Here is a 72089-nt window from a genome sequence, read left to right as displayed (position 1 = left end):
ATATCCACTAGAGAATTCTTCTCCTCCACCAAGCTTGGCTTGGGATTCCCAAGACCTGTGTTGGTGAGGGGACTGCATTGGTGGGGCCTGGCTTCTTGTCAGCTTCTGTCCCCCTTTCTTTCTCTTTCCTGGGGTTTCTCTTTCCTCCAATGGGGTTGAGAGGAACAATGGAGAAAGGGGCTAATATCTCTATATATGGGTGTTGTGTTTCTTCCTTGGCTGGCCATGTCCTCTATGGCAGGCATCAAATGACAATGCTTTTATTTCAGCGGGCGGTCCTTTGGCCACACAGCTTAGCCCTGGATAACTTCCATGATGTCTATGTGGTCCAGAGGAGGTACACCTAAAAGGTGGGAGGGAGACCACTGCATTGCTGCTTCTTTCTTCAGTGAGCCATCTTCCCACAATTAATTCTCTGTAGTCTCTGCTGAAAGGGGCACAGAGGTAGAGGAACAAGTCTGCTCAGGTAGAGTCCACCTGGGGAATGGATATTAGTCACTCCTTCATGAAGACACTGCTAATTTCTTGAATTCCTTATCACTCGACTTTGGGGTAAGAGAATAGCCCCATCCTTGGATGGGAGTAGAGAACCCATAGGACTTTCACCTTATGTCAATGTTCCTTAATGGGACTGCTATTGGCAATTTGGGTGGGGAAACTCTTTCCTTGTGTAGGGCTCGTCCTTGCAGGGTTGTTAACATTTTTGGATCCTGTCCATTAAATGCCAATAGCATTCCCAGAAACGCCTCCTCACATTTCCAAACTCCACTTGCTTTAAGAACCATTACTAAGCCAACAACTCAGTAACATGTGAGAATTTTAGAATTTCTAATATATCACTTATACAGGCTGATGGGAATAGTGGGTGATAGCTGTGTGATCGTTAAGTTCTTTAGAGATGTGCTTGGCAGTTCTCTTTAGAATGTGGGGGTTCTTAATACCTATTCTCCTCAGCTTTGAGCTTTAGATGAAATTCTGAGACAAGAGAAGAAAGAGTCTTTCAACATCCTATTATAGGCTGATAGCAACATATCTTCAAGTGACAGAATAAGATATATTATATCCGGGGTTCTTTTACATAGCTAGTCCCCTTCTGGTATGTGGGTCCCCGTCAGCACCAATCAGAAAAGCTGCCCCTTTCCTATCTCCTTCCTTCAAATTTTTATGGAGGACCTCCAATTCTTTGGAACACTATAGCTCTAATTTGTCTTCTGTAAATGCAAATCTTACTAGAATCATTACAACTAATTGTTGTGATGTCTGTACTTTTACAGGATCTTGAAACTAAAGCTAATGCTTTGTATGTGGTTGAACTCTGAAATGGCCATTCATATAGGTTAAAAATGAATATCAGCAATTTTGTGTAATTCAATCTAATTTTATCAGTGGACCCCACATCTAATTTGAATGCAACCATAAAGCTTTAGCATGAAGCTGTAGTGACTGTGACAGCAATGGAGACCTTATGCTATTTACGAGAGAGACAGACTCAGATTTTATCCAGGCTTCCTGTGAATTAGTCTTATCTGAAGAATAGAAGGGAGAGAAAGGGAGCTAATCTCTTAGGTTTGCAATATGTTCTGCATTTACAGGATGTTTCCACATACATGATTTCATTTGCTTATTATACCACCTAAAACCCACTCCATAAAGGAATATTTGTGCTCCGTGAGTACAACGAAACATGGTCAGTTTCCACATCATGTATAAGTATCTAATCTCTTAATGGGATCTTCAGTTTTTGCTAATATTTAGGAAGTTTCCTCAACTTTATTTTCAAATTAGGCTACATATTTAAAATGTTCAAATAATAAAGAAATACTTTGTTATAATAATAACATTCTGTGAATTACACTTAATAATCATACAGTGGATTTTCATTAATGATTTCCACATGTTCTAGAATGTGTGTGTTAAATGAAACGTCTTTTCGGAATATCTCCAACATACAGATCCAGTAGAAAATGTTAGTTTTCTTACTAACACATGCTTGAAACAGCCAAATGAGGAGAATATCGATGTTGAGAAGGGAGTGTGGTTCAGGGAGGTGTCATACAGGTTTTGGGCTTTGTGATTGTTTTTTAGGGGAGGTCATCATAGTGGAGTTGAGATTTTAGCATTGGCTTGAAGATGAAAGAGAAAGTCTTTCGTGGGTAAGAATAAAACAGAGAAATTATTTAATGACAAAAAAAATCCTCAGATCTATTTGTCACTATCTTCAAACAAGGAAGACTATCTCTTTATTTTAGTACATGCCAACCCATGGAATTACTTTAATGTGGATTTTTTGAAGAAAGGAAACTTTTTCATAAAGTAAATTTAACCTTTGTGTCCATCCATGTGGATGTGGAGAATGTACCCTATTGGGTAGTAGCCCTTTTAATTTGAATTCTGTTTGATAAGTTCATTGTTATTGTTTTAGCTACCTCTTTTTTACTCCCAGAGAAGAAGTCATGAGAATTCTGATGCTCTGTCCTTTATTTTTCTCATCAAAGGAGAAGCAATGATAAAGCAATCATGTTGATCAGATTGCTATGAATTCCTTCTATTTGCCCTCAGCAAGCGTTTTTGCTGACCCTCCTTATTGACTCCCCCAAGAAGCAGTCCCAATCTCTGCAACTCTGCCTCATCCTCGATTCTGCTCTAGTTTCTCCTGGTCCCTAAAAGTTCTGAAAAGTTCTGGGGGAATAGAGGTCAAAGGATGTTAGGCTAGTCCCCATCAGAGATTTATGTTTATAATTTAAAAGAAATACAAGCATTATATTTACTCATACGACCCACAGTGTACATCTGTCTTTTGGATGTGACATGAGATAATTAATGTGTAAAAACAAAGTAGAGTGTTTGAAACAGAGCAAGCAATTAATAACTGTTGTTTTTAATCTGTCTTTATGTAATAAATTTTGACCAGCAAAGATAGTTTAGAAAAATATTAGGTAACTCAGTTTCAGCAATTATGATGATGTCATGAGTTATGCTGACCTAATGTCCTTGCTTCATTGGATGGCTCAGATAGCATAGCCAAATATAAATGTGAGATGGCTCCAAACCAAAGATAATACCTCAAATGACTCCAGTTGTCAAGCTGTTTGAATAGAAGCACCTTTTGCAGCTATACCTTAACTTGGATTAATTCTTCATAATTTAGGCCACATGCTCTCAATATCAGTGGCAAGGATACATCTTGAGGAAGCTCCCTAGCAATGAGAAAATCTTTGCTGCTCCTCAAATCTATTGTCTATTTCACTGCTGCTGTGGTTGCTATTGTTTACCTGGACTGACGGGTGATTAATGCAGTCCCTAGCGCTCTTCTGAAATCCAAGAAATGACTCCTGAGAGAGCCTTCCGACTTGGCTTCAATGTATGCTCTACTATGCATGCTGGGGCCATTTTCAGTGAGAGGGTTACATAGTAGCACTAACTCAGCGGAAAAGACTGAATATGTGATCAAATTGAGCTAATATTTGTTTAGTGCTTAGCAAGTTACAGATTCCTTCTCTATATTGCCTTATTTTATCCTTGCATTAACCTCATGAAGTAGACCCAACAAGCATTTTTATCTCTTTTATCCAGAAAATTGAGAATATTGTTTGAGGATATTTTTTTCCCTTCAGATGAAGTGTGTATGTCCAGCTTTTAAGTGAATTGATAGGGTGGCTTGTTCCAAATTAAATGGCTAAACTTCACCCTTTTAAACACCCAACTCCTTAGGCAATTCTTTGGAAGGTACAATTACATGTACTTTGGATGTTGTAATGGCATGAATTGATGCTTTGTGCTTTGAGCAAGTTTCTTTCAACAAGCTGTTCTGTTTCCCCTCCTTGGAATGATGCAACTTCTTCATGAATGACACATTAAACACAGAATTTTTCAGCAACGCCAGCTGTGATATTATCGTAATCTTAAAGCAGGCCTGGTGATTTCTGATCAACAACTCTGGTGAAGGGGCTAGTGAAAATTTAACGCAGAATCCCTTGTTTACTAGTGTTTTTTAAAATTCTCTTAAGTCACTGACAAGAAGAGTGGGGTACCTGGTGAATATTTTCTGAATGAATGAATGAATGAATGAATGGTAAGAGGCATTGTTGTAGCTTGACTGGTATTCCACATTTGAGACTGCCGGTTCTGTATCCTATGCATTGACCGTACTGGACCATTGACCAATTCCTGGATGCACTTTCTTGCTCACTGTACCTTTGGTTACTCCATTTCCTCCATCTTGATTGCCCTTTCACATCTCTGTCAAAACTCGACCCATCCATTGACCTGGTCCACATGCCATTTTCTCCCCAAAGACTTCTCAGTGTTTTCCATCACCACAGATGGAAACAACTATTTCAAAACATTTTCATAGCACATTGCTTGTGTCTTTTAAATAATTAGTGTATGTGTGTATATACATATATATACACACACATAATACACACACACATACTATATATATTATATTACATCTATTATATTACAATAAAACATATTATATTACATATATATTATATTACAGTAAAGCATATAACATCTTTGTAGAATTTAAGCTCTCTGAGAACAGAGACTGTGTTGTGTTTATTTGTACTTCAAACAATATATTTTTTGGCCTAGAGTCACTATACTAGTTTCTCAATCTCTTTTGTTGAATAAATACAGTTTAGGGAACTAACTTTTCTTTCTATATTGTATATAATTAGATTCCCCATCCTTCATAGAACTTTTCAACAAAGATGCTGATAAATAAGAAAAACATTCAGATTTTATTTCCACTGAAAATTTAAAGCTATGGATGAAAATATAAATAAATAGTAACACGGACAAGACCCAAAGAGTACTGAGTTTTTAAAAGATACCAAGTGGATAAATCCATTTCGATTAGCTGGGGATGAACAGAATCATTGTTAAGAACCACTGATATTTAGTTTAATTTAAAAACCTAGGGAGATAATGCAGCATTTTTCTTCTGACAAAAGTGTTAATTTAAATTTTTTTTCTAGTTTTAAATTCAGCATGTGTCTCTGAAATAGTCTTCAAATTATTTCTTTAACTCACAAAATCAAAACAGCAACAACAAAAACAGCCCTAGAATATTATTTCTAGTTCAGGTAATAGAAGGAACTAAAAATAACTGGCAGGCGCTTCGCTTGGGGTGGGGCTGGCCTCAAAGACGCTGGAGCCAAGGTGTAGAATGGTAGTTATTTCTCTTTTACTGTTATTTCAGGCAGTTGCCAATTTAGACTGATTATTTATAGATGGATCTGCAGTGTGACAGGCAATTCCCTGAGTGAAGCCTCAGGCGTTGAGATTCCGGATGAAATAGGCACCACACGGCAGATTTCCTAGAGCCAGGTGAAGGGACTCTGGGGCAGCCATGGGCAGTACTCCCCCAGCAACACCCTCCTTGTTTTTCCCTTGTAACACAATTTTCCCAGAGGGATTGCAAAACGCTGATTCATTTTAAAAAGTGTTATGGTAAATTCCCCAGCGGAAGCTTCCTTCCCTGCAGAGACAAATATTACAGCCTGCAGAAATCTGGGTTACTGACTTTGAAACCGCATACTTGGGATGAATGAATGGGTGAGAGTAAAGAGGCTGCACATAAAGGGAATTCCTTTTGACTGCGTCTTCCACAGTGGAGGACAGTAGGGTGCGAGCAGACGCAGCCCATGGGTTTGGGTTGCCAGGTAACCAGAGTTTCCACCGATTTTCATTTTTATTTTATTTCTGATTCAGGAAAGTCGGTTTTTGTTGTTTGTTTTACACAGAAATAAAGATTATAGAACACACCCCCTCACCCCTTCTCATTAAGGTCAAATTAATCTCATTTACCTGTTGGTGGCTAAAATGTTTCAAAGGACACAATTGTTTTCAACCATTTAGCTGTTAGAAAATCCTTGGGAAACATCAGGATGGAAATCGGAGGTTGCTAACGTCCCTGCTTAGTATTCAGGCAGCTAGTGGAAAAACCTACGTGGCTCTGGGGTTTCTCTGTAGCCTGAGAGGATTAATCCTGCAGCTTCAACAATCAGTCTCTTCAGCCCCCTTGCTGTGAATTTCCCTGTCCTTCGGAAACACCCAGGACTTACAGGGAGATTCTCTCCAATTGCTTGATTTTATTTTCTTTAAAAGCTTATCCTTAACCCATCTTTTTCTGAATGAAAAATCAGCTTTGCTATGGGTAATTTAGCAATATAGTAAAACCAATTTTCTCTCTCAGAGAGAGAAGGAAGATGGGAATTTAAAGTTGAAGTCTTACTGTAAGCAGTTTTCTTCCCATCCGGTAGAAAAGCAGCCAAACTGAATGGCTTTTGAAATTATATGGAGTAAAGGCCAAATAAGCCTGCAGCCCCATGGGTGGTTAGCAATGAGCTGTTTGGGTGGTGTTGATGCCTTTGGGTTGTATGTGGCTGGATGTTTGTGTGTGCACGTGTGTACACTTGCGTACAGTGGGGTTTCATTGTGTGTATGTGAGATAATTATTTATCTGTGAGGATACCTGCCAGGAAGCTTACTATAATTCTCTGCCCTTTAGGATGGCAAGCAATAGTAAGCCGAGCCATAGCAATCGTATTTTTCCTATAAGGCAGACAATAGTCTAGGAAAGGTCACAGAGAGAAGTTTCTAGTTTGTTGAGTATGAATGGGGCTGAAAAGACAAATCTTCAACACACTGCCTTTTCACACTGCCTACCTGGGAAGTTCGTCCTTAAAAATCTCAATCACTTTTCAAAGCTCTGGTGGGATAAAGGCCAAAGCAAAATGAGCCTTGGTCGGCCTTTTGCACTTTGGTGGATAATTAACCTTTGATGGATCAATGAGATAATTTTCTATCAGAAATACCTGGATATTTAGAAGATTCAACTGAAATGAGCACAGTAGTGTTTAGTGGAATTCTTAAATTCACTATAATCTTCTGTGAAAGTAGCCTTGATTGAATTAGCAAAACCCACTAGTTCCTGCTAGAGGAACACTGATGGCTGGATGTTTTGCGATGCTTTTATCCTATGGCCCTCCAATGTTAGAGATGCTACTTGGGCTAGTTATAAATTACTCATGGGAAACAGTACAATTTCATGGCTCCGATATGGGACATTACAGCATATTACAAAATGTTATTTCTTCTTCAGCATTTCTATAGAGATGAAATCTGGGTAAGATGAATCGGGTGTAATATGTATGGGAAAAAGATATCACAAAAAAGAAAAAAATGTCCTGAAATGATACTTGGGTAGGGCGGCCACATTACATAGTGCATATATTTGTGCATATATTTGTGGGCACAAATATGAATATGTAAGCACATGTACCAACCTTATTTTTAGCATGAATGAACACTACTACATTCTCCTCTAATTCTCTTTCAGAGCTTGGAGTCCATGAAATTAGGGAACTAGAATCACCCCTCTTGGTCCTACTATAGGAATGTCTGCCTGTGGAATAGTCAGGTTGGCTAGGATATGCACTTTTCAGCATATAGTGTGTCATCCATAAAGGTGTCATTTATTCAATTGTGAGGGAGCCGGGGGGAGGGGGGAGAAGAGAGTCAGGAGAGCCAAAGGAGGCCCTCCTCTTCCGATAGGAAGTGAAAATGTTGGCCCACAGGGAGTTGAAATGCCAGATCCAGAATTTGTACATCTGGAGACTAAAACGTGCTTTCCAAGCAGACTGACCCCATGTGCCCACTTTGATTTCAAGGACCACTCCACTTTTTAGATTAATGAAAAGACATTCTTCTTCTCATATTTCTCCAACATCTCAGCCATCTTGATGGCCATAATACTTTTCTCTACTGCCTGCCATTCTTTTTCCTCTCTAACAGCAAAAGGGTAAATAACTTTCATTTCAAGGTGAGTACATTGTCAGTTCAATTGAAACTCCCTCTCTCCCGTTGGGGTTCAAATCAGCAGAGAAATGATTTTATTTGTAGTTTATTCATAATTCCTCAGAAGCTGAAAGTACAATTTCACAGCATGTAAATGTTGTGTGCAGGCTGTCAGATCCAGTTATGCTGTGGCTCCCAAGGATGCTTTCAAGGTTGTTTCTGTCTGTTCTGCTAGTAATAGGATTTACATTGCAGAATGTTTTTTGTCTTATTTATATGTATTACATTGTTTATGCTGCTAAGTGGCATTGCAAAAATAGTATTTACTATGTAGTGATTTATAATATCTTGCCTCCTTTTAATGTAGTCTCTGGTTTTGATGTAATGTAAGACTTTTGTTTAGGAATAAAATCATGTGGCCAGGAAGAAACACTGATATTTGCAGTATTTTCATTTGGTTTGCCTTGATGTCTGGTTTCCTCAGCAGGCTCTTGGTTCAAAGTATACATGGGGTAGAGAGATGGAAGCTGAAGAAAAATAATAAGGGGACGCAAGCTGTTCTTGTTCCCAAATGACTTCAATGAATGTCAGAGAGCTTTTTCCTAATGGAAAAAAAAAGATGGCTGAACAAGAAAACTTTCAGGAGCACTTTTAACCACACTCCATCCTTCCTACGAAATTATGTCCCATGGGTTCCTGGAAGTGGGGAGGAAACAATGGGGCAAATAAAACACTTATCTCCTCTATTCACATGCACACAGTGTGCACTTTGGGAATTGGTTTTATATGTGCTCTTTCACAGACGGGAGTGGGTCATATCCCTTAGGAATGTTCAGGAGAGGATTGGGCGAGAGTTTGAGAACCTATATCCTAGGGAGCCTAATATTTCTCAAAAATCACAAAATCGTTACTTCAGAAATTATCACCTTGAAAACCCTTTATAAGGTAGGGGAGAAGAGTATTTTGAGCTTCCATGTTTAGAGGTCATATGAAACTGTGGAAACAAACATATATGGTCCAAATATCATGTCAATTGAAATAAAACAATTTCCCACTTTTAATAAATCTGGCTTAATTATAGGAAATGGGAGCACATACTTTAGGGTCTTCAGCATCTAAAAGAGGATTCCAGGTTATTAAAAGCAGAAAGAAATATGATGCATCTCTTTCTAGTTACTCAATGCCCAGAATTTTTTTTTTTTGCAAGAGTGATTGGTCAATGGTTAACTTATTAATTAAGTTTTCCCATGGGTAATTTTTCCTCCACTTCACTTCCCTCAAAAGCAATAAAATTTGGTGATGGAGAAAGAGTATATACGAGGAGGGTGTTTATTATTATTTATAAAGCGTAGAGATGAAGGTAGAAATTTTTAATAAAAGTCATATTGCATTTAATGAATTTTTTTTTTTTTTGCAGTATCATGACTATGCTATCTAGAGAGATTTCGAAGTCTTGAGTGCATACAGTAATTAGGTGGTATTACTAGGTTAATTAGAAGCTGTGCCTTTTAATGATTCAAAATTGTTCAGGGGAGAAAATTGCAAGAGAAGAGAGAGTTCAGGGAGAGGATTTGTCTCAAAAATCTGCTCTCCCGTGAAGGTCATGCTGTTGTTATAGCAAAATGTGCTTGTGTCCTTGTTAGAAATATCCATTATGCCTACTTTGTGTTTCCTGTGTTAAGTGAACAGATGTATTTATTAAAATAATTTCTGTTCATTGACTAAATTAAAATTAAAATGCTAAACCAGCTTTGACCTTGACATTATTGGGTAAGGAATCTCCTTGAAATTCAGTCCTCCCCAGTACTCTTTCTATCTCTAGAAAGAGTACTTTCTGCTCTTTCCTTTGCTAGGTCCTCTTTCTCTGCCTTTCTGGTATGACTGGACCTGGGTGTTCCCTTAATGGTTTAACATCACTTACGTCCTGATGGCTAGAAATCATTTTCCCAGCTCAGGCCTTTCTCCTGAGCTCCTAATGTCCACATAGGACTGACACCTCACCAGCCTCTCAGACTCAATATATCCAAATTTAATTCATATTCCACCCCCACCCCAACAAATCTCTCATTTCGGTAGAAATAGGGTTATCAACTTTGACTCTTCTCTTCCACTCATGTGACAAATCCATTCAGTCATCAAACCCTGTATATTTTGTCTCCATAACTCTTTCAAGCCTATTGCCTCCCTCTTCAGTTTTGCCAAAGCTACAGCTGATCCTTTGGTCTACTTCTGACCCAGGCTGCTTAGACTACTATCCCTGGCCAGCTCACAAGGGCATCAGGAGCATGCGTGTTCCTCTTTCCCTAGCTTTGGCTTCTTCCAGGCAGTAAAACCAGCTAGTAAAGTAAATCTGGCATTGTGGATATCGTTTGTTATCTGCGTTGACTGGGTTGGAATCCTCTGGAGAGTCGGCAGAGCTATAACCCCTAGAACTTCTCTGACACATTGGTAGTTCCCATCAGGGACCTCCTTCTGGGGGGGTCTGACAGAGTTACCTGCTTGTATAGAAGGTTTGACTTCCAACTTCTTTTGCTTTCATAGTTAATAAAGGGTGTGGCTCGGTTGCTCCAGGCATCGTTATCTGGCACCTACTCAGCTGCTCCTTGGTCATAACCTCTAATGACCAAAGGCCAAAGGATTTCCTTCCAAATAGTTTGCTTCTGTGAGCCAAATTTTGTAAGAAGTCGATGCTCCGTTTTCATTATATTTGTCTAACATTGGCTGATCCACCTTTCTTCTTTTAGTCTTTCTCCTCCTCCCCTTCTCCTCCTCCTTTTTTCTCCATCTTCACCTCCACCTCCTCGCCCTCTTTCTTCTTCTTTTTAAAATTTACACGCCATACACTTTTGGTTTTGTTTTGTTTTTGGCAGAGGCCCTTTTTGAGAGGAGCTTATATTCACTTATTTCTGAAGTACTTTTAGTTTTTCTTATATATTTTATTTTGATGCTCATCATTCTCTCACACATTTTCCTCTGTTTAGTACTGCACATGCCATATTTTTCTGTTTAATTTGTCTCCCCTTTTATTTTCTGTTAGATAGAGCTACCTCATAACTTCAGATCCTCTTCTTTCTATGGTGTGAATAATTGGTCTTCCCTGTCTCCAGTTTTCACTGCCGACCACCCCCCATTTTATAGCAAAGCAATCCTTCTGCATTGCAGATCTTTATTGGAGGCTCTTTGTGTAGTTATCCAAGCCCCTTTATTCCCGGACCCTCCTGTCTATCTCTCCAACTTTCTTTCTTGAATTGACCGTCCTTGAATCATATTTCAGCCCTAAGGAATTGTTTGTGGAGCCTTTAGCTTAATAGCTGGTTTGATCCTTCTGGAGTCCCTGATGCTCATTTTCCCTCTCTCTGTAATGCTATTTGCCATTCTCCACCCCACTCAATTGCCTCAACCTACTCAGTTTTCAAAAGTTGTCCCAAATATGAACTCAAGAATACTTTATCTCAAAGACCTTCCTGCTCTCACTTCTCCCACAGTACAATTGACCACTGTCCCTTTTAAGTCCCCACTGTGCCCTGTACATGCTTCTCAAGTGCATCAGGTAACACTTTTGAGCGTAATAGAAGCTGTGTGTCAGGCTCCATTCTGAGCACTTCACACAAACCACTTGCTTAGTTACATATCTGTCTTACCTATGGACAGAAAAAGTCTTAATAATATTTTAAAGTTAGTAGCTTTTAATTATACAAATAGGTGCAATCAGAGGAGAAATACCTATTTCTGCAAGGTACTGCAAGTTCCAACTACCTGTGTTTGTATCCATATACTGTTTTCTATCTGCTTTTGTTTCTAAGACCAATCCCTCTGCTTGTGCCTTAGAGCCCGCCCTCTCTAACCTTTTCAGGGACTTCTTTTCTTCAATTATTTGCTTTCTTTCTTGTATCTTCTACTGCAGTGGTAAAGAGCTTCATCTCCAGTTTTCAAATAATGGCTCTGCAACTTACTAATTGTGACTTTTGGCAAATTAATTGATTTCTCTGTGCCTCAGTAACTTCAGCTCTAAAATGATGATACTTTTGATAATCAAATAAGCACTACAAGACAGTAAGTGTGCCAGTGTCTGGCATAGTGTAAATGCTGACTAAATGTTAATTAGTAGATGATTAAAAATCATTCGCAACAGCATATAAAATGCCTTATTATTACGATTAACAAATATCTTTTGGACTGTTGTCCCCCTTCAGCTACTGCACTATTTTCATCTCTCCTTCACATCAAAATACTTGGCAGAGTTGCCTATACTTGCTGTCTCATTCTCTTTTTTCTTTTCTCTTTAACTCATTACTGGGGCTTTATCCAAACCACTCTAGTGAAGCAACTCTTACCACACTTATCAAGGTCACCAGTGATTTATAACATGTCAGATTCAATTGTCAGTTCTCTCTCTTTGTCCCAATTGACCTTTCAACAGCAGTTGACATGGTTGATGACTCCCTCCTTGAAATGTTTTCTTCTTTAGACTTCAGGGACACAGTAAGCCTGGTTTCCCCACCTTTGGGGCCCTTCCTTCTCATTCTTGTTGCTGGCTTCTCTCTTCTATCAGACCTCTGAAAGTAAGAGTCTTCCAGGACTCTGTCTTTGGTCCTGTTCTTTGTTTATCTATATTCTCTTCATACCTGATCCTACCTTGTCTCATTGCTTCAGATAGCATGTATATGTTGGTGACTCCTCAAATTTATTTTTTCATCCCAAATCTCTTGTAGAGCCCAAATACCTGAGGAGCCCAAATCCCTGGGCTCCTCACTCATATATTGAACTCATCCCTGGGCATTAATACAGGGATGTCTGATAGACATCTGGGATGTAACATGCCCCGCATAGAACTCTTAAATCCTCTTCTCCAAAGTTGCTCGCTCCCCACCTCCCCCACTCCATCCCAAGTAAATGGCACACCATCCTCTCTAGGCTGCAGCGTAGAAGTCATCTTGGATTGTTTTCTTACCTTTATTCCCTATTAGAGAAAGTCCTCATAATCTATCTTTGCATTATTTCTCCTTGGTTCTATTTTTCATTCCTCCTTTAGTCTCTCTGTCTGATCTTTCTAAAGCATAAATCAGATATGTCACCATTTCTCTAAAACTTCCATTGCACTTAGAATAAAATCCAATCTCCTTGACATGACCTAGAATGCTGTTCATGATCTTGTTCATCTTTTGCTTTCTTCCTTGTTTCTTTACTATTAGCCACACTGGATTTCTTTGACCTTGAGCATGCCAAGTTCATTCTAGTATCAGTGCCTTTGTACTAGTCTTTCCTTCTCTAGTAATGTTCTTTCCCTAGATCTTTACATGGGTGCTACCTTCTCATAATACATAGTAGTAGGTATCAATAGAATTGTCTGTATTTATTTAGAATTCTTAATTAAAATGAGTTCTTTCATTGACCTGTATTTTATTTTCATAACTGTAATGAAGTAGAGATCTAACTTAATTTTCCTCCTGAAATTTAGCCAATTTATTTATTTAATAGACAACTATTTTCTCCATTCATTGGAAGGGGCAATAGTGGACACCTAGACTACTGATACTGTCATTTCTCATGAAAGAATTGGTGAATGTACTTAACCCAGATATAGATTTCACAGGATAGTCAGCAAGTCCTATGGATTGTGGGCAAGGTTTATATTTAGTTGAAAAGTACTCTGCCTCCAAGAAATTTTAATTTTATGTTGGCATATATTATTCAAAGGAATTTATTGGTAAAAACTATGATTATTAGTGAACATTATAATAAATGTGCAAGTTAAATACCTGTTAACTACCTCCTCATCAGTAAGATAATTTTCTAGCCCCATCAGTTCTAAATCTTGTGATTCTAGGGGTGGACTTCTTAAAAGCTTTCCCCTCATATTTTTGAACGAACTCTACTCCTATTTACTAATATTCAAGATATTCTATAGTTTCCATACTATGTCCTTTGATTTAGAGATTAGAATGTAGAAATTCAACCATCTCTGGGTATTTCTTTTTCTGGTTAAAAGCATTTGTTAACTTCCGATACTTAGTGTTTGTTGTTAGCTTTTTGAGGCTCTAAATTTTCCCTCCCATCCATTATTGTTCCCTTTTTCCTCAGCTGCTACACTTAAAAAATATATACGACCAAACAAAATGTTGGTAATAGTGGGTACCCTGAGAGTATTCTGGAGTTGTTCAAACTTTACTCTTTTTCACTTATTAATGCTAGAAATTTCTGATCTTGGAAGCAAACTGAAATGCAGAAATATCAATGTTTGCTCAAGGTCTTTTTTTTTTTTTTAATTTCCAAATAGCTGTGTTGAAATTGTACCTTATTTGGACAATTTCCATATTGAAAAGCTCAGAATGCTCTACTGTGTGTCTCCTCTCTTGCCCTCTAAGAAAAAGGGCTAAACATTTTAAATGGAAATAGCAAGCCTATTATGTAGGAAGTGTGGTTGTAAAGCAGAATGTCATTTTAATAACAGTAAGCAAGAAAACTCCCAAACAGAGCCTGGCTTCCCTATTTTCAGTGCCAAATAAATAATGCATGTTTTTTAAAGCCTGTATCTTTGGCTGCAAACCTAGTTTTTGGTATAAAGCAAAGGCATTTCAACTCTATTATTGGCCTTTGGATAGTTTCTGTTTTCCACCAATTCTGAAATTGCAGTCAATTAAGAATTTTTCTTGTGACCAGAAGGAAACCAGAAAGGAGCTTAATGAATTCAAACAAAGAAATTTGAGCTAAAAATGTCTTTAAAGCACTTCTTTGCACATTTTCTCTTCAGAATTATAAAGTACGTTAATTTCTAATATAATTAATTATGGGATGTTTTAGGCTTAGCCTTATGTAAAATTAATAAAAGCCATGCTTTATTCTGAATCCACACCTGTTTTAAAATTGATTTGTTTTAATAATGTGCATTTTTCTTACATAATTGGTAGACTTATTAGAATGAGATTTCTTAATCCTGAATTCCCATACCTTCTCCTTGACTCTCAGTTCATGTTTTTAGACTTGATTCCTTGCTGATAGTCTATAATAGCTAAACATTTTTGAGTATGTAGCACCATATGGATTTGTCATTCTAAATCTATGGAGTGAAGGTGATGCTTTTGTGTATGTGTGTGTGTGTGTGTGTGTGTGTGTGTGTGTGTGTGGTTGGGAAAATTTTGGGGGTTTCTGATTGGCAAAACTCCCATTTTCAATATCTTCATTTAGGAATAGATATTTCAAACCCTGTAAATATCATGTTGGGAAAGCAATTCTCATCTTTGAAACATTTAGTGAGCAGGCTATTTAATGGACACGTTTGGTGCCATGGCCAGATCCCCTTTACCCATGAATTTAAATCTCTAGTTCAGACTCTGCTTTTATAGAATCTGAACTATGATGGTTAGTATCAGAAGAGGGATCATGGAAAGCAGACGCTAAAGGTTTCTGAAGTTGGGTCACTTCCCAGGTGGCTGGCAATGAGTCCCATCACTGGTGATGGGTGAAATACTGATGGTCTTGTATAGCAGCAGGGCAATTGGTAAACCTTTTACTTGTGGAGAACTGGGGTACAACACAGGTGGAAGGAGATGCGCTGGCTTGTATAATTCTCTGGTGTTTGAGAGGTTCAGGAGCAATAGTATTCTAAAGACAGAATTGGGTACTTGTTGCTGAATGCCCTTCATGCTCTTGTCAACCACTAACTCAGATGAACACGTGAGAATCAGTTGGCTTCCCTGGCAGCACTTCAAGAGATGGCAAAGTTAAAGACCAGGCATAGGACTTAACTGTAAGAGTGACAGAACTTTGAAGAAGGCTGGATTCTCTGCCTAGGCAAGTCATCTATGACAAAGTCAGGTCCCTGTTAGGCAGGGACGCTGCTAACAGGGGACGCTGAGATTTGGGATAGAGATAACTGGATAGATGTACTCAAGTACCTGAAATTCCCAGATTCCTTTGAACTCTTGGAACTTCAGTAGTTCCCCTTGTCTGAAGAGAGAGTCCTCCTGCTGGCTTTGATACTATGGAGGAGCCACATATGATACAAGTACCAACAGGATAATACTGGCCCTCTCATGGCCTTCCCTATCTCCCTTCCTAGCCACCAGACCAAAACTAGGGTCAAGTCTCAGCATGACGTCACAGGAAGAGGCGAGGCTTGCTGATGGAGGCAATTGTTAGATGCAAAAGGAGATGCAGGACCTCTCAAAAACCCAGAAGCCTGAGCTGGGGAGTGAATACTGAGGTGCTTAATGGGGATGGAACTTAAAGCTGCAGAAGGGAGATTTTGAAAACTAGAGACAATGTCCTTTGGTGCAGGATTTAACACCCTGACAAGGACTCTGCAGATAGTTCTAATATTCCACTGCGATGGGTCTTGGGAACTTGGAAGAAATGATAGCCCTCACTAAATTGGTAGAGATGCTAGAACTGCTGTGGGCGACCATGGAAGAGTTACAGCAAAGCCTGTGTTTTTATGGGAAGTCCCTCGCAATGAGCTGGTGAAGATGGGGAAACCTGAGCCTTGTTCATGGATGGGTAGGCTTGTATCTTGGAGCAAGTGAAAATTTACTGCTGTTGCACCTACCCCCATGCAAAGGTGGTTTTGAAAGACAGTGGTGTGGGGAAATACTACATATGGGCAGAACTTTGGGCAGGGCACTTGGTCATCCACTGGATGGAGAAGTGGCCTAAGGTAAAGATACATGTGGATTCATCAGCAGTGGCAGATAGCTTAGCTGATTGGTCAGGGGCCAAGCAAGATTGAAAGGTAGGAGCTAAGAAATTTTTGCATAGAGGCATGTCGCTGAACATAGGGGAGTAGACCTAAAGTGTGAATACCTCTGTATCGTATTTTGATTAAAAAAATGTCCATATATTGCTATCTGGGAGTACCTCAATAAATGTACAGCTCTCCGCTGATAGAGAGATCTTTTTAAAAATCAGATTATCTGATATGTTTGAACACTTGAAAAATAATACTGGAAGGCATTTGATATGATATGATAATATCTAAACATTTTAAGTGAATAAATGACAGAATAAACATATTTAGAAGCAAGAAAGGCAAATCCCAGAAAAACCCTTCAAGCAGTTGAAAGTGATCCTGGGAAGTTGAGTGGACATTTGGGAGGAGTGAGAGAAGCGCTGTATTTCATTATGAGCCTTTTAGTATATTTGATTCTTCAACTATATGTTTGTATTACTTTGATAAAAATACCGATTAATTACATCAGTTCACCAAGCAGTTCACTTGAGGAAGGCACTGTGTGGTTTTTGTGATCATCTCAGACTTATTCCTAGCCTTACTAATGACAGTGGAATCCAGTCATCAGAGTGGTTTATGCCCTGTGTGCTTTGCAGAACTAGGTCTTCTGGATGTCTGAGGTACTGACCCAAGGCAGGCTGAGTGCGGAAGTGGGGATTCTGAATGGTGTCGGGGGAGTGGCCTCTGAGCTGAGAATGGCATTTCCAGCAATTTTCACCAAAGATCTACTGTATGCTCTTAGAGTGTGTATCTACAGCTATGTCTGTGGCACAGAGTCCAGTTTTCATCTTCATGACCCCTATAGTGCCTTGGAATAATATAGTAAGCAATTAATAGATAATTGTTGAATGGGGTTGAATTATGATAAATGCTGAGGAGTAAAATCTCCCTTGAGCATGTATTTTGTCTTTTCAGTGTCATTTTGACTTTAAAAAATTAATTTAGGTATCATAATATATATCATAAGAAAATAATATATCTAGTTAATATAATACAATCCAATTATATAACAGTAATGGAAAAGGAAGAGCACAGTGAACACGTGGCGCGATATATAAACATTTTTAAAAGCATCCACGTATGGGTTGCTTGCTGGCAGGCGATTATGATTATGCAGCTTTGAAGTTACATTTTCCTCAAGTTCCAATCACTTTTCACACTTAAAATTTTCACTACAGAATGACAAAGGTATTATGTATGTCCCAGGAATTCTTACTCATATTCTATAGATCGGAAAATGGAAAGGCAGAGCAAGTACAGAGTGCTGTGGTGAAATGCTTGTGGAGTTTAGAGCCAAAGGTTGGCCTGACTTCTCCATATCCTTGCTCTACTTGCAAGAGAATTTTGCCTGGCCCCTACCCAGTACCTTCTATCAGTTCCTGAGCAAGTGATCTTCAATAGTACTACTTCCTATAATTGTTCCCTGATTTTCAGTTGACTATTTGTTTTATGTTCTCTCCAATCTTTTTCCCTTTGCATTTTTTTTCTTGGCCTATTGTCTTTTTCATTCACTACCCTTTATTGCTTGCACACTGGAACATTTAATTCTCATGTTGTCCCTTTTCTATAATCTAAAGGCTATATTTTAATTCATATTTTTGATCGGCTTAGAATCTCCATTTGGATTAGGCCCAGATTCATAAAATTGTAATTGAATTGCCAACATTTTCAATGTTTTTATGTTATTATTCTGAGAAAGGATAAAGGACAATAGCTGGGTAGGTGATTCCCAAGTGGTAGGTGAGTTACTAAGTTGTAAAAAAAACTGGCATTTGGGAGTCTTTCTGAGGGCAGAAAAGGAATAATAAAGCTTTGGCAGTAGGTGATCCTGGGGCAAAACATATCCAAAACCTCTTGGGAAACCTATAAGTAAAAGATCCAGCTTCCTCTGGATACAAAGGGCAGAGTAAAATAATTCTTGTATCGAAGTGAAGCAAGAGTGAACCATCAAGGAATGACAGATCTACCTAGTTGTAGTTTATATCCGAAAGTTCCCTGAATTGTAACAAAGTAGACTGTGTAATTTAAATAGTTGATCCTGCATGCTTTACCATTGGAGGATATAGATAAAAGTGGAAAGGGGATAAGGCCGTGGTTTACAGAGAAGCCGTCCTTAAATGGGTAGTCTCTGTGCTATAGTAGTTGAAAGACACCAAAGTTGCAAACTCCTTGGAGAGTTAAAGATAAATCATATAAGGAAGTAGCTTGAACTTCTTGAGACCTATTTTATCTCAAGAATCTATTGATTCTGCATTATAATTGGCAACAGATGACTTTGAATAGAACTTAATATTATCTTTTCTTTACTATGGCAGATGACAATTTGCAAATAGGCTAGTGGAAACAGAAGTCAAGGAGAGGGTAGGATGCACATAGACAACTTTACGTAGAGTGAGCACTGTTTTGTGGAGATCCTTCAATTCGAGTGTTATGCAAACATATGTATCACATGTTTGATACACATTTCTATTATGAAAAGGTCTAACATCATCATAGCCTGATAAATCTTATTTTCCAAGGGATCAACATTCCTGAGTAGAGGGAGAACAGTTCCCAAATAACACCTGAATAGGATCTTTGGAAGATTTGCAAATGTGACTGTAAAAGAAAAATGTAGAATTTCTTCTAACCCAGAGTTAGGATTAACTTCCATTTTTTAACTGACTCTGTTTATATGAATATACTGATTAATTAGTATTCGTGTATGGAAACAAAATATATGCTGTGGAGAAATGCCAGTGTTCTATTTCTTTTGAAATGAATCAGCAGAAAGGTCCTGGGGACAGATCCTTGTACAGGTGTAAGAGTAGAGATCAGTAAATGTACAAATACCTGCATATGCACCATTAGTGCTCTGCCCCTTCACCCCGCCCCCCCACATACACAGCCAACCCAGAATTAGTAATGAACAGGTGTGAGACAATAAATAGTCAATCTTCCTTGCCTCTGATGGGACAGTGGCTTACACTATCTCCAGAAATTCCCCTGTGGGATTGAGCTAAAGCTACATTCTCCAAGACTTGGTTTGAAATCTCTCTTATGGCTTCCTTCTCTCTCCTGTTTTCTTTCCCCACTCCCCTACTATTTGTTCCTCAAAATACTTCCTAATAAATCAGTGTCACATGAATCCATGTCTCAGGGTCTGCCTCTAGGGAACCCAACCTCAGACACTTACCAGATGGAGTTAGAATTAGAATGATACAGAGTGGCAGATTTTGGTATTATAATTCTTGATAAGTTTCCATTCTCTGACTTTCCTCTTATCACCATTCCTGCTTTCTTTTTCTATAAAAATTGCTCAGTGATCCTCTGTAGGATTTTAAGATAGGTATGCATTGTTAAAAATTCATAGTGTATTTAAGTAAGCCTCCAGTTTTGCTTATTAGTAAGTTATTTCCTAATAAATAAGAGTTATTTTTATACTTGAGAAGGGAATTCCTCTTTAGCATTCAGATTCATGAATCTGCTTTGTAAACAGATTACTTCCTATAGCATAATTTATTTCAGTGGGTTGAAAGCGACACTAAAAATATACTTGGTATTTGCATAAGTCTGAAACTATATAGAAGAGGGAAAAGGAAAAATGAGAGGTCAGGGAAGCCTGCTAATACTCCTTGAGAATCTACCATTGCACAAGAGCTGTATATGTAATCGGAAGAAAAACAGGTTAAAGAACTCGCCCCAAGGTCATACAATTAGTGAATAATAGCAAGCCAGGAATTTAAACTAGAACAGAACAGAAAGGAAATGAGTAAAATTAAGCTCTTTTGTGGTTTTATTCTTACATGTTATGATAATTTCGCTCCTGTTATCTTCATGCAAGCACATCAGTCTTCTTGGATTAATTGCCACTGGACCATGTTTCCCCATTCTCACATCCAAGGGCCTACGTCAGGTTTCAGTGGACTGTTGCCACCTGTTCTGCTTACTCCCTTTTGCATGGGAAAACCAGCATTATCTCTTTTTTCACGTATTGTAGTGTGTCTCTGTCCCTAGAACACAGCTGTGGTTCTCCAATTACTTTTTTCATAAAGTCAAATATTTTTATTATGGTCTTACAAATGCTCCATCAGTTGAAGAAAAGGCTTCTTTTTGCCAATTGCTGTCATAGCTCATTTGCTTTGGCACATGTTTTTGGCTTAGGAGGGTAAGCCAATTTGCATTAGAGCCAGGCACAAGCCAGACTTAGGCCTTTGACTCTCTCTCAGTTCTTCATTCCTTCCTGACTGCTGGAGGAGGATGGGCTGGTCTATAAGGTCTGACAAATACGTTCGCGAACTTGTTGCAATGATGTTGCTAAACTTTTTTGATAGCAGAGGGATTATTTATTATGAATTTGTACCAACTGGACAAACCGTTAACCAAGTTTACTATTTGGAAGTGCTGTAAAGGCTGCATGAAAAACTTAGACGACCTGAACTCTTCACCAACAATTCATGGCTTCTGCATCACGACAATGCACCAGCTCACACGACACTGTCTGTGAGGGAGTTTTTAGCCAGTAAACAAATAACTGTATTGGAACACCCTCCCTACTCACCTGATCTGGCCCCCAATGACTTCTTTCTTTACCTGAAGATAAAGAAAATATTGAAAGGAAGACATTTTGATGACATTCAGGACACCAAGGGTAATACAACAATAGCTCTGATGGCCATTCCAGAAAAAGAATTCCAAAACTGCTTTGAAGGGTGGACTACGTGCTGGCATTGGTGCAGTTTCCCAAGGGGAGTACTTTGAAGGTGACTGTAGTGATATTCAGCAATGAGTATGTAGCACTTTTTCTAGGATGAGTTCACGAACTTAATTGCCCGACCTGCATGTGCTCTCTCCTATGTTGTCCACTGGGCCCCAGTACTTGACTTTTTACCAGTAGAGAGAATGCCATGGTCTTTATCTATCCAGTCCTCACCTGACTGTGGAATACTCCCCACAGCCCCACTTAAGGACTCAGCTGAGTATCTTTGATATCTGCAGATGGTTCTACTCTGTTTTCCTGCTGTGAATATTTATATGTTGTTATTTATTTTTCTTAGACCTTCTATTACTTGGTCAAGACTCCAATTTTCTGTAGCTTTCTGCTATTTTGATAATTTTGTGTTTATTTAAAAGTGAAAAATATCAAAGAGTTCAGAACTTAGAACTGCAAGCAAATTTAGAAGTTATCTAATCCAATCATCCCTATTTATTTTATTTAATTTGTCTAATTCATGATGTAAATCATTCCATAATTATGAGTCATAATTTTTAGTCCAGGAAACTTTGAAGACAGAAAGAAGAAAACAAAAACAAAGATTCCATGTAGTATAACTGTCTAATGATAACTACTGCCAGTATTTTTCATGTACATGTTTAAAAGAAATACTGTTTGTGCCTGTCATTTAAAAATATGGTACGAGTATTTTATTTCCTTTATATATTTTTCTTTCAAGATATTTTAATTAAGCATGTAATAAATAGATTCATACTTATTGTTTAAAACAATGTAGGTAAATTAAAAATTTTCCTTGACCCCTATTCCCTGTTTACCTCCCCAGTCTATTTTCTACTCAGATATATTCACTGTTATCAATTTAGTGTGAATCCTTTCTTGTCTATTTTTCTGTATTTACATACACACATGTACATATAGAAATATTTATTTTTTGTTATATACCAGAGGTGCCAAAAACAATGTATACAAGTGGGCACTTCGGTCAGTGTTGCTCCAGCAGTAGTTCACTCTAATCAGAAGTATCTGGACGCTGATGGGAACCACTTTTTGTCGTTCTCTCATAGTTTACCAATCTATTTGGGAGGTAGGGTAGAGATAGTAGGTCATTGTTATTTAAATTTGAATCTGCCTGAGTTATTCATGTACAGCTGTTCATGTTTCCACTTTTGTGAATTGCCTTGCTGTTTATATCCTTCGGTTGTGCTTTTTTAGATTCATTGTCTCTTTAATTTATTTCTAAGAATTCTTTGTATATTTTGTGTTATTTTAAAGTCTTGTTCTGTTTGTGTTAGTAATGCTGTTTATCAGGTATTATGTTTTGCTTGTACTTGGGGTCTCTCAGTCATGTATGCCTCCAATGTTAGGCATTGTTTGGTTGTGCTCATCTTGTAATTAAGATTCCCTCTTCACTGCCCTGTGAATGCTTCACCTCTTTGTAACAGCCTATATCCAATGACTGGGATCTACATTGGTGGTAGAAAATACCCACCAGTACTAGTAGCAATTTTCCTGGGAATACAATCCCCCTGTTTGCCCAGTGTGTTGCCAGTCACCTGGGGTACTGTTCTAAAGTCACCTGGGGTACTGTTCTACTGTCCTGGCTCATGTGCCCCACCTCATTGCTCCAGTCTGGGGGTAGATGCCTTTGCTGCTGAGGCTGGACATGGAGAGGTTGGTGATGGCCAGGCCATCTGCCTTCTGTAGGCTCCTAACCAGCCACACTGCCAGCTGCCCAATGACCCTTCTTCTCTCTGTCCTGCATCTCTGAGCTATGCCTTCCCTGGAGTCACTCTCACCTTCCACAGTCCCTAGTATGTATTAAGAGCCAAGTCTTCTCATTTCCCTCTAATCCAATTTGCCTTCTTTATGTGCCCAAGAATACCCCTTTTTCTGTACAAGGACACGTAGGAAGTATTTGAGGCTTTGCAGGTCAGATGGTTTCTGTCATGGCTACTCTACTTTGCCTTTGTAGTACAGAAGCAACCATAGATGGTAAGTGATGAATAGATATGGCCGTGTGCCAGTCATCCTGAGTTACCAAATGGGCATTGGACAGGATTTGACCAGCAGCCCCTCATTTGCAGACACCTGACCTAGATGCCATCTACCTTTTGTAGATGTAGATGAAGAACCTGAGGCCTAGAAGAGGTTGTGAGATTTGCCCAAAGCTACTCAACCAGTGAGTGGAAGAACTACATTGATTATCTCATCTGCTTACTCATTTGTGTCCTTTCAGTGTTCAAGAGACTCTTAAACATAATCTAAGTTGTCCCAGAGCCTTGGAAACAAAGAAGTTACTTTCAAAATTTAATTTTTTCATTTTGTGACTTGAAGGCATATAAAGTGTAGGCCAAATCGCCTAACTCTGGAGCTTCTGGGAAATCAGAGAGCAAAGGGGCTGGTTGAGCTGTTGGCATTTGGACTAAGGGACTGTTGTCCACATTCCAGTCTTTCCTTTTATGAGCTGTAGAGAAATTTAGCAAAATAAATGGAGCATAAAGTATTCAAGCTCTTCAGAGACAAGGTTCTAACTTAACCATAAATATCAGTTTTACTCAGTGTGACCCACCAGGGATAGAATTTGATATTATAGTGAAAGCTGTTCCTCTTTTTGTCTAGCTTTGGGGCAATTGGAAAAGGATTAAACTTGAAATTTGTGTAGTGGTTTGACTCTGTATTACAAGCCGTGTGACCTTGAAAACATTACTTGAACTCCCTATTTGTAATTTGATGTATCCTAAAATGAAAATTATAATGCCCATCTCAAAGGGTTGTTTTAAAGACTGAGATAATGTATAAGAAGGTAATTTATACATTGAAAAGCATTGTAAAAATGTACATTATTAGTATATGGATTGAGAATGCAAACCCAGATACAAGTAACAAATTAGTGCCAATTGCTGTGATTTGTTATTTAAAATGCAGGGGATAAAGGGATATAACTGAAACAGTACACTAGGAAGATGGTAACTAGCAAGTCTGTATGACATTTAGTAGAAAACTAAATGATATTTGTTGTCATTTAAATTTTATGGTTCCCAGGAGCTTTATTTCAAGTTGGTACATCTACTTTTAATCTTCTTACAAATATCCAGGAGAATAAATTAAACCTTCTTTCCATTTGGGGTGTTTAAATGAAGTGTCCCATTTAAAAATGTAGCTGTATAAAATACAGTACTGCTTCAGTTCTGGAATGCAATAGTGAAGTGAATTTCACCTGTTTGTTTAATAAAGTCATTCTTCACTCTTCTTTACTCATTCAAAATGAGACAGTAGGACATCAGGGATCTAGATTACCTGGCTTGAATTCTAGCTTTGACATTTACCAGCTTTGCCACTTTGACATTTATTAGCTATGCTACTCTGTTTCTCACTTGCTTCATAAAATTGGGATAATAATAATAGTTCATACTGTTTTTTATAGCTTGTTATAAGAATTAAATGTATTAGTGCATATAAAGTATTTAGAGCAGTGCCTGGCATATAGTAAAGGATTACTAAATGTTAGATATTATTTCTTATTGCTATCACTATGCTAAGCATGGTGCTAAGAATCTAAGAGACCCAATTCTTGTGTTAAGAGAGCAAAATGAACAGATCTGGGGTTTTAAAAGAGTATTGTTCTCTTAGTGATGTGGTGAAAATTGGAAGCACATAGAGGCAAAACAGGAAAATATTTAAGGAACGAAATTGTTGCTCTCCATGATGGTGGAGAATTCACTACCACAAAGTTGTGATTTTCTTTACTGACAAAGAGTCTAGAAGGACCATCTCACTGTGGGGAAGTAGGACTGACTGTACAAAAGACCTGATACTCTCCACACTTAACTTTTCTTTTGGAGCTTTCTCTGTGGAACATTCTTAATGATATGAGAATATTATCCTTGAACCTGGGTCCAATTTTGAAGAGATTAACTAAAATTTTCCAAAACTATAATATTTATAAATTAAGGTGGGTGGGTCAGCTTCCAGTTATGGTAGGATGAAGATGGTGGTAATTCCTTTCTGCAAAAGCAAGTACAAAAATGGGTGAAATTGTCAACAATAATCATTTAAGTGCACTAAAAATTAACTGAAGTCAGACAGAGTGAGAAGAATTTGAAAATAAGAAATTTTTTGGTAAGAACAGCAGGCTTGCTGAAGTGGCCTCTCTTGTCTGAAGTTCCTCTCATACCTGTATGGTTGCCTTATAAACTACAGGATGCCCAGTTAAGTTTGAATTTCAGATAAACAACAAATAATATTTTAGTATAATTCTACACAAAATATTGCATGGGACATACTTATACTAAAAAAAAAATTTGCTCATTATTTATTTGAATTTCAAATGTAACTGGACATCCTGCTGTATTATTAATTTTTTGCTAAATCAGGCAGCCTTCTCTCTCTGTCCACCCCTACCCTCTATCCCAATAGCTGAATCAGCAAGAATGTGGGGCTGGATGGGAAAAACAATAGCTTTGTTGCCAGAGGGGGTGGATATGACTTGGGGTGGGAGGTGGGGGTGAAAACATATGGCTTTGTCAGCTAAAATGATGAATTTGGTTGGGAACAGGAAAAGTCATCAGGTCTACTAACCTGAGGTTTTAATTGTTGGGTTGAATGTTAGGCCAGCCAGAAACTTAATGGAGAGATCCTAGGTAGGAGATCAGCTTTTAAACATCCCTTGCTAAGTGGAAAACTACACAGATGTATGAAGGAGGCTTGAGAGAGCTGAGGGGAAAATAAATCCCAAAGAAGATCTAATTGACTGAAAATATGAATACATTCCCAGGCTACACATTTATCAATCAGCAGAAGGTGTAAGTGTTATGGGCTTAAGATATTTGCACCCAACGTCTACTCAAAAATTCACTAAGCTATGTAGACACAGGAAAAAACACTGAGAAGCCAGGGTGAATAATAAAAACAAAAGTTAAAAAAAAATCCGTTCAGACATCAGTGACTGCACACCACAGGAGAGACAGATTTCATAGTTTTAATCCAGGCAAGTTTCAAAGAAAAGAAAAAAGAAAGTCCTCAGAAAAATGAAACACAATTAGAGTTGTTATAATATATTATCTAAAATGTCCAGCTTTCAACCAAAAATTATCAGACATACAAGGAAACAGGAAAGTGTGATCAATATTCAGGAGAAAACAGCAGTCAATAGAAACTGACTCCACTTTGGCCCAAAGACCTCAAGACAGGTCCTATAAATATGTTCAAAAATGAAAAAAAATCATGTTTAGTTATTTTTTCAAAAATCTGGCAGTGACAGCAAACAAAAAATCTTAATAGAGAAATGAAAACTATAAAATAGTATGAAAACAAAAGGTAATCTAGCATTGAAAAGTTGAATAACCAAGTTAAAACATCAGTAGATGAACTCAAAAGCAAATATGAGATGGCAGAAAAGCAAATAACTGATCCTGAAGATAGAAATAATCCAATTCAAAGATCATAGAGAAGAAATGAGATTGAAGAACAGAGCCTTGGAGAGTTACGGGATAGTGGCAAGCTATGTCTCAATATATCTGTAATGGGAATCATAGAGGAAGAGAAGAGAAAGGGGCAGAAAAATATTTGAAGAAATAGTGGTCTAAAACTTCCCCGAATTTGATGAAACCCTGTAATCTACAAATTTAAGATTCAATAACCCCCCAGAAGAACAAACACAAAGAAAAACACAACTAGTCACATCATAGCATAACTGCTGAAAGACAAAGAGCAAGTCTTGAAAGCAGGAAGAGAAAAATGACCCATCATTTACAGAAAACAACATGTGGATAGTTTTCATGTATGACTTATCAGAATGTAATGGAGTCCAGAAGGCAGTGGAATGACAAGTTAAAATGCAGAAAGAAAAAAAGTGTCATTTAAGAAGTCTACATCCAACGAAACCATTCTTCAAAAAATGAGAGTGTAACAAGAACATTCCCAGATGAACAGAAATAGAGAGTATACCTGCCATATAAGAAATACTAAAGGAAGTCCTTCAGGATGAAAGAAAATGGTAACAGGCAGTTACATGGATCCACCATAAGAAATGAAGAGCACAAGAAATAATAAAGATGAGGGTCAATAGAAAAGACCTTTTCTCCTTCTAATTTCTTTAAAAACATACCATTGTTTAAACACAGGTAAGACTGTATCCAGTTTATAACATATGTAGATTTGATATATCTGATGATAACTGCATAAAAGATGGGGGAGGAAATGGAGCTGTAGTGCCCCATTTTGTAGTGCTCCATTTTTATAGTGCTCCATAATTTGCTACATTTTATCAAAATTAAGTCAGTATTACCATGAAGTAGATTGTGATGAATTAATGCATAGTAATTCCTGGATAAACAAATAATAAAAAACAACTAAGAAAAGTTTAAAAATCGATAGATGAATTAAAATAGTATACTAGAAAATATATTTAACACAAAGGCAGTAAAAAGGAACAGAATAAATAGGACATGAGCCATACAGAAAACAAATTGTAAAATGGCAGATATAAATCCGACTGTATCAATAATTGTATTAATAGGAAGAGATTGTCAAACTAAATAAAAATGCTCCTATTACATGCTGTCTATAAGATGTGCACATTTGTTTAAAGACACAAAATTGGTTGAAAGGAAAGGAAAGGAAAAGATACACCTTACAAGCTGTGGGGACAGAGCCAGGAGTACCGTTTCCAGGCCCTTGGCCTTATGTGGAAAGGTCCTGGCTCAGGTAGTAAATGGCCATCAACTGTGATTGCATTGCCATCAGCTGTGGCTAGTTGGCTGTCAGCTGTAACCAGTGAGCCATTGGTCACGAATATAACTGCCGTGGCTACGCTAGCAGAAAATGGGGGCTGGCAAGAAGATGGTGGCTGAACCTGCAAGTGGCGGAGTGAGGGTTGCGAACAGTGTGGCTCCTGCTTCCTGTGTCTCCAACCCAGCCGCCAGCGAGAATATGGTAGTATGACTCCCCTATCTATGGCTCCGTGGGTGTTCCTTTTAGGCCTCACTGTATCCTGTGTTCTTATGTGGGGAGCAGGAGCTGAGACCCCTCATGAGTCCCTGCATGACAGAAGCAGTAGCCATAAGAGAGCTGGAGTTGCTATATTCATTTCAGACAAAATAGACTTGATAACAAAGAACATTACTATAAAAATAAGGAATATTTTTTAATAATAAAGTGTAACTACATCATGAAGATATAACATTTATAAATTATTATACATACACAGTCTCAAAATACATGAAGCAACAAGACGTAATTGAAAGGAGAAATTGGCAGTTCTTATTTATAGTTGGACTAATAATAGTCCCCTAAGTTGTTAATAGAGCTACTAGACAGAAAATCAATAAGAATATAGAAGAAAACCACTGTCAAACAACTTGACTTATCTGACACGGAGAGAATACATCCAGCAATAGCAGAATATACGTTCTTGTTGTGTGTCTCATTATTTTTGACTGGGAGGCTAAAGGAAAGCGTGGGGTGGAGCTCTTAGTTCTCTTGGTCCAGTGTCATTTAGCCAGATCCTAGGCACCTGGATCTCAGGAGTGGGCTTTTAAAAAACATTCCTGTCCCCCATATAGCAGCGAAACACTGCCTAGTATCTATAAATTTGGGGCAGGAGAGAGTTCCCTGCTCTTCTTCCAGTGATAGCTGACCTACGCTTTGTGTCAACGCAGAAGTCTAGACCCTGGGGCCTAGTGACAGCAGCTATTGCTTTACTCCTCCCTTGTCAGCAGTGAGCCTTTGCTTGAGATGAGTGACAGGCAGATTGCCCCATTCCTCTGCACCCCAACCCCAGGGGTAGATTGCTAGCCCTTGTTACACTCAGTGCACTGTTGGTGATGGGGATTGAGGGGGCCTTCCTGACTCTGCCCTCAATAGTTTACTTTCGCCTGGGACTGGGTGGAGGGCGGGAGGAAGGGGTTTTCTTTACCTCAGCAAGAGATATTGGTTTCTGTCCCTAAGCAAGGCCTTGAATCTTTGCCTGGGCTCTGCTAGTGGCAGCACTTCCTGCCTCTCCCCCACGACCCACAATACTTGATTCCCATTTCCAGAAGGGTCTGTCTTCAAGAAGGAAAAGTGAGTGGGACTTTTTATGCCTGTGAGGTGGGGTTGGGGGGCACCAGTGGAAAGAACTTGTGAGGGAGTGCAGGCTTCTTATGTTGGGAGTTACCAGGATATAAACATCACTCCAGCCCACACTTGGCCTTTAGGAACTTCTTAAACTTTGTTTTCTACTTACCCTCTTTCGAGTTGGTTTCCTCTTCATGCTGTGCTTTGCCACAGGTGAAGCAGTTCATGCAGCTGACCTCTCCTCAGAGGAGTATGTCATCTGAAATACGGTTCACTTCTGTTTGCCTTGCTGCCTCAGCTCTCCGTGGACTCAAGGCAAATCATGATTTTATCAATTATCCAGATTTTTCTTGCTATTAAGGTGGGAGCCGCCTTCCTTTGACAACTTTCTACATCTATGGTGAAGAGAAGAAACAGGATCCCTCTTTAGTTAGTCTATTTTATTTCCAACTTTTTTCTAGAGTCTGCTGTTCCACAAAAAAGTAGCAACTCCTTTTTCTTTTTGGAAGAAGATAGCATTGGATCTGTACGCACCCAACTAGAAACTTAAGATCTCTCCTTAAGACTTGAGTGAAGAATGAAATCTTCTAAAGTTCATATTTTTAAGTTTAAAATTTTAGTGTTCCAATGCTAAATAGTTAAATAATAGTCTTTAAAAGGGGGATCATGAGAAATGGGGGACATAATTACAGATTTTGATTGGCTTTTGCTTTGAATAATTTTAGATTCTAAATAGTTGTTTAAATTATACCACCTTGTATAAGATAGACCATATGTTTTTAAAGTGGTACAACTTTCTGTATGATTTAGATATAAGCTCTATAAGTATTTGGAAAAGAGTGGATGAAACAGCATTTGGAAGAGACTGACTTTGGCCAGTGGAGGGAATTTTAGTTGATCTTATTATCAAATGACTTTAAAAATGAAACAAAAAGTTTCAGTTTTCCACTTTTAATTCTCTTGTCAAGACATGATTAAAAGAAATCCAAGAAAAGTGCATTGAGTGGGATGATGTAATGTGAGATGCCAAGAACGCTAATGATTAAGAACGAAAAAAGAAAAAAAAAGGAATCTGTTTTAAGGTAGAGCAATTCAAATGTTGAGAAAAATATCTCATTCATTTTGATGAGAAAGAAATTTTGGATTTTATTTCTCTTCCTAAAGAATGTGTTCGATTTTGAAATCTGTATTTCATCTAGGAGAACAGCCCTGCTTAAATAGTAAAGAAAGCAATTTACATGAATCTCTTCTCCGTTTGTAAAGCTTTAAATGTCTACAGAAATAATGATAAGTCAACAAGCAAACAAAAAAACTCACAAAATTAATTCTAAGAAGAAAATATTTGGTTTAAATGCCTTTGTGGATGCCTGAGGTACCACAGCACACAAGGCAATTGTCTTTCCAAATAAGGAATTTTTATTCAAAACCAACTCACCAAACCTCTAGCTCTTCAGTTTTTACGTGTGAGGCCAAGTTACATCTGCATAGGACTCTCTCTGGGTAATGACTATTTAAAGTTGACCTTTTGAGGCTTCATTTAGATACAGAATAGACACAGTCTTCAGGCAGGATCTTATTTTAAAAGTTATATGTCTTCTTTACTGCCCAGATTTTATGGAATCAGATACTCCTACCTACAAATTCTAGAACCTTCCTTCCTAGACTAAGGTTTTATATACTGGGGGGTGTCAAAAACTGTATATACATGACTTGTATTTATTCATCCTTTGTTGTCGGTATATGCTATTACAATTTTAATACAGTTTTTTCCTTTTTTAAAATGTGTATTTTTTGGCACCCTCTCTCTCTATATCTTTGGGCGACGTATAAAAATTATATGAAATTCATGTTTCAGTGTCCATAAATAAACTTCTATTGTAACACAGCCACCTCATTGTTTGCATAATGTCTCTGTCCGCTTTCTATCTACAAAGGCAAAGTTGGTAGTCATCACAGAGACCACATGATGAACAAAATTTAAAATATTTACTCCAGTTCTTCACAATGTTTGCTGACCCTTACTATGAATCAATATGTTTCAAACTTTATTGTACTACCAATCACCCAAGGATATCATTAAAATGTAGATTCTAATAATTTGTAAGTGGTATTCTGATAAGTGGTTACTGAGAAGGCCTAGGAAAGGGATGCAGTCTTCCTTCACCTTCTCCTCTCCTGGAGGCTGCAGGCATTTCCCTTCACACTTCTGTTGGTTTCTATTCCCTTGTTGGTCATTTGGATCCAGAGGCATGTCCTTCAGCTAGACAGACCTAGGCTGAGTGCAGCTGCAGTGGAAAGAAGGCAGCCAGCAGTGTCCCCTTTGTCAGCCCAGCTAGTTGAGAGGGCTGGGGTAGGACAGAACGGGGTGGCTGGGAGCAGGCACTGTGGGATGTGGGGAGCCATATCTTACCCTGAAACATGTTCTCACCTGCTCAATATAGCATCTTTCACACACCTCCCCTACCTGGCCTAAAATTCCCATCATTAAATCCGTATAGGTTTAGAATAGGATTCTTTTAGGTCTCTGTTTCAGTAATCTAGGTGGACGTGGTGAGAACTCCTGGCTGTCTTTCTGCCTCCCGGGCTTCTCTTTCCCTCTAGTCATTCAAGCTTCTGCCTTATCCCTCTTCTCTCTATATTCTCTTCCTAGGTGATATCACCTGTTTTCATGGCTTCAGGTGCTATTAGGTTGGTGCAAAAGTAATTGCGGTTTTAAAGGTTAAAAACAATTGCAAAAACTGCAATTACTTTTGCACTAACCTAATATATGTACATATATATTAAAATCAAATTTTCATTTTTCTTTTGATTACAGGTTGTATTTACTTATTAATATTTAATTTATTTTATTATTAGTTTCAGGTGTACAAAACAACATAGTGATTAGACAATTATATACTTCATAAAGAGATACCCCAACAAATCTACTGCCCATCTGACGCCGTACATAGCTATTACAATACGAATTGGCTATATTCCCTATACCGTACTTTATATTCTATAATATATATATATTTATTTAAAATGATAATTGACATTCAATATTATTTTATATTAGTTTCAGGTGTGCAGAGTAGTGGTTAGGCATTTATGTAATTTACAAAGTGATCCCCCCGATAAGTCTAGTACCCATCTGACACTTTTCATAGTTTTTACAATATTATTGACTATATTTCCCATACTGTATTTCACATTTCCATGACTATTTTGTAACTACCAATTTGTACTTCTTAACCCTTTTACCTTTCTCACTCATCCCCCCAACCTCTCTCCCTTCTAGCAAGCATCAGTTTGTTCTCCGTATCCATGAGTCAATTTCTGTTTTCGCCCCCATTTATTCTGTTCTTTAGATTCCTAGTACAAGTGAGACCATGTGGTATTTGTCTTTCTCAATCTGACTTATTTCACTTAGCATAACACCCTTTAGGTCCATCCATATTGTTGCGAATGGCAAGATTTCTTTTTTTTTTATGGCAGAGTAATACTCCATGGTGTATATGAACCACAATTACTTTATCCAATTGTCTATTGGTGGGCATTTCGATCATTTCCATATCTTGGCTATTGTGAATAGCACTGCAGTAAACATAGGGGTGCATATATCTTTTTAAATTAGTGTTTTGGATTTCTTTGGATGAATACCCAGGAGTGGAATTGCTGGATCATAAGGTAGTTCTGTTTCTAATTTTTTGAGGAATTGCCATCCTGTTTTCCATAGTGTCTGCATCAATGTGCAATCCCACCTACAGTGCACAAGTGTTCCCTTTTCTCCACATCCTTCCCAATACTTGTTGTTTGTGGCTGATGGCCATTCTGACAAGTGTGAGGTGGTATCTCATTGTGGTTTTTATTTGCATTTCTCTGATGCAATGAGATGCAATGATGTGACATTGAGCATCTTTTCATGTCTATTGGCCATCTGTATGTCCGCTTTGGAGAAATGCCTATTTATGTCCTCTGCCCATTTTTAAATTGCATTGTTTGTTTGTTTGCTTGTTTTTTGGTGTTGAGTTATATGAGTTTTTAAATAAATTTTGGATATTAAACCTTTATCAGATGTATCATTGGCAAATATCTTCTCCCATTCAGTAGGATGTCTTTTTGTTTTGTTGATGGTTTCCTTTGCTGTGAAAAAACTTTTTAATTTGATGTAGTCCTATTTGTTTATTTTTTTTCTTTTGTTTCCCTTGTCTGAGGAGATATGTCAGTGAAAATATTACAAGGGTAATGTCTGAGAGTTTACTTCCTGTATTTTCTTCTAGGAGTTTTATGGTTTTGGATCTTACATTTAAGTCTTTAATCCATTTTGCATATATTCTTGTATATGGTGTAAGAAGGTGGTCCAGTTTCATTTGTTTGTATGTATGTGTCCAGTTTTCCCAGCAACATTTATTGAATAGACTGTCCTTATCCCCATGTATTTTCTTGCTTTCATACATTAAATGATTATAGAGACATGGGTAGTTTATTTCTCGGCTCTCTATTCTGTTCCATTGATCTGTGTGTCTGTTTTTATGCTAATACAATGCTTTCTGATATCTGTGGCCTTGTAGTATATTCTGATATTAGATAGCGTGATACCTCTAGCTTTGTTCTTCTTTCTCACGATTACCATGGCTATCCAGCGTCTTTTATGATTCCATATAAATTTTAGGATTATTTGAGAGTGAAAGGGGGGATATTAAGAAAAATTATCCAAAACTTGGAAATAAAGCGAGAGCATCATACATTCTTTCAGCATCGTACTGGGCATTGTCCATGGATTATTTGATTCCCTAGGAGGATGTATCTTTGACTTTGCTATCTGATTAGAACCTAGGCACTGCGAAGTCTACTTTGTAGACTTCTGTCTAGCAGAAAAGATTGCTCCAAGGTTTATTGTTCAATTCCTCTTAGTGTATTAAGCAGTTTTATATCTTTTGCAAACTTATTTTAGCATCTCCTTTCCAATTTCTCTACCATCTTAGTTGGTCCCTCATTCATTAATAAGTTAAGTAAACTATTTGATGCACATTCATTCTATATTTATTTGTATGTCATATTTTAACTTTTTGAACCTTATACTTTGACAAGGTATCATTATTATTCTGGGAAAATAAGGTTAAACCAGGACTATCTCAGGAAAAGCAGACTGTGTGGTCACCCAAAGTGTAAGAAATGTTGGAAGGAATTCAGAATATTTGTCCTGGAGAAGATAAGATGTCAGATGCTTGACAGGGGATTTGAGTGACAAAATATCATTTGTGTGTATGTGTGTATTTTGAAAACTTTAGGAGATGACGATACATACTGCATATAGGTACTGGAAGAGGTGGGAAGACAGTTGCCAGCATCGTAGTTCTTTGGTGCTGAAGCCATCTGAGAGCAAGGCCCTCGTGCAGGCCTTTGGTGAAAGGGTCTCTTATAGCTCTGTCACTAATAGAAGCTGGGACCTGAAGGATAGTGTGGCTGTGGAAACCAATCCTGCCAAAGAGGCTCAGGGGAATTAGGCAGCTTACCTTACCTATAGTTGCACAGGTTGGAATTCAGACTTTGGTTTCTAAACTTCGAGGCCAGAGCTCGTCCCATCATATCCCAGCTAAATTCTTCCCATTTCAATTTTACATGATTGAATTTGGTTAAGTAAGTCTGTACTGTGCTATGTAGCACATTCTACACTCACCAAATTTTGTAAATGTATTTTCAAGCATTGATGTGTTCTATGTAGTTGACACTCTTAAATATTAAATTTGTTTAATCATGTTGAGACATTATAATGTATATAGTCATTACAAGTAAGGAACATTTTTTGTTTTTAAAATAAATCGCTTAGAAGAATATGAAATATTATCACTATAATACCAGAATATCTACCAGAATAGTTACATATTTATATATACATATATTTGTATAGGTGTGTATACATAAATTTAATTGCAGAACTTTTAAAATTTTAAGTTCAGATTTTAAATGAATGAGAAACTTAAAAAGAATCCTTTAGCTGTAGGTGTTGTGTATTAAGTGGTCTAAACCACTTAAACATGCCTAGGGAGATATATCATTCCTTATAACATTCTTCAGTTTGACTTTAAGGAAAAACAATTAAAAATGGCTCAGTAAACTCTGAAAGGACTCCATTTTATGGATGATTGCATCGCTAAATAAGAAACCATTCTCTGTGAAATAGTCTAATTGAATTCCTGATGGCATGGGTCAGCTTTATTGTTTTTCAAAAGAAAGCTACATTTAAGATAGATTGGAGCTTCAAAGAGTTATTAAGCTCCCAAATACGTTTGCTTTTTTTGTATAGTGGACATAAAACATTTGGAAGTCTAATAAAATGTTTGTGAACTCAGACTAATAACAAAATACATTAAAATCTTTGTAATGATAAATTAGTAGAGTCTAGTTTACTTGCTCTCTGACCAACCGGAAATTGTATCCTTAACCCTTTTCAATATATTCACGACCATCCTGCTTTTAAAAATTGTTATTGGTTCACTTCAACTGCCATACTGCTTCAGGTTCTATCCTTGATGACTATGAGACATAAAATACATGAATTGCTTAACGAGTCAGTTCTCAATACTTAAAAAAAAAAACTGTTACCACCTTCCAATTGAAAGTGGACTCATTGATAACAAACAATTGGTGACAAATAAAATAATTACAATGGTACAAAAATTCATGCACAATGAATTTATTAGGGTTTGTTCTTCCATAGGATTTGTGGTGTATAAAATGAAAGTATCCAGAATTGCAGATGATTCTTTTATAGAGACAAAGAAAGGACTTGCATTTTTGGATCAGTTTTCAGTCCAAAAGGAAGATCTCATCTCCTACCAGCAGGTCACAGACTGTGCTTTTTGAGTAACTAGTTTAAAGCAACAGAACCGATTCCTGTCAGAATTGTTCAGTACAGAAAAGAAATAACCAATGACCAAAGTGAGACAGGAAGTCAGTTTGCTGTCCCAAAGGGACAGGAAAAATTTCTGGGATACAGATGGAAAACCTAGGATAAAAGACTGCAAATGAATACAGTGTTAAAGATTTGGCTTTTAAATATTGAAGGGACTGAATGGTTTTCTTTTTATCTTGTGAAGGCTTGGCCTGTGTATTGGGGGAGGAGGGAACAGACATTGAGAAGAGGAAGACAGAAGAGATAAGGAGGGGATAAGGAATTTCCAGGGAGACAATCAGATCATTTGTCAATAATAATCATTTATCCTCTCTTTTTAAAATAGGTATTTATGCATTTTATTTTTTTCCTCCTTATCTTACTTATTTCAGAGGTAAATAACAATAGAGTGAGCATTATTTTTTTCTGATCCCTGATAAGGAAACGTCTGAGTTTTTACTATTAAGTGAAAAAGAAATTGCTTTTGCTTTCAGGTAAATATTCCTTATCAATGAAGTAATCATTGTTTATGCAATCATTTGATAATTATTTATTGAATGCTTCCAACCTTGTAGGCACCCTGCTAAGTACTTGAAATAGCCTTCTGAGTCTAGTTTACTAAGAGGTTTTAATGTACTATTATTTTTTAAACGAGGACTGAATGCTGAGTTTTAGCAAATACCTTTTCTGTACTTGTTTCAAAGACATAAGTTTCCCTTTTTTAAAGTTCCAATATGTGATAAATTACATTAATACATCTATTATATTAAATCACTTTTACATTATTGTAATAAAATTGATTTGGCCATTGAAAAAAATGTCCTGGATTTGACATGGTATATTTTTATTTGGACTTACTGAATTTTGCAAATTATTAAATTATAAGTATGCCAACTTTAAGTTATTGAATCCATATTTATAAAGTGACTGACAGTTTTTGTGTGTGTCAGGAACTTGCTACTTTTGCATGATTCTTTGGAGATTTTTTCACCTTTCTATTATCTGGAATAATTTATATGGCAAGAGCAATATCTGCTCTTTGAAGAATTGAAAACTTACCTATAAAATTGAGTCTAGTGTCTCTCTGTGGAGATAATTTTAGAACATCCTTTTAACATTTCTGTATTCTTATTGATATATCTTCTTGAGGCATTTTTCATAATATCTGATTTTCTAGAAAATTATTCAGTTCAGTGAAAATTTTAATTTCCCTCTGCGTCTGGCCAGGGGGTCGAGAAGAGAGAATTTAAGAGTCACATAGTAGGCCAGGCCTAAAAATGGAGTTTGTCACTTTTATCAGTTGGGTTAAATATTCTGTTAGATTTTCTTTTGAGCGTAATACTCCATGCATTAATTATTATTACTGCTAATAGTATAGGGCATTTACAAATATTGGGATTATAGTATACATGCTGTTCTGCAAGTTGACCTCCCCAGCCCCAAACACTATGAGTATATCATAGACACTTTCTTTGTTAGTTCATATAGAGCAGAGTTTCTTAAACTTGGCACTATTGACATTTAGGGCCTGATAATTCTTTGTTGTGCAGGGTCCTGTCCAACATTTATAGGATGTTTATCAGTATCCCTGACCTCTACCCACGATGTCAGTAGCACACCCTCTCCCCAGTGGGACAACCAAAAGTGTGTCCAGATAAATGGCCCCTGGAGAAAGGGACAAAACTGCTCCTGTTTGAGCACCACTGATATATAACTACTCTATTCTATTTTAAATAGCTGCATAGAACATTATTGATAAACGTAGTCTAATTAATGAATATTCTACTGATTAATTTTTAGCTTCTTTCCAATTTTCCACTGTTACAAATATGTTGAAATCAATATTCTTTCACTCTTTTGTAAGTATTTCTATGAGGTAAATCATAGTACTGGAATTATTAGATAAAATATATATACAATTTTCACTTTAATATTGCCAAATACCATCAAAAGAGATTGTCCTAATAAACACTCTCGTCAGCCAAATATTTTAGTGTTTTTTCCTTTACTCACTCCTAAATAGATTATCAATCTTTTCAACTTTAGTTAATCTTATTGTTTTAATTTGCATTTCTTTGCTTAATATATGTTGATCAAATATTTGCATCTTTTCCAGTGATATATTCTGTTGGGTTCTATGCCCCTTTTAATATTGGGTTATTAATTTGTTTACTTTTGGTTTGTAGGAATACTTGATGTACTACTCTCATTTGTTAATTTTTTTTCCTCTGCATGTTCTTTGTCTTTTATCCTTACGTATTGAATTTAATTTTGTATATATAATTTTAATTTTTACATATCAATTTGATATTAGTTCTTAATTTCTTCCCTGCCATGCTCAGAAAGACTATTCATACCCTGGGATGATTAAAATTTTTACTCATTTTCTTCTAGTAGTTTTCTATTTTTATTATTTACATGTAAATCTTTGATTCCTCTGGAATTTATGCTACAAGTTGTTATACAAAAATCAGCTTAATTTTTTTTTTTCATGAAGTGGTTACCCTAGTTTCTCTTAGCATTCATTTAATAGTTTGTCCTTTCCTTTCTATTAAAAATATCACCTTTATCATATGCTAAATTCGCAAGTAACTATTCTCCTCCATTTATTTATCCATTTCAGATACCATACTATTTTAATTACTAAATCCTCATAGTAAATTTTAATATTTGGAAGGAAATTTATTGTTTTTCAAAATTGACAAAGGTATTCTTGCATATTTATTCTTCTATGAATTTTGTAATCCATTTTTGTGTGTGTGTTCCATGAAAAATCTTGTTGAGTTTTATATGGAGTACACTGGTTTTATGTATTATTTGCGGGAGAATTAAAAGGTTTGCAATATTCCATTCCCTTCCATTAGAATGGTTTATGAAGTGTGATCAAACAATGTAGTGATTGTTTAAATAAAAACACATATTACAGTAAAAGACACATTGCCATTAATCCCCCTTAAATTACCACTCCTCGCCTCAAGCACCCTTATCCCATCATTCTTGCCACTTTCTGAAGCAGTTCCTCTTTCATGAGTGTCTTTAGTTGTGCTGTCTTTAGTTGCGCTTTAGTAACTGCCTGGATGTCCTGAATCATTTTGACTTTGGGGAACAGCCAGAGTTGCATGCTGCCAGATCTGGTGAATAAGGTGGATGAGGACACACCGTAATGTTTTTATTTGACAGAAATTGCTGTATACCAGAAGCGATGTGTGACATGGAATGTTGTCATGATGTAGGATGATTTAAGGTGCACTTTAAAACACACCTTCTCACACCCGACTGACTACACCAAGCTAGTTGAAACTTGTCACACACTGTTACTAAGGTTCAATGCATTGCTTCTCATATTAAAGATCCCTGCCTTTCCGTTGGATGGCACTCAGCAGCACTATTCACCGTAGTTTTTGATCATAATGAAAGGCTCTCTGTCCCACATCGCCTCTGGTATAGCGATTTCTATCAAATAAAAACATTACTGTAGGTCCTCATCCACCTTATTCACTGGATCTGGCACCGTGCGACTTCTGGCTGTTCCCCAAAGTCAAAATGATTCAGGACATCGAGGCAGCCACGACAGTGCAACTAAAGTCACTCACAAAAGAGGACTTCCAGAACTGCTTCAGAAAGTGGCAAGAACAATGGGATAAGTGTGTTGGAAGTGAGAGGAAGTATTCTGAGGGGGATTAATGGCAATGTGTCTTTTATTGTAATATTATTTTTTATTTAAATACTCACCGTATGTTTTGATCATACCTCGTATCTCTCCATTTATCCTGGTCTTCTTTTTTAAGACCTTCAGTAAAGTTTTTCTTCATTAGTTTTGTTCAGTTTGTTCTATCTCTCACACTTTAATGATTTTCTTCAAACCGCTGGTTATCCTTAGTTATATATTTATTTTTATGCTGATTACAACAGGCGACTGATGTTAGTATGTTCACCCTACCTACAATCCCTTGCACGGGCTTGTGGGTTCTAAGTTTCATGGTAGTGGGTTTGTGCTGTTTTATAGGTGAACTTCCCTTTGGTGTATGTGGAAGGCCCCCTGTGATTGCCAAGTAAAGATGATCTTATGTATGGGGGAGTTGGGGAGATGGGTACCTCAGTGTGCTTCACTTCTGAGAAGAACTAGATCAGGCTGTAACATTCCTAATACACTAGTGAAGCACAACATTCCCTTTGTTTAGCTTTAGGAAGTAATTCTGAGTGTTCTTGCTGGGGGCAGGTGCAACAGACAGCTGTTCTGTATACACCAGCAAGAGGATGGACTGCCTGGCTCAGCTGTCAAAAGCGATCCTTTACTTAATTACATTAAATGCTGCCCCATCGCCCCTCTGGCTTCTGTTCTTGCCAATTCTGAGCCTGGAAATTTTCTGCACTCCTACCTCTGCCTAAGCTTTATTCTGTGCTTTTTTTGAGTTTGTTTTTCTCTGTTCCAGTTTATCTGTCATTATGATCTATTCTACTTTTTATCTTCCAGAAAGCCATCAACATTTTTGATAAAAACATTTCTTACAGTTGCTATTTTCATGATTTATGTTTATTGATATGGATTTACTGTCATTTTAATGAAAATTTTATGTGTATGAGTATATGTATGATTGGGGAAGAAGCATTTAAATCAGAAATCTGGAATTTAAAAAATGTTTATTTCCTAACATGCTACCTTTCCTGTATAAGAAAAGTAATTGACTTTTGTATATTATTTCTGTAACTGACCACCTTTCTGAACTTTATTTTTATTTATAATGACTTTATCCATTCATTTCTTTGTGGTTTAGGAGTTGCTTTCCATCAATTTAGTCATCTTGATCTTCAGACTCTTCTTGGCAACATTTTCTTCTGAAATTGCTTCTGCCTCATCTATTTTGTTGCCTCTTTATGAAAAAAAACACAAACTATGTACATATAAATACCTACCTATGATCTGTATCTTCTATTCTCTTATTTTTTTTATCTCCTTTCATATTCTGAATTCTGGTGACACAGCAGACATTGATTGAAAAACAAGTATATGCAATAGTTACAACAGAAGCTTTTCCAAAGCAGCAATTCATGTGAAATGAAATCTTGACTATTTTTCATAATGAATAAATCCTAAATATGTAGGTAACTGATTGCTAGGTTATTTGAAAATGTCAAAATAATACTGTTTTTATCATTCTTTTATTTTTCCTCTCCTTCATATTCACTTAAAAATAATTCATTTTTTCAATTATTCAGTCTTCCAAGTTTTCTCAAAAGGAATCAGGATGATATTTATTTATTGTATGGTCATTCACAAAGGTTTTCAGAAGAATAGGAAAGACCCCCCTCTCTCTAGTCCCACCAATACATGAATCTCTGCGAGACCAGTCTGTGAGTATGACGTACTTTACTGAAGTGTTAGACATACCCAAAAGGGTATATGTAGCATAACAGGGGAGACTATGTAGAAGTGTTAATAAGTCTAAGTGTTTTTATTGTACAAGGGAGGGTATTTTCAGGCTTTTGGCTTTCACATGGTCAGTATTCTCTTGCATGTTTCCTCCATTACTGATCTCATTTCCCTTGTATGTAGTTCTCTCCCACAATACACATATTCTTTAGTTTAGCAACTTCAGCATCCCTCAGGAAACTCTACCTTTTTCCAAAGAAGCCTTCATGCCTTGATGTTTTCTGGTGTTGCATTTACTTGGATGGGCAAAGGATGAGCATGAATGTTCATCTCTGAGCAGTCATGCAGAAATCAGAGATCATGGGTTCCATCAAGTTCTGGGAGGGCGAGTGAGTGTGCTCTCTCATTATACTCAATTTTACTTCATCCCCTCTGTTAGTGAGTATATTAGTCAGGGTCCAATTCGATAAAAAGCAGGACATCAAATATTGCAACAGAAAAAAGAAATATGGGGAATTGGTATTGGAGAACTGAAAGGCAATAAAGGATCAGTGAGGTGAAATCAGAGATAGGAACTGCAGGAAGCGTCTGCCACCCCTAGGGCCAGGGAAAAAGGAAGTGGGTGAGGTCAATAGGACACTGAAGCTTGGCAGCTGGGGTGCTGCAGAGCTGGAACCCAGAACTTGAAGAGTGGGAGCTGCCTGGTTGGTGGTGATATCGCTGAGAGAGTGCAATGCGGCCAGCTTTGGGAGTGTACAAACAAAGCTGAAACTGGAATCAGCTGCTACTAAAACCAGTTGATGCTACTGCTGTAAAGAACCGTGGCCGGGGCTGTGCATATAGAAACAATAAGCAAACAGGAAGGAGAAAGGCCCTTTAATGTCTGCAAGCCTCATAGTCTCCCTCTAGTGACTTCTACTGGCAGAACCTAACAGGGGGCCTTTGGCACAGGAGAAATGTTTGCAGAGTCCCAGACATCGCATCACAAAGCTGGGTAGGGAGGGGAGGATTTGGAGGTGAGAGACAGCAGTTAATATCCTGCACAGTGAAAGTTAGGGGCGGATGTGAAGTGGGCAAATATTAATGTAATTATTTACATTCATGAAAGGCACGTAAACTAATCCCACCTCAAGGGAATAACATTTATGTGCAAGGATGGACAAATAGAGCAATGGAACAGATAGTCCAGAAATAGATATGTACATATGCAGTTACTTGATTTGTCATAAAGGCGCCATTAGAATTCAGTGGAGAAAAGATCACTTCTCAGTTATTGATGCTGGAGAAAGTGGTATCTATCTGGGGAAAAACATGAATCTTGATCTTAGGCCATACCTAAAAATTAATTCAAGGTGAAGCATAGATCTGAATGTGAATGGTAAAATAATAAAACTTGTAACAAAGGAAAATGACTAGGGAGAAGGCAAGATTTCTTAAAGAAGACACAAAAGGCACTAAGGCATAAAAGAAAAGATAAAAAGATAAATTGGACTTCATTAAAATTAAGAACCTCTGTTCATCAAGAGAATGAGTGGGAAAGCCACAGATTAGGGGAAGATGTACATATATGTGATAAAGGACTCATATCCAGTATATGTAGATACCAAACACCTATAAATCAACAAGGATAAGATGTAACTCAAATTAAAACTGCAATGAGAGAATAGTACAAACTTAGAATGGCTAAAGTTAAAATACTCAAAGCGTTGGTGAGATTGTAGGAGCTGCTGATGGAAGTGTAAATGAATCAACCATTTTGGAAAACAATTCGTTGGTATCTATTAAAACTAAGTTTAGGACCCAGCAAATCTATTTCTAGGTATATATCCAAGTGAAATCAGTGTATATGCCAACCAAATGGCACATAAAAGGTTGTTGTTTGCAGCTGTTATCATAATAGCCCCAAACTGGAAACAGTACAAATGTCCAACAATAATGTAGTATAATTTGCTTTTGCAAAAACAAATTGAAGTATATTCATAAAATGGAATACTTGCAAAATGGAATACTATGTAGCAATAAAAAGAAAAATATTGATGTAGATAGGAGCATGAAGAAATCTCTAAAACATTCTGTTGAACAAGTGAAACCAGACACAGAAGTGTATGTAGTATGTGATTTCACACACCGGAAGCTAAGGACACATAAATATAACCGATGAGGATGCAGAGTAGTGGTCACTGTTGAAGTGGGTGTCGCACTGGGAAGAGGCACAAAGGAATTTTCTGGAGTGACAAAAATCTTCTGTATCTTGATCTGGTTGGTAGTTACATAAGAGTTGCATATATAAGTAAGCGTTTGTCCTAGCTGCAGTGAAGAATGTACACATTACAGTAATAATAATAAATAATAATAATGATAATGATAATAAATAATAAATAATAAATAATAATAAAGGAAAAAATACCCTAAGAAGGAAAAGAATATTTCTTTGTTAGCCCGTTCCTGGTTTCGCATGTCAGGACCAATGGAGTCCCATAATTTGGCTGAGACGTATTTGGCTCTTTTCTGTCCTGCTGGAAGGTCTAGCATCCAACAAAACAAAACAAATCATACCGGCGATTAGGTTGTCGTTTTTTGTGCCCGGGGAGGAGTGGCATCAATTTCAAACTGAATTCTTTTCACTTTAGGACTCTTTCTAAGACAGAGCAAGGGGATAGGGAGTTTGAGTATCACACCTTGTCACACATAGAAAGGAGAAAAAGACTCAGCTACAAAGACGTCATAGCACATGGTAAACGAAGTGCCCAGAGCACTTGGGAAAGGTGGAGGGGAGACAATGAACGAAGCAGTACACAGAGCAGTGCTAAAGGGCACATGTGTGCAGTCAGATTACCTGCACACAGAAAGCACTTGATAAGTATGAGCGTCTCTTATTCAAATCTTGAGGTTTTTGATAAAGCCTATTGGCTTTTTATCAAAAATCTTGATTTTTTATCAAAAATCTTGAGGTTTTTGATAAAGCAGCTCTGAGCAATTTATGAAAAATTATCGGGCCTTATTTTAATCTTTGAGTAAGTGTGTATGTATGGGAATATTTATGTGTGATATGTGCACGGTGTGTGTGTGTGTGTGTGTACGCACGCATGCACCCATGCATGTACCACAAGAAGAGAACTATCTATGTACTAACCTGATGATTCTTTCCTGTGAGAGATCACTTCTGCTGGATTTGAGGGTGATACTAGCTTGTTTGCATCCCTACTCTGTCAGCAAGGAGCCAGAGGAGAGGCAAACTGTTTTGCTGGAGAAATCGTGGATGTTCTGCTAGAGGAAGTCAGATACTCTAGGGAAAAGGTGATTCTGACTGAAGTGTTATTGAAGCAACAGGACTTCACTTAGAAGTAGGGAGGAAGATGAAAGAGAACGAATAGGGACGAATAGTATAATGCTGACCGAGAGCTGAGTTTCTAGCATGGCCTGAATAATACATAAACTTGTAATTAAGATTTAACATGATACCCGTGGGAAATGTTCTTTGGGGCCAGAAGAATTCAATATGTCTTGTGGTCATTAAAGGCAAGATGATAAGTCATCTTTTCGTTCTCTGTTGGAAGTAAGAGAGTGGTACCTTAAACCACAAAGAAAGTGCTGAGGTATTTAGAAGGAAGAACTGAGGCTGCTAAGGGTGGTGCCAGGAGGACAGCAATTTCAGACACGTAGGAGTCTTCATTTGCTGAAATCTGTGTCAAAACCCACAAGAGCTGTGACCTTTTGGTGTGGGTGCAGGGTGGAGCGTAGGGCGAGAACTGACTTGGAGTTTTGAACTTTCAGGAGTTTTTGCTGTGAGAAGGTGGTCTAAACACTTTCTGGCCTACCAATCTATATTTAGGTTTGAGATCTTTCAGTGAAAGAGAGCTTGAGACTGCTCAAGCTCTCTGGATTGTGTTCTGTGAAATAACTGCATGTGGCCCTGAGAGTGGACGCCAATGTACAGCAGTTGGGAAGGTGCAGAGTGAACTGTAGAGTAGTGGAGATTGGAGTCGTAAAAATGAAGTAGCTCTCTTACCTCTTTCCACATACATTGTCCAAAGTCACATAGCCAATTACAAGGCAGAGAATGCCAACGATTGCCAGCAAACCACAGAAGCTGGAGACATGGAACAGAGTCTTTGTCACAGCACTCAGAGGGAACCAATTCTGCTGACACCTTGAGTTCAAAATTCCAGCCTCTGGAACTGTGAGAAAATAAGTCTCTGTTGTTCTAAGCCCCCTAGTTTGTGGTACTTTGTTATAGCAGTCCTAGCAAACTAATACAGAAAGGAAGATAAGTAAACAGAAATATAAATAGATAGGAAGATAGGTAGGTAGATGGATGGATGGATAGATTGGAAGGGAGGGAGGAAGATAGATAGATAGATAGATAGATAGATAGATAGATAGATAGATAGATAGATAGATAGATAGACAGACAGATAGATAAATCTAAGTTGTGTTAAACAAAGAAAAAAACCAGAGAGATAAAGTTGTTGCCTTGTTCTTATAGATAAGAATGAATGCTAAGACTGTATGGTTTGCTCTGAGCCGTGAAGTTCTTGTTTGCAATGTCTGTCACAAGTCACCTGCTTTGACTTGCATTAAACAGACGGAAAACCATAGTGACCTGAGGTACCAAAAGACATACTATCTCCTGAGGAGCACCTGTTTGGTGGTCTAGAAGTCAGGCCCTCTGGACATGCAGAGTGGCAGTTACTGGCCAGGTGTGGGAGCAACACATAATTTATATTTCCTGAACACTGTTAGGAATTTGTTCCTAAAAGACACTGAACTGAGCTGTCCTTGGTTCTGGTTGCTGGTGGGACCAAGCATTCAAGTGCTACCCTTTGGTATGTGCTAATGAGCAGAACCAGCCAATTCTGATGTAGCAATGGGAAGGGAGTGGCTATGAGGATGTAAACTTACTCTTGCCAAGTAGGTTGGCTATCATGAACCTTGTGAGGCCAGCAGGTTCTGGGTTTGGGATTGCTGCTCTCCTACTGTAGGGAAATGGGTGGTGCTTATAATCCATCGTTTACCTCTTCTCTAACTTTATAGAAATCTCTGGGGCTTCCCACAATTTCTAGAGAATTTGGTTGTATCTGCCTCAAGCAAAAAACTAACTTACTTTGGGAAATTAAATCGAGAAAAACAATCCAGGGTCTCTGACACCTCACATACGTTCTAGAATCTCTAACACTGTGGGCTGAAATGGTCCCAAATCTTATTTATTCCTAAGTTGTTCTTGTTCCCACTTAATTTTGGTCCAGGTTCTGATTTTTGGTTCTGTCCCCATGTTCATGATGCCATTTCTCCCTTTGGCCCTGGGTTGCTGTCTGTTTTCTGACTTTTTTGACTTGGGTCCTTTCAAAGTATTTGCTGTGGTTCATTCTGCTCCAGCATTCTTTGCCCAGGACTCAAAATCCTGGCCCTCTAACTGGAGACCTAGCTGGCTATGCTCTGTCTTTCTTGTAACTATGTAAAAATGGAAGAGTCCACTAAGCACCAAGGTAGGATGAATGTGAAGTCCTAAAGAGTGGTGCCAAATCACCTCAGAGCTGATTTTCAAAAGCAATGTCAAGAAGTGGCTCCCGGACTCTGAACTTCCTCACCCACTTTAAGCATTGAGAGACTAGGAGAGGGAGGGGTTGTGTAAAGGATTTTTGGAGACAACTGTTGCTGTGAAGTCTCCTTTCTTGGTGATGCTCAGTGTGACCAGCACCCACAGGTGCACTCAGAGAAAAGTGGTGTGCTGGGCACTGCATTTAAGAACCACTGTAGACAGGGTGGGACTACAGTCGGGAAGTCCAGATGGGGAAAGAAGGGCTGGCTCACTGCTGCCTTGTGATAAGCCTGCCCTTCCAGAGCTGTCAGGAAAAAGGCCAAGTAAGTGTGTCTGTGGACCAAGTATGCACCATGTGGGAGGGAGAGCCAGCTTGGGGTTTTCAATAGGCTTGCCTGGAAGGGCGGAGAGAGCAAAGCAGCAAAGTGAGGGAGGGGCGCATCCTATTATTGGAAGCTAAGAAAGAAGTCACAAGGATCAGGAAAAGCTAGAAAGGTGTGACCCGTGGGAGAGAAGTTCCCATGATGGAATTTTCATGGATTCCATGGAAGTGTTCCATGAGTGTGAGAAAGAGTTGGTTTAAATATCTGCACTGGGCTGGCTTAGACAAAACCAGCTCATCTAAGACCTTCCCTGTTACCTTCTACCCAACATGATAGAAGCCCTGGAGGGATTTCTGTGTCCTGCTCTGTCTTCCACAGCTGCTCGTGGTGGCTGCCAGTCTGGAGTCAGTCCAGGTGCAGACGGGGAGAAAATGGGGTGTTAAACCGAGTTCATAATATTGAGCAATGTGGAGGGCTGGGTGGCCTGATTTATCAAGTATGACTGTGTGTGAGCTAAAGTGGCCCGTGGACTGTGTTATCTAAAAGAAGACAAAAGTCATGGGTTTGCCCACATCTCTATCCAGGGGCCACAGAAAAACTTGCCCCATTGAATACATTTTCTGGGAGCAGTGAGAGATTAAATAAAGTTGTATTTTGATTGTTTCCAAGTGTTGAAAATTCCAATTACTGGTTACCTCTGCATGACGGTACTTTTTCAAGGGCAGCAGTCGGGAGAAATTTCCCAGAGACTTTAAACTCTGAGGAGAAAGAAGGAAAGGCATTCGTGGCGTTATAATGATTATAATGGTTATGGGGTTACATGTTACCTTTTATTTCATAACAATTAAAAAAAAGCAGTAAGTGACAGTTGACACGAGATTTCTTTGTTGGCTCATGATGTGTGGTGCCACATAGCTCACATCTATAGGGACAAACACGGCTGTTGCCACACAGCACTGTAACAGAAGGTGCGGTTCTCAAAGTGGAATAGCCCCTTTGGCATCACCTGGGGATGTGTGAAAGATGTAGATTGTCAAGCCCCATCCAGAGCTACCAAAGGAGAAACTCAGGGTGAGGGCCCAGGAACCTGTATGTAAGCAGGCTGTCCTCATGACTCGGAAGCACACTTGTTTCAGGACCAACCTGGCAGAGAGGGTAGTTCAGTTTCTGGGTGTTAGTGTTAAACAGCTCTGCCTTGACTCTAGGCTCTGCCATTACAACTGTGTAACTTTGGACAAATTCCTGAATTTCAATCTCTTTGCTAATTTGGAAAATGAAGATAATACCTTTCCCTTCTTCATCGGACTAGTGTCAATATTGAGATTTAAAATAATTGAAAAGCTCATTAGTGCAGTCTCTAGCAGAGACTTGTTTTATTGAATCCTTATCTAAATGCTATGAGTAAGGATTATTATTTCTTTGGAGGGTTGCCAGAAATAGCAAATATAAATAGGGGATGCCCAGTTAAATTTGCATTTCGTATAAACAATTGTGTGATGTTGCAAATGTATTTTACTATTAGTACATGGGACATATACTAAAATTTATTTATTGTTTGACGAAAATTCAAATATATGTAAGTGTCCCATATTTTATCTAGTAACCCTGTTTCTAAGTTTTAGATAAAAAATGAAGCTCAGAGAGGTTGAGTGATTTGTCCACAGTCACATGGTTAGTAAATAATGTAATTGAGATAAGGGCCTCCGTGTGTCCCATTTTTAGCACCAGATTCTTTCTACTCTTATACTATTGTTCATCCTTGGCAACATGTGGGACCAATGAATTTCTCTGAAAGGACTCATTTCCTTCTTTTTAAAAAACTGATACTGGAATTGAGGGAACGCATTTTGGCAGAAAGAATTTTGTGCGTTGCATTTTCCTATTGACCAAAATTCTAACAGAATTCTTTTAACTTCCTTAGATAAACATGAGGGTAAATCCATAGATTACTGTATAGAGTTTATAGTAGTATTTAGTGCATACAGTATTTAATAAGCAGTATTCTCTTAAATAGTTTTACTTTGATTTTAAAACATACTTTGATCTTTTTCTGTACCTCACAATTGAAAAAATCGAAAATTTGCTGCGTCACCTCTGAGAATATTCATTTCTTTCCTCCTTTTGGCCTTCTAAGAAAAATTACTCAGGAGGGTGAACATGGGAAACAAGTGAAATACGTTAAGATAAATGTGAGATGAAAAGGTGGAAGAGATGGAAAATGAGAATAATAAAAACTTGTGCTGCTTTGGCATTTCCAAATTACTTGGCAATCAATTTGCCTCCCTATTTAGAAATTCATTCATTATTCAAAATTGCTGAGGCTGCATGGGTTGCTGCTTTTCTCAGATTGTCAGGAGCAACATTTGCAAATCTCCTGCAATATTAACAGAATAGGTCTTGCTCTGCACCCAGGACAGTGCCAGTGCTAGGGCTGCTGTGATGAAAAGATGATTGAATAGATCAAACCTAACTCCTGTCCATGTACAACCATCTGGGGAGGCAGGATTTAGCAATCTGGAGGGCCACAGGGGCCCAATAATTCAAGACATTATACAGTCAACACTAGGCTGTGTGGCTCGGAATATAAACTCATTTGATAACGTCTTTCTTCATGTGAATTTAAGCAGATGATACATATTGTTGAAACCTTAAATCAATTTATTAGAAATCTCTTTGATAGTCTCTGTCATTCATTTTATAACGATACAAGCCAAATTTAAGACAATATTTACCATTTAAATTACAAGAAGAATTTTAAAAGATTTTTAAGGCCAAATTGAGTATATGAGCTTCAGGAATATTGATAAAATGGTCAATTCTGTAGTTACGATATTTAATAACTAATTTGTTATACTACAAATTTAAAAATACAAATGTAAAATGAAATTAATTTAGAAGCCTTCCCTGTACATGGTTTCACTCCTCTATTACTTGCTTTATATTCTATATAGAGTGTTGTAATCATAACAGAGACACTGAGGAGAATGGAAGAAAACTGATTTGGGTGTTTTAAAGCAAACCAAATATAGACTTTGTAGAAATCTGAAAAAAAAAAAAGATTTCCTTAGTAAAAGAATTTCAGTCAAAAGGACACTCAGGTGTCCATTACCAGATGAATGGATGAACAAAATGTGGTATATCGATACAATGGACTATTACTTGGCATTAAGGAATAAAATTATGATACATGCTACACAATGGATAAACCTTGAAAATATTATGCTAAATGAAAGAAGCCAGACACAGAAGGACAAATATTGTATGACTCCACTTACACGAAGTACCTAAAATAGACTGTTTCATAGAGACGGAAAGTAGAACAGTGCTTACTGGGGGCTGAAGGGAGGGGGGAATAGGAAGTTTTTATTTATTGGGTACAGAGTTTCTTTTTGGGATGATGAAAAAGTTCTGGGAATGGATAGTGGTGACGGTTGCCCAACATTATGACTGTACTTAATGCCAACAAATTGTACACTTAACAATAGTTAAAATAGTAAATTTTATATTATGTATGTTTTACCACAGTAAAAAAAAAAAAAAGGAAAAATCTCCAAAGATTCTAAGAGTACATATATTGTAATAGAGGGTGAATCAGGCTTGAAAGATGCTGATTTGGTTTTGCTAGACTGTAAACTGCTTGAGGACAGGAGCATCTTGTAAATACCATACTATCTGATTGTCTTAAACACAGCAAGACTCAGTGAACCTTTGCTGAATTGAATTAGATGGTGCCCTACAAGATTTTTTCAATTTAATTTGTCCTTAGAGGAGAGGAATAAGTGGATTTCCTGATCAAATACAAGGAAATGCTTTTAAAGGCTTGTTTCCTTGGACCAGTGTGGATAGACTTACCAGTGTTAGACTGCAGGCTGGCTGCTTGAAAAGCTTGGGAAAGAGCGAGGCAAAGCAATAAGAAAGAAGTGATAGGTTGAGGGTGAGTGATCAAAATTCAATCTGATGTGTGGCTCTGGCAAAGGGATGTTCAAAGGTTAATAGCACAAAGATATTGGCTTTGAAAAAGAACATTCTTTGAAAATCCAAAAGGACATGGGAACAAACTTGATTGGAATTGATTATACAGAATCTCTACTGTGTGAAAGCAGGAGACAAATGGAAAGCACTTAAGATGGATAATCCTGTTTCACTACAGGAAAATAAGTGACAAAAGGAGCCAATGTTTATAGCAGCTGAACTTTTCCAAACATTTATGCAAAAAATTTTGTTCTTGGATTCTTCCCTTTGACATAAATGATATCTCTACATGGACAAAGAAAATAGTAAAAGGAAAAGAAAAAGACAATTTTTTGCTGGGAGGTTCTAACTCTTAGGGGAGTACAATGCAGCAAAACTAGATTTGCAGGGTAGACCAAAACTTTATAATTGGAATTTAATCAAATAATAAGTTTTACTTTAGATCATTACTTGTAGGTAATACATTCTCACACAATTTTTAATAAACTTAAACAATGGCTGAAATACATAAAGTGAAAAGCACTTCCAATTATCCTACTTCTTTTAACAGAGGGGTCCACTGGTAAAGTTTGGAGTGTATTCTTCCGGATGGTTCTATGTTTGCATACATATGTGTAAATATCTATATGGTTTTTATTTTTATTAATTTCTATGTAAATTGGACTAAATTCTGTCTTTTTCTGAAATCTGCTTTTTGTTGGAGTTTCTGAACGAAGTGAAATGACTGAAAAAAAGGAGATGAATAAGGACAGAAACCTTAGGTAATCTTCACAGCTAAAAACCAATGTTTGTATAATGAGAAATTGCCTGCATTACTTAGATATTTAAAGGAACAAAACTCTACAAGGTGATTTTCAAGCTATTCATGTGAAAGGTGTGGAAGTTTATGTGACCATAAAGTAATAGAAAAAATTCCATACACCTCACATAAGCAAGTCTCACCACTGCAAAGCCACATCTTGATGCTCCATACAAAAGTACAGGCAACTTCCTTGTTTTTCTTTGGCTGGTTGATATTTCAAGAAATTAACACCTTTTGTATGTGTTAAATTTTGCATTTTCCTTCATCCTCTGTTTATTAAAGTGAGGAATCACAGCTAGTTGAATTAATTATCCAAACTAGAACATGCATAATATTTAAGCCAGACATTTTGGAGATCGAAAACCTGGAGAAAGTGAAATTAGCTGCAGAATTCTCATTAAAGTCATAACCCTCGAAGTGCAGCTTGGCTGTATGAATGATGTGGTGAGTGGATAAGGAAGAGTGAATTATTTTCCAATTATTATACTATAGATTAAAAGAAAACATTGTGTTAGCTTTATAGATATTTGTGCTTCACTTGCAAAAATCAGGTGCTTTACGTTGTTGCTTGTTGTTCTGATTGCACAATGCAAACTCTGTCTTTGGGCATTTAATCTAGAGACAGATATACAGAAGCTGCTGTGCCACTCTTGGCAGTGGGACTTCTTCCCCACCTCAAATCATGGAGACTCTCCCAGCTTCCCTGCCTCCCTTCAGTCTTCCCAAGTTCAACAGGCTTATTGGGGTAGGCTGGAGGCTCAAAGGGATTTGGGGCCTCAAATCCTATTGGAACCATGTCAGTGGCACTTTAGGTTAAAGAATCTTCTGAGTTGTGTAAACCATAGGCACTCAGCAGTCAATGAATGTCAATTCTCTTGCCTTCCTTTTTCCTACTTCCTGTGATTCCAAAACAAGTGGTTGCCAATGGACAGTGCCCCATTTTTTTAAAACAAATTTTGGTTTCTGATAATAATGTGTATGGTTATTTTTAATTGCTTTAAAGTTCTGATAATTTACTAACTGCCTCCTTTGTGTAAAATACCCAGCATTTATTTCCAATTCTTTTTGACCAGAGAGAAATGCATACTCCATAACCTTAGGCTTGGACCTGAACAGAACCAGATAAGCAAAGATATTTGGATGTGGCAGGAGACGGGGTATTTTATGGCTTTTTTTTTCTATCTGTTAGCGAAACTACCTATTTTTCAAGGAAGCTGATTCTTGATGAGCTAGTTTAAAGCAGTCAAGGATTAAGAGGCCAGATTGAGAGGCCGATTAAGCAAACAAATAAGCCTGTACATATGGAGTTTTACAGCTTTCAAAATTTATCTACTGGCTTTAATTTTTTGTGAGCTGCAGTTTAAAGGATGATGGTAAAACCAACGTGGATGGCAAGAGATGGAAACTATATTAAACCAAGTAGGTTCTTAAAGGTCTGAAAATGCAAATTACTACTGCATTTGTTAATGAGGTTGCTATTTTTGAAGACACACACTAATACAGCCAATCTGTTTCATAGCACAAGGTGACTTTTTATGATACTGCTCCTGCTCTGCTTTATTTTTTTCTTTTTCTCACCTTCTACTCAAACAGTTTTTCCCCTTTTTTTCTTCTGGTAGGATCCACTCAGACACTGCAACTGGGTTAGGAAATGCAGATTAGGAAATGTGCTTGGTTTTCCTAAACTGGTCATTTATCAAAAGGCTTCGAGAATTTTCCAGTTGGATTCTAGGAGGTGAGCACTGGCCAACTTCATATTTGGAAATATCCAGGTAAATAGCACTGCCGTGGGGTTTAGGAGACTTAGGTGTCAGAGCCACACATCCACTAACCAGCTGGGTGAACAAAGTAAGTGATTTGATTTTTCTGAGCTATAGTCTTTGTTGCTGAAACAGGGGGCTTGTAGAAGAATAAATTGGCACGAGCCAATGGAAGTCAATTTGCGATATCTGTGAAATGCACATTCCTTTAGATCAATCCCGTTTCTGAGAATTCATTTTTCATATGTGTAATGACATATGTAAAAAGACATTCATTGATGCATTATTTGTATTATTAGAAATTGGGAGCAACCCAATAAGACATTGGCTAAATAAATTTCGGTTCATCTACGCTATAGAATACTATACAGCTGTATGAAAGAAAGAGGAAATTCTCCAATACTGACATGGAAAGATGTCCAAGGTATTGCTAAATGATAAAAGCATGATTCATAAGAATGTGTATAATGTGCAATCTTTTGTTTAAAAGAAGGGAAGAAGAATAAGAATATATATTAATATTTTATCTTAACTGCACAGAGAAACTGAAAAGAGACACAAGAAGCTAATTGAGAACCAAAGCCATCTACTCCCTTACTCAGCTAAATTTCCTTTCAATGCTGTGATCTTCTTACAATTTCATATTTTCCACTATGAAAATGATTTCCAAAATTGGTGTGTTATTGAACATGGCTGCTCAGTTTATATGCCTGGTAATGGGGTAGCTTATAAATGCCTAGTTCATCGACCCACTGATGTTTCTAATGCTGATTTCAATCAACATACATCAGAGATAAAAATACAAATTTTATCTAGAGCCCAGGTCTATTCTCACAGGAAGATTTTCAACATTGTGACCTTTTAGCATAAGAGACTGTGGTTTTAATTGGAAACCAATTACTTTAAAAATGATTCTGCTCCTGCCCTTTAAATAATTTATATAAAAAGAGGCCCATATTTTTGGAAAGATATAATGATTATTATGATTAGTGACTGGCAAAAAAATCCAGGTGTCCAAAGGTGAATTTAATCTAATTTCAGAGAACTCTGAAGATATTCTCAGAGCTTCAGGAGACTGGAGTTTAAAGGTCTGTTGTTGAGGTTGAGGAATTGAAGTAACATTAAAAAGGAAAGAAGGAAGAGAGGAAGGAAGGAAGGGAGGAAGGAAGAAAGAAAAGAAGGAAAGAAGAAAGGAAGGAAGGAAGGAAAGAAGGAAGGAAGAAAAAGAAAGAAAGCACGAAGGAGTTGATAATCAATGGGGTAAGAGAAGGAGCAATTAAGCATAGATAATTAAAAACCAACCCTGGATCACTCACATTTTATTCCTAAGTATCCACATTCTTTAGATACCTCATTTTTACTTTATTAAATCTGAGTGTAGAAAAAAATATTAATTTTCAAAGTATTGTAACATAGATTTTGCATTTGCATAATAATACATTTGTTTGAATAGCATTTACAATTTACCTGGGGCTGTCAAATGCATTCTTATCCCTGATATTATTCGCTATTTTCTATGTATGGCACATTGAACAAAGAATATATTCTTTCTTTTTCTCAATAGCATTTTTTTCCTTTCATTCAATTAATATAATTTGACATTTACTTACATCTTTCAGACATAATTAGTTATTATATTCCTTATCACTCAACATGAAACCCAATTACATATTCAAGAGAGTTTTTTGAAACTGGTGTCCATCTGTTAAACCTAACCTCCATTACCTTCATCAGTTTAATTCTATAAATTGACAAAGGCTGACATTTTTATACCAGCATGTGGGATTGAACTTTCTAAAACTTGGGTATTAAATTTCCTGTATGGTTAGAAAAGAGGTTGGATTGAAATTCTATTTATCCTGATATTGATTCTGATAAAAACGTGGAGCACTGGGGTCCCAGCTTTAGACAAAAGAATGCCCACTGACAGCCAGATCTGAACATGCCCAGAACAGGTGAAGCAGCCTGCCAGGGAGCATTTGCATGAAGGACAGAGGTGACTTCTGGGAGAGAAGTCATCCTAAGGGCACTTTTGAATACTGCCTCCAGTTTGTCTATCAGCTGCCTTTCCTCTCCAGCTCCATGAATATATGTCTGCATGTTTGGAAATAGGTGAAGTTGATAAAAGCAGAGAAATAAATATGTGGCACAGGTCACCATATAGCTCTGCACCTTGGTGTATATGTGGGAAGTTGTAGAAGTGACTTGTAGATACCACAGGTTTTGTATAATTGGCTTCTGTGGTAGTGAATAAAAGCTGAAGTAGTGTTTATGGGGTTAGTTAATAGGATCTGATCTTGAGCCTCATGAGAAGACTGGTGTCTCTTAGAGATAAATGTGAAAGGCCTGCATTGGCAGAAGAGAGCTTAGAGCAAAACCAATTAAGATGGACTTTGTCATGAAAAAATTCTTTAGATGACATGAATTTCATAGTATGGATGTAAGTTGGGCTGATTTACATTGGCCTGAAAATTGAAAAGATTTCTGAACAAGAATCTCTTACTAACTGGATTTGGTGAATGAGATCACCTTATGAATGCTAGCTTTAGTACTAGGCCATGAAAATTTTAACTGTTTATCAGTCATTTACAATGAAGAGTTGAAGCTCATTCTCAGAGTGATTTCAGCGAAAGTAGTAGTAAAATCCCAGGTAGTTAAAGAGGAGTAATGTGGTTTCTTAAGGGAACATTCAGAATTTAATTGCATTCACCAGACCTAGAGAATTCTCTATATTCATAACACACAGTGTTTCACTGTGCAAAACTGCAGTGAACAATCATTAAGGTTCTGTAGCAAGAGATACTCATTCTAGCTCATTTTAGTAAGAATATATACATTGAATACTATTAAAATAGCTTCCAAATTTTTAAAGATTGAAAGAACATAGGATATTGTTATGGGTCTTTCTTGCTTCACAACTAAAGTTTATAGCTATTTTTAAAAAGGCACCTAACTTTTATACTCATGGGAAAAAGTGTTCACAGAGATCCAAATATTTGATGAATAAATGAATAGCTGTTGATTCCTGAGAGTCTCTTCCAACTTTGTGAGAAATGAAATCCTAAGAAGAAGTTTCTCTCTGTTGGCTTTCTTGTATAAAGTTTTTTATTTTTTCTTCTTAGACTCAAGGTTGTATTGGTTGATTTTGGAATTTCTGTGCTTGAAGCTAGGAGGCAGGCTAGATGACAGTGAGATTTATTGTAGTGCTGTATCTCTAGTATTTTCTAATTAATCCCAATTTCTGTGCACTCCTAGTCCCCAGAATTCAGGGGCTCCTTTCTCCCTGGTAGGGAAGAAATTGGAATTTTGGCCAGTTGGGGTTCTTTTATTTTTGACCAACTATGGCTGGAAAACACAAGTCAACTTTTTTCTTTGTGTATTTATTGAAAAGTCATAGAAGTATGGAAGCTGAGATATTATTGTCAAAACACAAAATAAAAGGTTGGCCAATTAAAGACTGGTATATTTATGAAGTCTTAGTCTTTCTCCTCTTGAGACAAACCTTTCCTCTGTCATTCATTTATTCATTCTTTCAGCAAATATTAATTGAACATCTATATGCCAAGAACTATGCAGTGCTGTGTGTGTGTGTGTGTGTGTGTGTGTGTGTGTGTGTGTGTACACATTAGGGGGAAAAACATGGAGACTCTGCTCTCATGGAGATTTCAGTCTAGCAAGTGAGGCAATTAGGACTTCTCTACCATTTAGTAGTCATGTGAGCTCCCACAAGTTACCTAATGTCATTGTGCCTCAGTTTCCTCTATTATGTAACAGAGCTGGTGGATGTATTAAATTAGATAAAATACGTAAAGTACCTAGAAAAGTGTCTACCACAGAAAAACCTCAATAAATGAGGACGTGTATGTGTATCATCCATATGTGTGTCATCCCTTTTCTCACTCTTTTGAATGGAAACAACCTATAGGACAATAGCATTATGAATAAACCTGAAGATAAATTACTTTGGAACTATTACTAAAGCAGCCCCATTCTCCAAACAAATCTTCCTGCAGAAGACTGCCCCTTTGTGGCTGCTGAAAAATCATTATAGTGAGGATGAGGGAATGAGGAATGACCTGTTCCCTGGTCTTTCATTCTATTTTACTTCTCTCTTAATGATGCCATCTCCCCACTGCAGGAATAAGAAATACATGGTGATGGAAGGAGAAACTGACTCTGGGTGGTGAACACATAATGCAATATATTGGCGATGTATTATAGAATTGTAACTTATGTAGTTTTGTTGACCATTGTCACCTCAATAAATTTTAGTAATAAAAACAGGAAAGAAAGAAAGCAATGGAGTTCCGCTTACCTAGTGGAAAGCCCTGCTGCTCTGGGATAGCCAGTGTCCTGAGCTGACTCATCCAGGTCTACTGCTGCCATGCTCCTCTCCAGAGCCACCTGGTGGACAAAATCCATCCATGCGTCACAGCATCAGGTTGAGAAGTAGTTTCCCATGACAGTGCCATGGGGTACAATGTAGCAAAATTCAGAACAAGTCTGTGGGGACACTCAGACTCCTTCAAAAGAATCTGAGGTGTAACATATTTACCTCACAATTGCCCCTGACTTTTCACTCCACCTCCTTCTCATATACCCCAATAATTATGGGGTATAAAGTAAAGATATAGTCTTAAATGCGAAGAACTAGCAATCTGCTTGGGAGTTGGAAGAGAGAATGCATGTACCCATATAAAGTGAAAGAGCTGCCAGCAAGTATTAAATAACAATTCTCTGTTTATTTAACAAGTATTGTTGATTGGGCACTGTGTTAGGTACGGATTAGATAACATAGAGATAAAAATATTTTCTGCTCTTAAGAAGTTGGTAGTCTAGAAGGGAAGACAGGTATAAAGCAGCAGTCAAAATAGAAAGGTCACGTCTTACATATGGTGGAAATACGTGGGTATTTAGCTGGTGACAATATCAGAGAGGTCACAGGAGAGTATAGAATAAGAGCCAAATGTGAGAGAGGGAAATAATTACTATTCAGGGGAGAGGGAGATGGCAGTAAGCGGTGATAGGCAGGGGAATGTTGAGGTAGGTCCTGCAGGATAAACACTTTAGAGAGACAAAAAATGAGACATGCCCCTGCTGGTCCTTTCAGCCTGATGATGGAGGCAGAGCAAGTGCTGGCAGCAGGCTGATCGATGGCTTTCAGAGGAAGCTTGAAATGGAACTGAGAGGGCTGTTGGGTTAGGAAACCTGGATTCTAGTCTCAGACCTAACAGATATTAACTGCTCTGATGTTTTGCGTTATTCTCCTCCCTTCTCCAGGCCTCTCTTTCGAACCTGTAAAATGAGTGTGTTGGTTAAGTGATCTGCAACCCCCATCTATGATTGCCCAATTTCCTCACTTGGAACCCATGGGTAATTCAAAGGATGATAATTTGAATGAGGCTCCTCAAAATTTGGAAAATACTGTTTCTTTTCATGCCAGAGAAAGCGTCGTGGGCAAATACGCCATGTCCTCTTCATGTTATTGTGTTAAGTATTTCTTTGCAGTAGGAATTTTCTTTTTAATAGCTTGCAAATGTGTTACCAGTATGTTCCTCCTACTCATCATATATTTCAGAAGGGACGTTTCTCCCTTCCATAGCATTTACTCTTCGTTGTTTTAATTTCCTAAGGAGCCAGTCATCAATTATGCTTCTTCACAGACTTAGAGAAATACCTCTGACTAGTTTCATGGGTTTGTCACTTTGGTGGAACTTTCTCAATTTGATCTGCACTGTGACTAAAGTGCTGTTCTTAGGACTTCTCCACTCAAAGTCTTTCTTTTTCTAAAGGTAACATACCATATGCCAAAGACTGCTGCGGCTGGGGATTAGCTTGGCTACTACATAAAAAAAATATATATATATTGTGCTTGCAGTGATGGAACTGAAATTACAGTTTTTGTAAAAGAATGCATTCTCTTCTTAGAGCACTTTCCTTCAGTAGCATAAAAGGTTGTGTTTACACAGAATCAAATAAAGCAAAGTGCTGTCTAGTATACAACTATTCTGATCTTTGTAGATCATCAAAATGCTGAAATCCAAAAGGCTGAAAAATCTTTCTTGAGGTTTTATTATCGAAATATCTTGATTGCTTGCTTGCATTGATTAGATTCTATGTATAACGAGTAAAACTCTCCTCTTTTTTTGTGTGATAATTAAAGTGAGCCACATGACTTATTTCTTTCTGCAGTTCTAATGGAAGTGGGAAAAAAATTTCATTTAAGTACTAATAAAAGGGCTCTCTCTTATCCACCCAGGTTTTCTTTCACTCTCCTGTACTTCTTCAAGTCAGGAAACAAAGGTGCTGCAGTCCTATTGTTTTTTCCCTGTTGAAAATAACAGCTCTGGGATTTCCCCTCCCTGAATCACTAAGGATGTTTTCAGGGATGTGAAGAAAGAAGGAAGTGCCATTGAACTTTATGGCTCAGGACACAAGCCAGTGACTTCTAAATGGCGGGGAAGGACAGGCTGGTGTCTTCCTGGCTCACATGCCTGGTGTCTCACAAGGTTACCAGGTGCACTGGCTGGGTCAGGGTCGCTTTTGCAGAGAACCATCAAATAGTGGTGTCAGCTGATGAGGCAGAACTGATTGCAAGAAAATGATAGTCTGATCTGTGGAGGCAAACCCGGGGCTTATTTAAATCATTTCAGAAAGCTTTCCAATGTTCCCCAAAGCACAAGTCATGTCATAAAAAACATGAATAAATTCTTAAGAAAAGCAGAAGGAGAGTAGAGCTTTATAAGCAGATGGAGTGGTTATGTTTCTGTATTCCCAAAGCCTAGGAGTAGAGAAGCTAATAGGTATTTTGCACAGAAGCATCCAAAAACAGACTGGAAGTGAGTATGTCTGTCTCCAGGTAAAGGCTAAATGTGCCTTAGGTGGCCCAAACCCGAGGATAGTTACTCATTTCTCCTTACTCTAAGGGCTCACTGTTGAATCTATTGGGTGCACAGGGCCTACCTCACTCTCCTCCTCCCTTTTGGGGCCTGAGGGAGGGAGGTCTTTCCTGCCTGAAGCTGTCATTTCAGCTCCGGTTCAGTGAAAACTAGCCATCACCAGGACAGATGGCCATGGCGGCAGCCTTGTCATCGGCTCTAGGGGCCTTGTTTGTATTGAGATCACATTTCTCAGAGTTCTTCGGAGGGTCTCTGCTTAGGCATGGAGACAGACAACTTTGGCTGGCTTCCACTTGCCATTAGTTTGTCTACAAGACACCATCCTTAGTTGTGTGTGTTTGAATGGAGGCAGTCAGGGCTGTTCTACGGATAACATTCATAATCAGAATTTCTGACAGCTCTGAAGGCAGACCCTCCTGCTAGTTTTAAATCGTGGGCACTGTTCTCTGCCTAGCTCCTTGGAGCAATAAAAAAGGAAAAATACGAAAAAAAAAAAAAGGAGGCTGTGAAGAGCGTGTGCCCCTTTGTGTTTGCGGGGGATCACCTTGGGCGTGTTTCCAGGGATCTCTGGCAGGAGGCTTCTCGTTCATGAAGGATTTCCCTGGCACTGTGCTGGGGCAGGATAACAGATGGGCTTCTCTCTACTGCAGGATGGAAAATACCTTTTATCTTTGCCAATGCCCTTCACTGCGAGCCAGCAAATAACAGAGCCGAGCAGGCGCCCCTTCTGCTCCTGCAGGCAGTCTCGCTGTCATGAGGCATCATTGGATTTTGCTCTGTAAGAATAGAAATCATTTTTTCACCATGTTCTGCTCCCAAAAGCTGTCAGCCATAAAGAATGCCCTGTCCTTGTTCAGAGACGCAGCTTCTGGAACACTCGGGCAAAACGTCAAAGGCATTTTCATTTTTAGAGACTCTCAGAAATATGCACAGGCTTCCCAGATAGGACCCCCACCACCTTCCCGAGGTGGCTGCCCTCATTCTCTTTATCTTCAGGTTTGTACCACCTGTGCGGACGAGAATCCCCAGGGCAGGGGATTACTACTCGACAACATTTCCCTTGTTAGAACTAGACTCTTTGCGCACTTGGAATGGAAATTAAGAAAAACTACAATTTCTGCAAAGTAGCCTGCCTGTACTTTGGCTTGTCATTGTATCATCATCTTGTGTTGTGTCATTGGTAACCTCGTACACAGTTTACTAGAAAGAGTAAACCAAACCAGAATTCTTCATTGAATCCTCACCACAACTAGGTGAGGTAGATAGGGTTAGTTTCCCGATTTCAGAGGTGAGAAACTGAAACTTAGAAAGGCCAGTGTCTGCTGAAAAGGCCAAATCAAAGAGCAATTGGTTACTGGCTTTCAGAAAATCCAGACTGTGTTTAGCTTTCAGACTGTGTTTCGTCCTGTCCCACATTGTGGACTTGGGGTGAGTGTCTGCCCTTTTCCCCCTTCATGCCCTGCTTCCTACATGTCCTGCCCAGCGTCATCGGGAGGGGTATTTTTTTTTCCAGCCTTGGGGGCTCTCGACCCTCTGATGGTCCTGAATAGACTCTAATCAGGAATTCAAGCCAAACCTGGTTGTTCTTAGTACAGAATTTGGGCTTATCCAGGTGTTATATACACACCATTGTAACTGTGAGAGTTATCCTACCTCTTGCTCCTTCTTTTCTTGCCCTTTTTTGAGAACAGGGAATTAATTTTCAATCCATCCCAAAGGTTCTAAAAGCAACAAATGACCCACTTTTTACAGTTGTTATTTCCAAGGTTGATGTTTTAGAGAATCTGGTCCCAAACAGCAAGGCCATGTTCTCACACTATATGATTATGAGACTTCTAATCTATGTGGAAAGCACTGTGGTCCTGAACCAGGTGACAAAAACAACTTTTCAGTATAATCATTTGTCACCAGTGGCTATGTGTTTGTGCTTCTGTCAATATTGGGTAAACTGCTGAATTATCTGGACTCTCCCCTCCTGAATGCTTCTTGGTGGTTAGGATGGTCTCACTCATTTTTGTAATCTCTGTGGTGCCTATAAGACATATTGGGATTTCAGCTACTTTAATTTAATTTTTATAAAAAGTGTGTGTATGTCAGAGAGCTGGGGGAAATGACTCATGTATAACTAAGAAAGGCAAAATTTTTTCATTTGTGGGTTTCTAGCTACTAGACTATCGATTGGAAAAATTAATCTTTCCAGACACTTATAAGCTAGATGTAGAATTGGATCCAGGGGATAATTCCAAGAGTCTGTTATTTCCACAATGCTTCCAGGAATATTTGCAGAACTTGTGAAAACTCTTAGAAACGTACTAGCTTGTGAAAGGAAATGTCCAGAAAAAAAAAATGGCTTGAACACTCTTCTATCTTAAGTCTCATAAAGCCTGAATAGAAAATAATGTGTTTACTGCAAAAATGTTTACTGAGGACTGTGTTAACAAAACAAAAATAATAAGGTTAGTTTTTTTGCGAGGAAAAGAAATAAGAACTAGTTTTTGTGAAATGTTATCATTTGTATGGAGTCTTTTGGTGATGTGGGGAGTTCTTTCTTTTTTTCAACTTCTCCAGCAGGCAAGATACTGAGGACTCTGAAGAGAAGTACGAACAATGACTCATCAACAGTCACGATCTTATTATTAAAATTTGTTTTTTACTTAGCAGCAGATTCCTTTCTCAGAAGAGCTGTACTGGTGGAGTGAATAAGCTGATAAACCACCAGAGCTAGGGTACAAGACGTGAAAGGACGTGTTCAAGGATTTAGAGCTTTTTGTCAGATTACTTTCATAAGATGGTCGGTTTCGATAACTTCAGGGATTTTGTTTTGCTGACTGAAATTCTCAAGCTTTGTGCAAGAATTGAGTTGCTCATGACAATAAAGAGGATTTTAGAAGAATCAAGGAAGGAAAGGGGATGAAGTGGTTAGTGATACAACAGAACTGTAGGAGGAAGAAAACACTGTCTCAGGAGGAATGTTTTAAATGAAATTTGTTGTGTATTCTATCTTCTCTGCTACTCCTCTCCATGCCCCTGGCTCCTGCAGTCATCAGCAATGTTTGCAATACTAATTAATGAAATTGGTTTTGTTTGGTTGGGAGTGTGACAAGTGGCTTCATGGGAGGGGTGCAGAGCCAAGACTACTATAGAAGGTGAGCTGTATCTCTATATTTGAGGAAATCAGTTCTTTTAATCCCCTGACATGTGTCAGAGATCAGGAGAAAACCAATGTTGATCTATTTAATGGACATATTGTTAGCTACTATTGGATTTTAGTAAGCACCCATCACTTGGACCCTCTAGAATATTCTTATTTTAGCTAAACATTTGCAGAGAAGATGTGATAGGCTGAATAATGTCCATCCAAAGATATCAGGCCCTAACCTTTGGAATCTGTAACTGTTAAGTTACATGGGGAAAGAGTCCTCACAGATATAATTAAGTTAAGAATCTTGAGGTGAGGAGGTTATTCTGGATTATCCAAGTGGGTCCAAAGTGTCATCACATGTATCCTTATAAAAGAGAGGTAGACAGAGACATAGTCATGTGCCACATAATGACGTTTCCATTAACGTCAGACCACATATACGACAGCTGTCCTGTAAGATTATAACAGAGCAGAAAAATTCCTAGAGCCTAGTGACACTGCAGCATGGTAACGTCATAGCACAGCGCATTACTCACGTGTCTGTGGTGAAGCTGGTGTGAACAAACCCACTGCTCTGCCAACCGTATAAAAGTATAGCACATACAATTATATACAGCATGTACTACTTGATCATGATAATAAACAACTGTGTGTTATTGGTTTATGAATTTACTATATTATTGTCAGTTATTTTAGAGTGTACTCTTTTTACTTCTGAAAAAAGTTTACTATAAAACAGTATGTCGTATTATACCCGCAGCAGCCTCATACATCTCATGTTCACTGTGTCTCTTGATTTCCTCATTTTCTCTTGTACTTTTTAAAATCTCATATTGTTTTGTACAGTAACATGCTGTACAGGCTTGTAGCCTGGGAGCAACAGGCTATTCCACAGAAGCTAGGTGTGTATGCTCATAGGCTGTGCCATCTAGATTTGTGTACGTGTGTTACATGGTTGCACAATGACCAAATCGCCTAATACCACATTTCCCAGAATGCATCCCTGTCATTAAGTGGCACATGACCGTATTACACAAACACAGAGGAAAAAGCATTATGAAGACAAGTCAGAGAGAAATGTGAAGTTGGTGGCTTTGAAGATTGGAGAGTGGCCAAGAGCCAACAAATGACAGCAGCCACCAGAGGCTGGAGAGGCAAGGAATGGAATCTGCCCTAGAGCCTCCACAAGGAACATAGATAGATAGTCCTTCTGACATCATAATTTTGGCCTGATTTTAAACTCTGGCCTCCAAAACTGTAAAGAATAAATTTCTCTTCTTTTAAGCCACTGAGTTTGTGGTAATTGTCACTGCAACCAGACCTTGGTAGTTTGATGGGTGGCCTGTGTTTAGTAGTTTCTGAATTTTTTTTTTTTCACATCTAATTGATACACAACTCAGAATGGAATCCACAGTATCAAGTACAAAGATTCAAACATATTCTATTCCACCAATTTGGAACCTAAGCTGATTGCACGTGGCTTAGCTCAGTTCAAATTTTTAGAAGAATTGAAGATAGGTGAAAGTGGCTCCCTTGTGGAACCTAAAATGTATAATGGAAGTGGCAGGAGAGAGAGAAGAAAGGTTAATGGAAGGAAAGAACTTGAGGCTGCACTACCTAGCTGTATGATACTTTAAAAGGATAGTAGCAACCTAATAACTTTTGTACATTAATCAAAACATGTCTCCATTTTGGGAAAAGTTTTTCAGAATTCTTGGTGGGAAGAGACGTAATTACCAACCATAATCTACACTAAAATAAAGGCTTAGTCTGCAGTCAGATTCACTTCAACTCAAAATCACACTTGCATATTGTTCACCTATAATGTATCAGATGTTCTGCCAGGAACGGAGGATACAAGATGGGTAACACATGGTTCCACTTTTCAAAAATTAAAAGACAATCATATATTATGCCAAGGTTAAGTTCTAAAGCCAGTGATTAAGATGAAATAACACATGAGGTCACATTACCCTTGAGAATTCCCTAGGAAGGCACCACGTTTGAAATTCATATCATCATCTATCATGCCAGAGTCACATGTTTTTTCCCTGGCATTGAATCAGGCAACTATTTCTTTAGTTAAGCATTTGAAGAGATATTTGGCTCACACATAGGGGCCATATCATAGAATGACACTTTTTAACACCAGGGTCATAGCTGATGAGAGTTGTAAGAATAGAGATAGACTGGAATCAGAGTGTAACATGTCCCGTGTTATATTTATTTCTCAGATATGCTTGTTGTGTGATATCCATTGTGGCTAGGGTCTCCCTGCCATGTGTAAACTGTGGTCTATCTTTCCGTTTTTATGTCAAGTGTGTTTAGTGAATCTGAGTTAAGTGCTCTGTGATGGGATGACATTTTTTGCTATTCTATTTGTTTATTCATTTAACATTAACTACCGTGTTTCCCCCAAAATAAGACCTAGCCAGACCATCAGCTCTAATACGTCTTTTGGAGCAAAAATTAATATAACACATTATATTACATAAAACTGGGTCTTACATTATAGTAAAATAAGACCGGGTCTTATATTAATTTCTGCTCCAAAAGTAGTATTAAAGCTGATGGTCTGGCTAGGTCTTATTTTCGAGGAAACATGGTAACAGCTGGTAAGGAACAGTAGTAGGTATTGCTGAGGAAGTGAAAAATGAATAAGGCATGATTTCTGCTCTTAAGGAGATTACTGTCTGGTGGAGAGATAAAACATGTATATATTTTGGTATATGGCATATTAGTAATAGAAGGTGAACGTTATCAACGGAGTTCAGACAAGGGAGGTTACTTCTTGTGGGGGATGTACTTTTTCATGGGGAAAGTGGTATTTTAGCTGGGTTAAATGTCAAATGTAGGAATTGAATATGTGAAGAAAGGTGGGAAATAACTTGTTAGGCAGAGATAAAGTGGGAGGAGGGCACAGAGGTGCAGGTAAACTTCAGGTTTTTTTGGGAAATAGCAATTTTAAGAGAGAATTTTCAGTGTCCACTTCCAAACCAGGTTGAGTGAAGGGATAAGGCTTACATTTCCACCTGAAACAACAAATAAATGGGACAAAATATACTAAACAAGGTTCTTAAAACCTTGAACATCCGGCAATGAGGGAGAGTCATCCCTGAGCAGTGGGAAACCAATGAGGTGGTCCCTGCAATTGTCTCAAATTACTGCCTGAAGAGAGTTTCCAGGTTGTAGTGCAGAGAGAGGTACCCAGGCTGAGCGTGGCTGTCTCCCTAAGTTGAAGAAATGCAGCCGAGAGGTCAGAAAGGCTAAGAAAGCCAGACCAGTTTTCAGGGAAGAGTACTAGAAAGTAGAAAGTTTCACAGAGAAAAATCTCTGGAGCTCTGTGGAAATTACCCTTAAATATCCAGTAGAGTACTGCTCAGCACATGTGTGTAAGGGAGCTATCATGGCCGGGAAAGAACTATCCTGAAGGAGTACAACACTAAGAGCTCATGTCAGCAAAGGGAGTAGTACCTATGCCCAACAGCCATACTGGAACACCTCATAAATCATGGGGCTTTGGATCAAATACTCTGAAGGATCTTGTCCCAGTAATAGGGTCAAATTAACCTTAGGCCACATGTTCCTCTGGTTTTGCCAAACAAAGCTTAAATGTTAAGATCCGAAAGGATCATAACACTACCAAGAAACTAAACTGCATCCCAGAATAAAGCTCAGTAATCTTCATAGAAATACAGATACATCCAACAAGGTGTGTTGTCCTCTGTGCCACCAAATGCATCTCCTCCTTCTCCATTCTCCATCCATCTCACAATGGTTCTAGCTTCAAGGCCTTGTGGGCACCTGACCCAAGGAAGCTCCACACTGAAGTAAATGGCTTACTTTTTAGAAATGATGGCACTGACTATTTCTGTAGTAGACACATTTCCTGGTGAATTAAATGGACTAACATGCTCTTCCATTTTCCTTGGTTTTTGTTGCCCTGAGGAATTTTATAAGAAGGCCCACAGAGGTGTTGTACTCTGATAATGCTGCAGAAAAGGAACATTAAATTTAGTGAAAAGTACTGGAGGATGGAGGATGTTCTGGTATAAGATTCTCATTTCCTTCTATTATTTCAACATTACACACATGCAGACCATCTGTCTTCACAGGAAAAACTTACTGTAGAAGTCTGAACAATTATGAAGTAACGAAGATCTTATAAAACAGCTATCAGTAAAATACAGGAGAGGCAGCACTTGTAGAACTGGAATGAATGTGAATCAGCAAAGCCTGCAGATGTGTGCTCTTCAATCCTAAGAATGCTACTTAACTAATTTACAGACTTGATGGCAATTTATTTCAAAAATATTATGGAAGAGGCACAGTCTGAGATATTTTTAAGTAGAATGGTACTTGGCAGGTAGGTTCTATTAAGTTTAACTCTGTTGGCTATGTAAACATGTGAACAGATGCTAAGATAAAAAAAGGCAGGAGGAAGTATAGAATAGTGGACAGAGCACAGATAATGGTAAATCCAGCCTGGCTTTCACTTCTTATATTGCCATTTATTCGCTGTGTGACCCTAGCCAATTTAGTTAATCTTGCTGAGGCTCAGTTTTCTCATCTGTAAAATAAAGACAATAGTATCTGCCTCAGAGTATTGTTATAAAGATTCAGTGAGGTATTGGAAATGAGGCATTTAGTGGGAGCCCTTTGATATATGATCTAATAATAATTATTAAAGGAAAAATCATACAAGTCCACATTAATCCATGTTTTCCGGTGGAATTACCATCATAAAACTTAAAGGACTTCAAATAGAGTCTCATGTAATTTTAATGACATTGCACAATTGAAATTTTCTTGGCATCTGGCATTGTTACATGCACCCTTATAAACAAACCAGGAGGGGTAAAATGGATAGCCGTGCTTTTCTTAAATTATTGTTGCTTTGCTTTAAAATTTTTATCTTAAAATATATAACCTATTGTCAAGTAGAGCAGATGTATGGCCCCTATTGTAGTACAGGAGAGGTCTAGAACCTCTGAGATGCTTCTCAGGGCGTGTCATTCAAGAGAACCCTGACACTTGAGTAAGATGGTGCTTCATCCCAGATGCCAGATTTCTCAACAATAAGTCTAATGCAGGTTAGAATTATTAAGTGATAACATGAGATTTCCACTGAACAGACAAATCTGGATTACTGTCCCTACAAAGATTTAGAATCTACACTTTCATGAGACAAAACTGAAAAAGCAAACAGGCCAGGGGACTTGATATGAGGGGAGGCAGATAAAACATCAGTTTCAAATGTCCTGTGGCATGGAAACAGCTAAGTTTGACACGGCTGTGTCCCAGGGCGATTTTTGGAAGCTGGTTTACAAACTCCTAAAAATTAAGCTAACTAATAACTTGATGTCCCTGGTTATACTTTTTTTTTCCTGTTTAATATGAAATGACATATCTGGGAGTTGAGGGAAGGTGATTCTTTCACATTTTCATATTTCTAATTAAAAAAGGTTCCAACATGTTCACCTTAGAATGGAATCATAAGTGACTACTTGGCACCTTGCTTCTGAAACTTTGCCTTGGCTGGAAAAGACTTCTAAGAAGAGCAATGAGACTACCTGGGAATTAGAAAGGTTGGTTTGTGAAGACAAACTAAAGGGAAATGAATTTACAAGGTGCAAACAAAATATTGATAACTTCTTCAAGTGCGGGAGAGACATGATTCATTGTGTCAAGAACTGAAGCAGGAAAGTGTTCAGGCGGCATGCGGATTGGCAGACTTGAGGCTAAGGACAGAGCCTTGGAAGGCCGGGAACCAGAGGAAGATGTGGACTTCAGGGAACAGCTTAGGCAGTCACAGGACAGCTTTGTCAGCTAATTAGCAATTGTTTTGTCAGAGAAAAGCAAACTGGACAGTACGTGGAGGGGGTTAAGGACCAAAGACAGTAGATCAAAGAGGTTTTAGGAGAGCAGGTGGCACTGAAATAAAGCACCACTCTGAGAGCAGAGGCTGTTTATTCTTTGGGTCCTGTTTACTACTTCTTATTGGTTATGGTGGCTCTGGGCCCACAGCTGTTATCTGTGGCCAGAACCATGTCAGGGCCCTCAGAAGTACTTCTCCCCTTTATCAGGACAGGGGCTCAGAGTCACATTACTGCCCTCTCTGAGAATCCTGGAACTTGTAAATGGCTCCACCTTTGAACGCGAGTTAAGGTGTAAGAGTTCAAGGTTCAATTTCAGGTACTTGTATTTAACTTGAAACCAATTGCTCATTATTTAGGTCTGGATTTTGGTGTTTGCTGGGAGAAAGTATTGCCCTTAGTTGTCATGTCTTTTCCGTTTGCTTAATCTTGAACAATCTATGTATTTGTTTTGAGATATGACTTCTCTTCTAAATCCTGTCTTGTCTGCTTATTATTGTTTGGGACATAAACATTTCTGGCCCATATATGTCACTCATGTTTTCCTATGGCTGTTACTGATTTTTTAAAAAAACTCATATATTTTTTTCTGATTTTTATGGATTTTTAGAGATGAGACAAGGTGTGTGCCATCTCAATCCAGTCTGGTTTAGCTACTTAAATTTTATTTTTTTAACTTGGAAACAATTTCAACCATCAAAAGTTATAGAAGTAGTAGAAACATTTCAGTAATTTTTTACCTTGAAATTCACCTATTGTTAACATTTTGGCTCATTTTGACCTATTTGCTTTATTGTTTGCTTTCTCTCTCTCATATACTATTTTTTGGAACCATTTGAAAGTTTCATACAATTTAACTGTTTCCTTCTAAATATTTTAGTGTATATTTCCTAAGAATAAGACTATCTTCTTATATAATCACAGTACAATGATCAACCTCAATAAATTTGGCGATGACACAATACTTTTACCTAACCTACCTTCTTCCGGTCCAATTTTGCCAACTGATAAGGCCTTTCATAGTATTTGTGTATGTGTATGTAGCTTTCCCCTGCACTGCAGTGTAGGATCAACTATTGCACTTAGTTGTCACGTCTTTTTCGCCTCCCTAATCTGGAATGAGTCCTCAGCCTTTCATTTTTCTTTTATGACATTGACACTTTTGAACGTGGTCCCTTCTAAAGTAGAATGTTCTTCATTTTGGGTTTAGGCATGCTTTGTCATGATCGGTTTTAGGTTATGTATCCCCAGTCAGAATACTACACAAGTGACATTGTGTCATTCTCAGTGCATGTCATCCAGAGACACACCATTTCCACTTGCCTCCCATTTATGATGTTAATTTTAATCAGTGTTGCCTGATTTTTCCACTGTATAGGTACTATTATTTTTCCTTCTAATAAGCAATCTGTGGTCAGACATTTTAAGACCATACAATATCCTGTTTCTTATCAAAGTTTACTCCCTAAGTGCAAATTAAAACTACTGTGAAATATAATACCCACTAGAATGACTAAAATTAAAAAGACTGACAATACCAAGGAGCAGCTGTAATTCTTATACATGACTGTGGGAATGTAAAATGGCACAACCAGTTTGTAAAATATCTGACAGTTTCTTAGAAGTTAAATATGCACTTCCCATATGACCCAGGAACTTTGCTCTTAGTTATTTACGCAAGAGAAATGAAAGTATATGTCCATACAAAGACTTGTGCTTAAATGCACATGGCAGCTTTATTCATAATAACGTGAAACTGGAAGCAACCCAAATATACATCAACAGGTGAGCACATATGGGGTCTGACAATTAAGTTTGTGAACTTGTTACAATGATGTTGCTAACTTTTTTTGATATCAGAGGGATTATTCATTATGAATTTGTACCAACTGGACAAACAGTTAACCACATTTACTATTTGGAAGTGTCGAAAAGGCTGTGTGAAAAAATTAGACCACCTGAACTTTTTGCTGTTCATGGCTCTTGCATCATGACAATGCACCAGCTCACATGGCACTCACTGTCTGTGAGGGCGTTTTTAGCCAGTAAATAAATAACTATATTGGAACACCCTCCTTACTCACCTGATCTGTCCCCCAGTGACTTCTTTCTTTACCTGAAGATAAAGGAAATATTGAAATGAAGACATTTTGATGACATTCAGGACATCAAGGGTAATATGATGACAGCTGTGATGGCCATTGCAGAAAAAGAGTTCCAAAATT

The sequence above is a fragment of the Rhinolophus hipposideros genome (genome assembly GCF_964194185.1).
Source record: "Rhinolophus hipposideros genome assembly, chromosome: 7".
Classification (NCBI taxonomy): domain Eukaryota; kingdom Metazoa; phylum Chordata; class Mammalia; order Chiroptera; family Rhinolophidae; genus Rhinolophus; species Rhinolophus hipposideros.
The sequence above is the reverse complement of the archived record's forward strand: the minus strand, read 5'-3'. Positions refer to the sequence as shown.